The sequence below is a fragment of the Papio anubis genome, chromosome 18 (assembly GCF_008728515.1).
Source record: "Papio anubis isolate 15944 chromosome 18, Panubis1.0, whole genome shotgun sequence".
NCBI lineage: Eukaryota > Metazoa > Chordata > Mammalia > Primates > Cercopithecidae > Papio > Papio anubis.
The window spans coordinates 34,609,011-34,681,099 of record NC_044993.1 but is presented as its reverse complement, the minus strand read 5'-3'; the positions used below and the strand labels follow the sequence as shown (position 1 = coordinate 34,681,099).

The window sequence follows — 72,089 nt, the reverse complement described above, 5'->3', positions numbered from 1 at the left end:
CCTGTTGTGCAATCTCAACAGACAACTGACAGGACTGGGTGTACAAATACCGCAGCTCCCTTGCCCCTCTGGAGCAATGACTCAAAATGTGTTCTGTGCTGACTCTCACATGGTCACAGCATGATTTAACTCTAGCTGCCTATAGTAGTAACTTGCTCATCTATCCATTTTTATTGGCTCTCTTCTCCCTGTCTTACTTTCCCACCTTCTACAGGTGTTTTCCAGAATAATTTCCTGAGTAGAATATCTGCTTCCATTTTTGGTCCCAGGATCTTTTCAAAGTATGGAGAACAGTCTTTAAAGTACTGGAAACATCTCACCTACAAAGGTGTGACTGTTGTGTGGCTTCCCATGTGGTGTGTCCCAGTTCCTGAAACACAAAATCAGAACTGGAAATCACAGAGTCCAACCCAAAGCTCTGGTGACAAGTCATCCCCTGGCCTCTCCTTACATATCTGTAATCATCAAGGGTTCACTGTCTCCCATGTTAATCCATCACATGGCTAGATGGCTGTCATGTTCAGAAAGTCTTCTTTTCTGTGATAGAACCTACCTCTCTAAAACTCATCCTCAGTGGACAAATTCTGCTTTGTGGAGCTACATACTTAAGATAGTGAAACTCAGCAAGAAGATAAGGAAGTAGGTTGGGTGGATGCAACAGAATCTCCAGGTGAGAGAAGGGGTAAAGGATGTAAATGGTTTGGAAATGCACAATTCAAGTTATAATATTTAAAGCTGAGAAAAATAAATACTATTTTCCATGATACAAAAAACAGCTTGATGACATCTTGGCTGATGGGCTACCCAGAGATCAGAGACACTTGTGCCCTTTCAGAGGACAGGTACCAGAATCCCCAGGACATCCAAGAGTTTTATGTTTATCAACGGGCAACACACTATTGGTTAAGTGGTAGAACTTAGTTTGATATATGTCTTATAGATTTGCCTTCAGACATATGAAAACAGCTCAGTGCCTGCCCCTGGACCCCTTCCTCTTAGCAACAATCACCCCCAGTTCCTCTAACCACTTTTCCTGGACTCAGGTCACAGCTCCCTCCTTGTTCGGGTCACTTTCCTTTAAGCTTCTTCCCAGCTTGGCTTATCATGTGCTTTTCAAACTGGGCATGTACATCTGGGAAAGTAATTGGAGATAAGGTAGGGATTAGGTGAAACCTTATGAAAAATATTATTTTAAACCAGAAAATTTAATATTAAAGAAAACAAGAACTTTTTTGGCAAGTAGACTATAATAGCGGAATAAAAATCTGAAATTTTTAAATGTAAAAATTCAGGAAACTTGAGATATACCTGTAAGCCCTGGTTGCTTCAGGGAATACCCCTAAATCATGGGGTTTATGAGTTCACATTCCTCTGCCTTTATCAGTGTTTTGATTGGCAAGTCTGAGGATCCCTGGGATGTCAATGTGTCCCCTGAAAGGGCAATGCCTGGAAGAAAAACCAAGTGGAGGGGCAGTTGCCTCCCTGTTATAGGGCATATACAAGGAGCAGACATGCAGCCTTACCCTATTTGTTACTGGCCAAACTTTAACCAGGCTGGAGCCAGCCTTGGAGTATACAGAAAGGAGAGTTTAGAGCTTGAATATCTTGAAAGCAAAACCAGTGGAAACTTTCCAGCCAAAATCTGGAATTTCTGGGCTACAGTCCCCCATGTACTGGATGGAGGCAGGTCTGCTCATTTTTGTTTGGACCTCAAAATACAACATTTCTTTTTAAAACTTCTATAATCCAAAGAACATGTGGTGATTTCTACAGTGACAATATGTTCATTTATTCATTAATTCAACAAATATTTATTGAGCCTCTAACCATATGCCAGGAACAGTGTTTGGCAAATAGAGGTCCCCACAGATCTACTTTAATGACTAAAATCTGATGTATCATTAACATGCCCGCCATTGGCACGTGTCCGTGTGTGTGTGTGCGTGTGTGCATATGTGTGTGTGTTTGTAGGGCTTATTCCCTTAAGAAGGCCAAAGGAGGTCACTGACAGTCATATTTATATATTTCCCTTGTTAAACAAAGCCATTTACTCATACTTTGAGAATATTTATAAATTCTCACCTTGAGTTCAAATTAATGAAGTGCAATGACGGGTGGATTTCAGACAGTGCAAGCTGGTTTGACCTCAATGGTGACAGAAAACATCTGAATTTAATTCTGTCCCTGTCTACCCTATTCTTCCCTCTTTCTCTGACCCATCCCAGGAAGGCACTCAGGGGGTCCATTCTTAATGCTCAACAATGAAAATCTGGCACTCCTCAGCTCAATTAATCTCTACTTTTCTCCAAAAATAATTCACACAGCTTAGTAATTTTCAGTCCTGATTGCATTTTAGAATCATCTTGGGAACTTTTTTAAAAAGAATAACGTCCAAGTCCTAAACCCAGAGACTGATTCAATTGGTCTGGAGTGTGGTTCAGATATCAGCCTATTTTTTTTTAAACTCCCCATATAATTCTAAGATGCATCTAGTGTTGGGAACGACTGAGAGTCATTTCCCTCTGATACCTGTGGGATTCCTCAGATAGGCCACAGCCTTGTTGATGGTATGATGACAGCTAATGAGTCTGAACCAGATCACAGGTCTCAGCTTGGTGCTGATGCTGAGTTGGTATTATCAAGTATAAGCTAGGTTCCCAGAATGCTGCTAGATGCTGCAAGGAGTAGTTGCTTAAGCTCTGAGCTTCAGTCACGTCATCTGTACAATGGGACTGTCTCCTCCGGCATGGAGCATCCTGTGTTGACCTACAGGATTCCTACAGTGGAATGAGTTTAATGAGAACATAAGGGAGCAGGCAGGGACTGCTTTTGGTCATGACAGCCTTTGGAGAGTCATCAAATCATATAGCATATTCACCCATTTATCTCTATATTGGCATCCCCAAATGGGAGTGTTTTAGTCTCTTCCTGCAGCTATACAAAATACCTTAGACTGTGTGATTTGTAGATGGCATAAATTTATTGCTGACAGTTATGTATGGTTGGAAGTCCAAGATCAAGGTGCCAGCAGGTTCGGTGTCTGGTGAGGGCCTGGTTTGGCGTCTGGTGAAGGCTTTCGAGATGGTGCCTTGAATGTTGTATCCTCTGGAGAGGACAAACGCTGTGTCCTCACATGGCGGGAATGAAAAAGGGTCTAACTACTCTTCTTTGTTTAATAAGGCACTGGTACCTTATCCACGAGGGCAGGACCCTCATGGTGAAATTACCTTGTAAAGGCCCCGTCTCTTAATACTGTTGCATTGGGGATTACATTTCAACATGAATTTAGAAGAGGACACAAACACTCAAACCATAGCAGGAAGAATTAAGAGGCATTAAAGACATGTGTCCTAAACTGAAGTGGATGCTAAGAAGGTATTGCTGACCAGTCTCACAATCAGGCACTAGGGCCATCGTAGACCATGACATGACTACTACTATTTTCTCATATTGTTGGTGTCTGGGAGGCAAAGAGCAGAAACCCTTCAAATTTGCACAAGAAATAAAAGGGGGATTATTTATTGCACGCATCTCTCAAAGCCACGATAAAGGCACCATGAAACTGGACCTTGTTGGAGACTGGAATCAGGGCCCCATAGCCTTGAATTGCTCCTTTTCTCCACATCTTCATCTTTTTTCCTCTGTAAACTGCTTTCTCTGTGAAAAGCAGCCAGCCAGCATTTCCTGAGTCTACACTACCACAGTTCATGCAGCAAATAGAAACTGACTAGCTTTTTGCAAAAGGCCAATTCCAAGTGTTGGGGTGCAGGGGAGATAATCTGATTGGCTTAGCTTTAGTCAGGTGACCACCCCCATCCAACCGGCTGTGTCCGTGGCTAGGACCTCGTGATACAAACAAGGCTGCTAGCGCCCTTCTATAGGAAGGAATCCGGTGTTCTTAGAGAAAGGAACCAAGTGCTGGCGAGACACCCAGTTGGTGTCTTCTACAGTCACATAGAGGGTGGTTTTGGTAAAAGTTAGTCTTGGAGATGACTCCATGACTGGTCTGAGAGCGTACTGTTCTCATGCCTAAAACCAGAAGTTGCCATCCAGCTCAGGCACCCCTTCCGGCAAGAAGGCAGGAGGCGAGGGCTCTAGCCTGGGTGGTGGTGGATTAGGATGTTTCTGAAGCCTTTCCCTCACCCTTATGCAGCTCTTGGGAGTGCTTGGTGCAAACACGCTCCAACCTAATTACCAGCCGGAATTAATCAAAGGTATTCCCAACTGCATGAGCCCTGCTAGCCAGGAATGTCTCCGAGTTGAAATTCTTAAAATACTTTTGTTTATGAGGAAGTTTTACAGTCAACTTTTTCCAAAAGCCAGCAAGAGGAGCAGTCCCTGCAGACATCTGAGAGCTCTTTGGCTGTCTTAATTCACTCATGATGTTTCATTAATATCAATTTTTTCCCTGCAACCCAGCCTAGCAGGTTCTTTTTACACGTGTTCTATTCTCTCAACCTTCTGGCGTGGGAGGGGGGTTGGGGGGTGGGGGTGGGGGCAGTTGTTGTTGATGTTTGCTTTAACTTTCCCATGGAGTTCTTCCTCCATTTCCTAAGAAATTCTCCTAAATCTCCACAAGGCACACATCTTTGAGATCTAACAGCTTCATTTAAAAAACAAAGGGCACCACAGACTTTATGGATTTTTGTTTTCCACTTGGAAGTTGTTCCGCAAGAGAGAGGTTGGCAGGAAAATCACAGAGAAACAAACCCTGATCTTGTTTATTGATCCTGCCCTTGAGGCTAAAGGTACAGAAACTCCATCTTCTTGCTGATCCTTCCAAATTCTCCTAGATTCTCCTAGTCTCTAAGTGGGCGTCGTCTTGCTAGGTGTTCCTTGCTGCAGATACGCTCTGGCAGCCTTATTTATATCCCAGAGAGACAGTGAGAAGGATGAACAGAAACATCCTAGTCTACCACCACCCTCACCATGATCAGAAGTAGATTGGAGGCAGCTCCATCTGACTTGTTTCCTGCTGTCTTGCCCCTATGTCTTGCCCCTGCAGTCTTTGACTTAATTGCTCTCAGATCTATTCACTGTCCTTCCCCTGCTTTCTATCCCCAAGCTCCCTTGCCAACTGGCTTTTGGGGAGATTCAGCCAATGGAAGGCACTTGCAGGAGACTGGAGGATGGGAGGAGGAGGAAAGTCTAGGCATTTCTCTTTCTCTTTCTTCATCTCTAGAGGCATCCCTGGCAGTGACAAGGTCTCTTCCATGTCTTCCAGGGCCAGACAGCCCTAGCCGTGGATGTAGCTCCCTGTAGACAACTCTGAATCTTGACTTTTGATTGCAGCACATCCCCCTGTTTTCCCTCCAGCCCTAGCAGTGGTAGAAGTTTTCCTTTGTGGCAAATCTCTGGGTCGTGTCATCATCCCTGGCTTGGCTTCCCAAATCTTTCATTACCTGTGTAATCATTTCCCTCTGTTAAATTCCCTATGTTTGAATCACCTAGAGCACTTTTTGTTTTCCTGGTGGATACTGACTGACATATCTACTCACTCAAGATTAAATATCTCTGCCTGCTTGTAAGTCAGTGTTTCTTGAATTATCTGTTGCAAAGGACCATTTAAAAATATTTATAATCCATCATAGATTGACATGGTCCTACTACATAGGGCTGGTTATGTAGCTTGACCACCTGCCATTTATGAAGCAAGTTCAACAACGACTGAACTGGTGTATACGCTGTTCAATGATGCAAGTTCTCTGAGCAAGCATTCAGACATCGTAGCAATGTAAAATTGCTAGAAGCATCTCTAAACATTTACCGTCAACCTTTGTAGTTGTCTCTTCACAGACCTCCTACAAAGAATTTGTAGGCTGTGGTGAGAGCATGGGTCACACTTTGAACAGCACTGCTCTGGGATACTTTTTATTCATGTTTAGGACCATCCCATAGTTTGAGGAATCTGGATACAGCATAGATCAGTCTTTGGGTTATGTGTAAGTCCCCGTCAGAAGCTGTATTTCTCTCACATAGCATGTTCCCCACAACTTCCCCATGTTCTTCCCAATAAGGAGAGCAACAATGACTGTCTTTTACCAGAGACTGACTTCCTTTTTAGGCTTTAGACCATTTCATCCTCACAACAGCCCCATGATGAGGTGCCATTATCATCCCTGTTTTACAGAACGAAAAGGTAAAGCTCAGAGAGGTTCAATAACTTGGCCACGATCACAAAGCTCAAGAATGACAAGCATGCCTGACTCACTGCCCTGGGTCTTAGTTATCACACTGAATTGCCTATTCATCTTGGATCCTGAGGCATAAGAGGAGACATCATTAAAGGTCTGCATACTCAAGTGAAACGATGCATGATACATTCCATCTCCTTAAACAGGGTTTCTCATGAAAATGCCCTCCCATGGACACCCCAATCTTCCCCAGACAAATTGTCCCCATCTGCACCCTCCCTCAAGAAGCTTTCCCTGGCTCTTCCAGGCCACCTTTCTCTGATTTCCTACAGCTCTGCTAGGCCACACTGCACTCTCTGAATTCATGTTGAATACCACACAATCCTATTGTCCCCAGACTGTACTTTAGAGGCACTTCTTGTCTCCCATGAGTTTAGAAGCCCTTCAAGAACAGAGGCTTTGATAATAACAGTGGCTCCTGGCACACAGCTAATATTTATTGAGTACTTCTGGGCGCCAGGCATAGCTTTAAGCACTTTCCCTACAATAACTGGCTTAATATTCACAACAGTGTGAGTTAGGTACATTTTTCATACTCTTTTGACATGTGGGGAAACAAGGGAGCTTAAAAACATCTCCCGGTCTCTTATTTCAAACTGCTGTAACAAAGTTCCATAGACTGGGTGGCTTCAACAACAGAAATGTGTTTATCACTGTTTTGGAGACTGGAAGTCCGAGGTCAGAGTGCCAGCATGGTCAAGTTCGGGTGAGAGCCCCCTTCCAGGTTGGATACTCACCATATTCTCATGTGGCAGAAAGAGGGTGAAAGAGCTCTTTGGGGGGTCCCATTCATAAGGGCACAATTCTCATGACCTAATTACCTTCTGAAGGCCCACCTCCAAATACCATCACATAGACACAAACATTCAGTCCATTATGCCCAAGTTCAATAAGGAAGAGCTGGGCTGATATTTAAACCCTTGGATTGTAGGCTTCCAAAGCCTGTGGTCTTAGCCACTGTGCAATAGTGAGTTCTTGAATTTTCAAGGCACCTCCACATCTGTTATCTAAGTAGGTTCTCATGGTGCTTCAAGGAAGGAAGGAAGTACAATCATTGAGAGTGTCTTATAGCCGGGAAGGCCCCTGGAGAATTTTTAACTTCGCCATTATGCAGGAAAGGAGAACATGGCCCAGGGCAAAATGATGTGTGCAGAGCAAGCCCATACAAGAAACACTGGTGGGTTCTGAGTCCCAGCATGGAGCTCTCCCCTCTGCACCAGATGTCAATAGCAGGTGGGTAGATATTCATCTGACTACTGAACTCACCAGAGTACCATGCAGTGTTTTCCGGGACTCCTGCCAGGCCATCATTGGTATTGGAGAGATCATAAAGGCCATGGATGCTGGGAATTGTCTGTGAAGATGGGAGTTTCCAAGGAAGGAAAGGAAGCTAAGTATAGAGTTGTGATCTTGCCTGGGAGTCAGAAGACCTGGGCTTGAAACCCGATTTTGCTGTGTAAACTTCAGCACATTACATAACTTCTCTGAACCTCAGTAGTTTCATCTGCAGAATGTTCTGGGTTTTGGAGTAGCTGACATGCACTGAAGTCTTACCACAGTGCTGAGGACTTTGAATGCATCATCTTATTTAGCCCTCAAACTAACCTTCCGAGGAGGGTCCCAGTGTTATTCCATCTACCATGAGCTTGGGGAAGCTCTGTAGCATGCCCGCGGCTACAACCTGGCAAGTGCAGAGCCAGGCTTCCCACCCAGATGTGATGATCGTCAGGATCCAGCTACATATCCAGTGCAAAATTTACAACACATGGGAAATGTTTAGCATAGGGCCTGGAGGATTATGGTTGAGTCTCTTCCCCCTCCAGTCCTCAATCTTTCCATCTATTAAATGAGTGGATAAAACTAGAGCAGGGCGTACAAGCTGAAACGAGGATGCCCAACAGACAACTGCGGAAGTCATGGATGCTCTTCGCCAAATGGCTGCAGCTCGCCCCCTCCTGGACACATAGTAGGATTGCACTTCCTGGGCCCTGTCATTGGGCGGGGCCTGCTACTGGTTCTGGCCATCTGAGTTGTCAGCAGAAGTGACCTGTGCCACTTCTGAGCTGGGGCAATTAATTGCTGGTGGGAAACCCTCAGAGCTCCTTTTCCCTCCACCATATTTAAGATACTGGCTGCTCCAATAGTCTGGGTGCTAGAGTGAGGAGACTCAAAACTGGCTCCTGGCCAAGCTTCAATGGACTACAGTGGACTTGTAGAATGAGTGAGAAATAAACCTTTTTTTTTTTTTTTTTTTGAGACGGAGTCTTGCTCTGTTGCCCAGGCTGAAGTGCAGTGGCACAGTATAGCTCAGTGCAGCCTCAAACTCCTGGGCCCAGGTGATTCTCCCTCCTTAGCCTCGTGAGTAGGTGGGACTACAGGGACTTGCCACCACACCCGTCTAATTTTTAAATTTTTGGTAGAGATGTGGTCTTGCTATGTTGCCACAGCTGCAGTTCACCCCTTCCTGGCCTCAAATGATTCCCCTGCCTTAACTTCCCCAAATGCTGGGATTATAGGTGTGAGCCACAGTGCCTGGCCAAATCTTTGCTTTTTAAGCCACTGAGAATTGGGGGTGGTTTGTTTAGCATAACCCAGCATACCCCGATTGCTACCACAGACAATATAAACAAATGAAATGGGTCAAGCATTCAAATTTTATTAAAATGCATGACTCACTTGTTTTAGCTTTTTTGTTTTCTCTCTTTTGAGGGAAACAAGAGAATGAGTCATATTCCACTGTCTTCTTCCCACTTCTATCAGACAGACAGTGACACAATCATGATAAGTGGCTCCTGACACTTGTCCTCTGGGTTAGGGGGACACAGAGACCAGGGAAGGGGTGATTGTGAACCTGAGGGAATAGCTATTCAGTTCTGATCCTGGCTGTATGGAAATATGAGCCTGATTTGCCAGAACTGATTGTTTTTCAAGGGAAACTAAAAATCTAGGTGTTTACAGTAAATCTTCCCATCTGTACAAGTTGATAAATAAATAAGAAAAGCAGTAATAAATGTGCAGCTCAAACAAAAATGTGTCTGTTGGCTGTGTGAGGCCTGTGGAACACCCGTTTGAATCCCCTAGACCAGAAGGTCCACCATGCCCCGTCCAGCTCTGACTTGTATGCCACTCTGGCTGCCGTGAACTCCCTGCAGCCTGGGACATTGGTCATTGCCATCTCAGCTATACCTAGCCCAGCATCTAATAGTAAGGGTTCAATAAATATGTGATGAATAAAGGGGTAAATGAATGGACGAATGAATGAATGACATTCAGTCTGGAATGGGAGCCCAGGAAACTGATTATCTCAAGACTTAGGGCAGGGACACCACAGCCAAACTCCAGTGAGTCCTATTTGGATGAGGCCGCGTGGGGTGGCTCACGCCTGCAATCCCAGCACTGTGGGAGGCCAAGGTGGGTGGATCACTCGAGCCCAGGAGTTGGAGATCAGCCTGGGCAACATGGGGAAACTCTGTCTCTACAAAAAATACAAAAAAGAAGGAAGGAAAGAAAGAAGCAAGAAGAAGGAAGGAAGGAAAGAAGGAAGGAAGAAGAAGGACGGAAGGAAAAAAGGAAAAGAAGGAAGGAAGGAGAGAAAGAAGAAAAGAAAAGGAAAATAAGCACTGAATGGTGGGACCAGAAGGATTAGGAACCTGCCCCTCCTCAGCATCTTCCCTGAGGCTAGGCCCTGCCAACTATCCTGCTCCTCACATACCTGGGGCTCCAGGTCCCAGCAGGCTCAGCCTGAGCTGGATTTGACCTGATTCCCCACCCTACCACATGCAGCCCCCATCTTACCCACCTATGCTATCCTGTATGCTGCCCCTGGGACTTTAGGCACAGTCTCAGTCTCCTGTACCCAGAATGGTCTCTCTGCTCCACCCATGCTCACTTGCCCTTGTTGACATCTAGCTCAGGGCCCACTACTCATATCTTGGATGCTCCCCTGATTCCTTCTGAGTTCCTAGGATAGAGGATCGCATACAGTTGTTGGTGGAACCCTATTCCAGGAGACACTGCTACAGGCAGCACTGTATAGTATCATGGTTGAGTTTAGGCTCTGGAACCAGACAGCATAAGACTACATGCTAACTCTACCCCTTTCTGAGTAGGCATATGTATTAGTTCCCCATTGCTGCTGTAACAAGTTGCAATACATGTAATAGCTTAAAACAACACAAATGTATCATCTTACAGTTCTAGAGCTAAGTTTAAAATCAAGGTGTGGGGAGGTCTGCATTCCTTCAAGAGGCTTGAGGGGAGGGTCTGTTTCCTTGCCTTTTCCAGCTTCTAGAGACCACTTGGATTCCTTGGCTCCTGGCTCCTTCCTCACATCACTCTGGCATCTTCTTGTCATCACATCTCCTCTAACTCTCTCCTGCCTCTTTTTTAAAAGGACCTTCTGATGATGTTGGGCTCACTCTCCCCATTTTAAGATCCTTAACTTAATCATACCTGTAAAGCCCCTTGTGCCACTTGGGGTAACATAATCACAGGCTTAGGGATTAGGACATGGACATTTGGGGAGGGAGCTGTTCTTCAGTCTACCACAGTATATATAGATTTAGATGAGTTAAACTCAGTTTCCTCATCTATCAAATGGCAATAACAATTGCCTCTAACTTCAGAGAGTTGTCTTGAGAATTAAAAAATTTAATATGTATCAAGACCTCAGCCGGTGCCTGGATCATAGTAAATGCTCAATATATGTTAGCTCTTCTTACTGTTATGCTGTGGAATAAGGGTTCCATGGCCAGTGAAGTTTGAAAAAGGCAGCATACTGCATCTGCATCATGGAGATTCACGATGCCCTTCATTGTGTTAAAGGCTTTGATAAATCTTGCAGAAATAAAGGCTCCTGGTGGCTAACTCAGCGTATGCTGAATGTATTTGACCTTCTAATGAAACCATTTCTTCCAGAAAGCATCTATTTAGATCCTTTATATTTAGGAGTTGGGAAAACCTGGTCCAGAAGGGCCCTGGTAATTATACAGGTGACAGCAGTCAACAGAAAAGTACCTGGCAAAGGCAAAGAATGCAGGTTTCTTTATAGGCTGCAGCCTAACACGTGTGTTCACTGACACACAGGACACCCATTAGTATCCGCAGCTGGAGGGGCAAGTGGTTCTTCCCTTCAGATCTCCCCCATGTGGCCTCTGATTAGGGTGAGGGTACTTCTAGGCCCTTCGAGAAGCTTCTTTCTGTGCTTACAGGTGGAAAGGTGTTCTTATACCCTTGTCCCCTCTCAAATATCTGGCTGCTTCCTGCCCTCCAGGTGCAAATAATGAGAACCATAACAACTCCAGCACGCACCTGAGAGCTTGCTGCAGGGATCGGTGCACTTTTCCAGGTGTAGTGGGCTGAAGAAAGTCCCCCGAAAACCTATGTTCACCCAGAACCTCAGAATGCAACTTTATTTGGAATAATGGCCTTCAAAGTTTTAATTAAGGTAAGAATCTCGAGACAAGATCTTGCTTGATTAGGGTGAATCTAGAAATGATGTCCTTTTAAGGGACAGAAAATGAGAAGACACACAGAGACACAGGGAAGATGGCCAAGAAAGATCGAGACAGAGACAGGAATAATGCTGCCACAAGCCAAGGAATGGCAGGAGCTACTAGGAGCTGGAAGAGAGAAAGGATTCTTCCCAAGAGCCTTCAGAGGGGGCATGGCCACACCACCACCAGATTTCATAATTCTGGTTTCCAGAACGGAGAGACAATATATTTCTGTGCTTCAAGCCACCCAGTTTGTAGTTTGCAATAAACAGCCCTAGGAAACTAACCCATCGGGTATGCTTGTTCCCAGGTCACCACCCCCTGGCAGGTGCAGTCTTTCAGGGTCAGGCTGATACCTGATGGCTGACTCCTGCTCCTGTTGCTCAGGCATGTTGCCACCCCTCAACTTGGTTCAGCCTTGTCTCTCTGGAAGCCTGTGAGCTCCCTGAGGCTGGAGCCCTAAAGATGTCCAGGCCCCGGTCCCCTGCTGGAGCAGGAGTTGTGGCCATTTAAAAAAAAAAAAAAAAAAAAAGTCTGATTGGCTGGATTAGTAAGATTCCCTGGACACTGGTGGGTGAGGATGCATACTGGAGGTCCCCGATGAGTCTCTGAGTCCATGGGCTTGCACATCTGTGTGGCCATCTGAGTTACTAGGCTTCTTGAGGGCCTCTGAGGTCAGAAGAAGACCCTGGAGCCCAGGATCTAGAGCTCAGCAAAGGATGAAGTGGGCAAGAAAGACTTGAAATGTGAGTACCTGCATGTCCCCCAAAGTGTAAGGTACGGACCATCTTGAGCAGCTCACCATGTCCTAGAGATAATCGGACACTCCAACCTCCTAGCCAACCAAAGTCCTTAGCAATACAGGGAGAACCCAAGTCATGTGAGATTTCAGACACAACTGGGATCAGCACTGGCTTGGAGTGGACAAGAACTGGTTCCCACAGAAAGAACTGGAAGGGTAGGCAGAATTTTTTCAATTCAGTGTTGGCATTTTCCTAATGTAAAAGGAATGCTATCTTGAAGAGATGTTTGCACTGCCATGTTCAGTGCAGCACTACTCACAATAGCCAAGATATGGAAACAATTTGTTTGTTGACAGATGAATGGGTAGAGAAAATATGATATATGTATCATATATCATGCATATGCACATATATACCCACTCTATATATACACACTATATATATACACACACATTTTTGACACTATATATACACACAATATATACACACACTCTATATAAATATACACACACACACACTATATACACACAGATACTATTCCATTTTTAAAACTAAGAAAATCCTAGCATCGATGACAACATGGATAAAATTTGAGACCATTACAAAGTGAAATAAGCCAGTCACAAAAAGACAAATACCACACAATGTCACTTATATGTAGAATCTTTACTAAAAAAAAGTTGAATTCATAGTAACAGAGAATAGAATGGTGAATACCAGGGGCTAGGGTGGGAGAGATGGAGGAATATTGGTCGAAGGGTACAAACCTTGAATTATAGGATGAATAAGTACCGGAGACTTCACGTACAGCATGGTGAATGTAGTTAATAATGCATTGTACACTTGAAAAAAATAATTCTGGCTTACCATAGAATATTCTAGAAGTTCAGTCAAAAGAGCAAATACATCTGGGAAACAGATATCCATACTCCCACCTTTTGGGAAGTTTGGGCAATGCCTGAGCTTCCCTTCAATCTTGTTCCTGGGCACACTATTGATTTTATACAGAGACAGTGGAGCATGATGAGATCCAGCAGTCTATATTCAAATTCCAGCCTTAGCATACACAGCCACATGACTCTGGTCAGATCACTTGAACTTTTGTTTCCTGCGTCACTTTCTTCAAATATTTAAGTGTATAATAATAGTACGTACTTGATATGGTTAGACTTTGTGCCCCTGCCCAAATGTCATCTTGAATTGTAATCCCTATAAGCTCCATAATCCCCATGTGTCAAGGGAGAGACCGGGTAGAGGTAATTGAATCATGGGAGCGGTTTCCCCCATGTTGTTCTTGTGATAGTGAGTGAGTTCTCATGAGATCTGATGGTTTTATAAGGGCCTCTTCATTCTTTGCTTGGCACTTCTTCCTGTCACCTTGTGAAGAAGGTGTCTTGCTTCCCCTTCGCCTTCCGCCATGATTGTAGGTTTCCTGAGGCGTCCCCAGCCATGCTGAACTGTGAGTCAATTAAACCTCTTTCGTTTATAAATTACTCAGTCTCAGGCAGTTCTTTATAGCAGTATGAGAAAAGTCTGATATACTATCTTATAGGGTAGATGGGAGGAATAAATCTAAAAAGTCTTGGAATAGCACCTGGCACATAGTAAACACTACGCAATATTTTTGCATAACATTACACTTAATATCTTCTTTTTTGACACCATTAGGACTCTTCACATATGTTTCTCTGAGCTTGCAAAGTGTTCCGATAATGGGTGCACAGTAGTCATTTGAGAAAAGCCCAGAAAACCAGAGGCAAAGGGTGAGACCTCTTGGTGGTGGTACAGGCTGCTCCTGGAGCCCTTATTTCAGGGTCTTATTTTCCCTCATGAGACATTGCAGCAAGAGCTTCTCAGGGAACATCCCCCACACACATGCTTCCCCAACTCTCATCCCCCACCCTGTAATGGATACTGTAGCTGCTGTGCCCATACGCCCTGGGCCCCTTTTATCAATTCTGTGAGCTCATCCTCCCCTCTCTGCCTGTTTTGCTGCTGACAGCTAGAAGATTCCAGGCCAGCCATTTGATTGTTTGATCGAGGCCAGGATTGTCTGATGTTTCCCTTTGATTAAATTCAGGTTATACATTTTTGAGAGAAAATAATAGTTTCATTTTTTTACATGAAAATATTGAATCCATTTGGAGTTAATTTGGGCTTAAATGGTATGTTTTTTCTCATTTATATGAAACACTTCCTTTATCATATAGCAAATATTAAATTGCATGTTTGTAATTTATTTTAATTGCAACTTTCTCCATATTTTTCTTTTGTATATATATATTCATATTTTATCTTTGCATGTATCTATCTTTTTTCCCCTCTCTGGTTTTCTGAGCTCTTCTCAAGTGATTACTGACACATTTCTAATGGTTATCCCAAAGCCAGTGTCACACTGTTCTAATTACCATAGCTTCGTAATGTGCTCCAAACTATAGTGCTAGGCAAGTTCCCGCTAGTTATGCACCTTTTCTCAAAAAATTCCTGGTTCTTCTGTTCAATTAAACCTTCTGGTGTATCTTAGAATGGTGTTATCAAATTCCTTAAGTAATACCTTTGTGACTTAGAGGACTTAGAGTGTCCTAAATTTCTTTTCTTTTTTCTTTTTCTTTTTTTTTTTTTCCTGAGACGGAGTCTCACTCTGTCACCCAGGCTGGAGTGCAGTGGTGTGATCTTGGTTCACTGCAACCTCTGCCTTCCCAGTTCAAGCAACTATCCTGCCTCAGCCTGCCGAGTAGCTGGGACTACAGGCATGTGCCACCATGCCTGGTTAATTTTTGTATTTTTAGTAGAGACAGGGTTTCACCACATTGGCCAGGCTGGTCTCAAACTCCTGACCTTGTGATCCAGTGATCCACCTGCCTAGACCTCCCAAAGTACTGGAATTACAGACATGAGCCACTGCACCCAGCCAGAGTGTCCTAAATTTCCAAGTCACTCTGGGCAGGAGGGACACCTGTGTAGTGCTAAATCTCTCTGTGTGGGAGCATTGGATGTGTCTCACTTAAGCCTTTTATGCCCAAAAACATTTTGTGCTCTTCTCTATGAAGTTCCTGTCCATTTCTTGTTGGGTTGTTTACTATTTTTGAGTCGCCTATGAACAGGATTTTGTATCTATTTTCCATTGCTTTTTCTGATGAACTACCTCTGATAACCATGCCAGCTGACAGTATAGAACAGTGGTGAGTTCAGAGCCCTTGCAGAAGACTACTTGGGTGCAAATTCTGGGCCACTCACTCATTAGGCAAGACATCTGATCGCTCTGTGCCTCAGGTTTCCTCGTCTGTGAAATGGGCAGATTGGGGATACCTGTTTTAAAAATGGACACACACGAAAGGGATTCTGGCACATAGTTAGCGTCATCCTCCGCTATTGCCTAAACAGGCCCCTCACAGATCCCTGGGGCCCTTCTTGGTGATACAGTGGGTGAGTGATGGGACGTCATTTGTTCCTTCACACTGCCCTGCCAAACTCAGGCGCTTTCCTTAGGAAGCTGAGAGGACTCCATTGTTGTGGGAAGACCCAGGGACCAGGCTTGGAGCTGGGCTTTAGTCTCTTCCCCTCACCTACCTGCAGAGGGTGCACGGCCTTTCTCTCAAAGCATTTCCATGTGTCTCTGGCTCCAATTTCCTCCCTCCCCAGCCAGTGCCCTCCAAGCATCACACTGTCCCCCAGCCACCCCTGGTGACACTGGTCTGCACCTCCCTTATCACTTCTCGACTTGATGTCCACAGGTTTCTCCCTTCCTTCTTCATAGTCATTTCCAAGTGCAGGAATCTGACGGGCCCTGTGTGTCTCTTCAAGCCAGTCTTTGGCCTGGCCATCCTGGGGTCAGGGGCAGAGGGGTCTGATTTTAAAAAGCTGGCTGGGGAAGCAGCAGATTTCCCAAAGAAGGAAATTTTGGCCACAGTGGGGCATACCCAGTACGCACCTACAAGCATGGACATTTCAGAAGAGTTCCCTTCCCGGCAGGACCCACTATTCACAAGCAGAGATTAAATGTGCATTCAGGAATCACCTAGATCTTATTATTCCTCTTTTCATAGACGGGAACACCATGGTTCTGAGATGTTAGAGGACTTGCCCAGGGTCACAGAGCAGCATTGGACAGAGGCATGTCAACAAACCTGGGCCTTCATCCTCTGGGCTCCTTCCACCTGTGTGCCCGCACCCCACTGTGTGTCTCAGGTAATCTGCATGGACTCTTCATCCCAGAGGAGCTCAGGGCAGAGCCAGGCAGGCAGGCTGGGTCTTGGTTGAAGTATCTATTAGGGAACGATGGAGATGAGTGGGAACAGCATTGAGAAAAAAAAAAAAAAAAAGTGAATCCAGGTGGAGGGAATGGTCAAGGCAAGGGCTTAAAGGCAGGAGAAAGCAAAGGATGTGTACTGACAGCCAGGGGCACAGTCCGGCCAGGTGTGTTGGGATCCCTCTGGGGAAGCTCAAGTAGTGGGGCCAGATTAGGACACTGGTTCAGAGCAACTGTGATTTGTCTCCCACACTAAACGGTGTGTCTTGTTTTCCATACACCTCCTCATGTTCTCACTGCTTCCCACTGTGAGAAACCTACACACACAGTGCTGGCTACAGCCCCACACCAATCTCAAGCCAGCAGGGTATACTCACTCCACACACCTCTGTCCAGGGAGCCAGTGTTCACTGGTCCTCAGATACAGACCAGTCCTGCTGAAATCTCAGCCTCTTGGTTGGTGGGTCTCACACTGTCTTCTGTGGGATATGGGGTTCCTGAGTGGCTCCAGAGAGGAGGGTCAGGACAGGAAAAGTCTGGAGGGGCCAGTGGCAGGCCCCCAGCCTCCTCTGTGCAGGCTCAGTTCTTGTCTTATGTCATTATCAGGAGTGTTATGTGGGATTCCACTTTAAATAAAGCATTTCAGTGTTCATTAAAAATCAACAACCCAAACTACCTCCTCCCCATCCTTTTTGTTGAACTAGTACCTACTCACACTCCAGTTTTCCCCCAAAACCCCTACACAAAGGGGTCCTTACTTTATACTCTCTGAAAATAGTTGTGCTTACCTTTCATGGAAGTCTTCATAGTTTGGTTATATATATACATACATACATATATATATATATATATATATATATATAAAAGAGACAAATAGTTTAACATCTGTGTTCCTCATCAGACCAGGCTGCCTGAGTCAAAACCTGGCTCCATCCTTTTCTAATTGAGCATCTTTGGAGAGTCCCTTAACATCTTGGTGCCTTCATCATCTGTAAAAGGGGGTTAATAAGAGCTCCAGCCTCACAGCCTTGTTGCAAAGATACAATGAGATATCAATGAAGGAGCATGGCATAGGGCCTGGTATAGCCTTAATAGAAGTTCAGTGTCATTACCATCATTGCCACCTCCATCACCACCACCACCATCGTCATTATCATCCTTAAGGACAAGATTAGGTCATCGTTGTTTGCTGTTGCATCCTTAGGGCTTAGCACATTATACAACTCACAAAATCCTTGTTAAATGAATGAACGAGAAAATGAATGAATGAATATATGTATGCTTCTCTGCAAACACAACTGTCTCTCTTCTAAGGAGGCATTCCCTTTGAGTCATTAAGTTGATCCTTCTGACTTATCAGGTGGAAAAACAAAATTTTTCTCCAGGTGAAAACATTTAAATGTAGCTGATGAAGGAATGCCGACGTGGCATGTGTTCTTGGATATTTTGTGGAGATCCTTTATGGGGAACATGTTGAGGTGGTGAGGAAGTGTAATTTTCTTGGTGGAATGTCTAGATTTTTCTTTGTAATTTTTCACGTGCTTGTCACTTTTCCGGACTAACTGGTGGGCACCTTTCCCCAGCTGTCTGCATAAATGCTCACTCATCTGGCTGGTCCTTTGCTCAATGCAGCCCACTTAGGGTGTCAGAAAAAGCACCCAGGAGGGGAGCTAGGAGATATGAGTTGTATGGGGCTTCGGGCAGGTCTTTACCCTTCTGTGGGTCTCAGTTTCCTCATCTAGAGTATGAAAAGATTTAACTAGATGTTTGCTAATAGAGCTCCAAGTTCTAAGGGAAGTGGCTGGTTCGAAGTTAAACAATTTCCAATTCTAGGAAGGTCTCTGGCTTTGTGCTACTCAAGCTTTGCCACTTCCATCATCATTGGGGTTCAGGTGCCCACAGTACCCCAAATCCTCAGAGTGTAGTGACTGGTGTAATATCTCTGCTTATGGAATAAATGCACAACCCAGGCCATAAATCCATGCACAGATAGAGTTTTAATCCTGGATGCTGGATGCAACACTGCAGGAGGAAATGGAGGCCTGCAATTCAGTTCTTCTGCACCAAAGGGTTGGTGGTCAGCCCCTTGACACTGGGAGGAGACCATTCCTCAATCAAGAGTCCCAGGCTTTCACTTTTCCAGATGAACTCTGAAGGGTGACTAGAAAATGTATTTTGTCCCTAGAGCCTCTTAGAGGATCATGGGATGACCCGTCGAAGGGGCAGGCAGCCCACAAATGGTGCCCCTGAGCTTTCCACCAGAAAGGAGATACTCCAAGTGCTCCAGCTCGGCCTGCAAATGCAGGGCATTTTGGGGGCAGGGAGGGACAACATTAGCTGTGACATCAAGGAATGTCACTCATATCGTTCTCCTATTTAGTGTTTAGGAGATTTCCCTCAAGTTTCTTAGTGAAATGGACAAAAAGAAATTGCAAGGAATAAGTCCAATAGAAACTGAACTGGAGTGTGTGCAGAGCAGGGAGGCCAGGGTGGGAATCCAGCTCTACCGCGTCTCAGCCTGTCTGAGTCATGGGCCTTCCAGACCCACAGGGAATCAGGGGACTAGGGAACCATTCCCTTCCTTGTAGAGTGTTGCAGGGATTTAAATAATCTTGCATGTAAAAATGTTCAGCACGTGGAAGCTCTGGACATTTAAAAACTCTAACAAAACATGTCTGCCCTAGATACAAAATTCATAAAAAAGAATTTAGAAAAAGAGAAGAGTGTCTTCTACCCCTGATATCATGGGAGAAGTAGACAGATCATGGGGAAGAATAAAATCCAGTGCAGGGGGCCAGGGACGGTGGCTCACACCTGTAATCCCAGCACTTTGGGAGGCAGAGGCAGGCAGATCACAAGATCAGGAGATGGAGACCATCCTGGCAAAAATGGTGAAATCCTATCTCTACTAAAAATATAAAAATCAGCTGGGTGTGGTGATGCATGCCTGTAATCCCAGCTACTCAGGAGGCTGAGGCACGAGAATCGCTTGAACCCAGGAGGTGAAAGTTGCAGTGAGCCAAGATCACAGCCTGGCAACAGAGCGAGACTTCATCTTAAAAATAAAAATAAAAATAAATTCCAGTGCAGGGGAAGTGGGCTGAACAGAGGCTCCAGAAAGATATGTCAAAATGCCTGGAACCTATAAGTGTGGCCTTACTTGGAAAAGTGTCTTTACAGATGTAGTTAAGCTAAGGATATAGAGATAAAGAGATCCTTCTGGACTATCTGGTTGGCCCTAATCCAGTGCCAAATGTCCTTATAAAAGAAGGACAGAGTGAGATTTGAGGCAGACCCAAGAGAAGGCAATGCTGTCAGGTAGATGATAAAGCCACAAGGCAAAGAATGTCAACTGTGACCAGAAGATGGAAGAGGCAAAGAACGGACTACCCCCAAGAGCCTCCAAAGGGAATGTGGCCCTGCTAACACTTAATTTTGGACTTCTGGCCTCCAGGACTGTGAGAGGATAAGTATCTGTTGTTTTAAGCCACCCAGTTCGTGGTGACTTCTTATAGCAGCCACAGGAAACTAATACAGTAGGTGTGGCCAGACATTCAGCTTTCACCATCAGAAAACAGCACAATCAGCAGCCTAAGCTGACCCTTAATTAAGCTTAGAGGAGGCTCCTACTGGCTGCCACGGCAGAAGAGCTTGAAGGCTGCAACTCCAGCTATGTTCTGGTTTTGACCTCCTAACATCCATTTCCCCCTTCTCCTGGTTTCTGCATTAGTTCTTTTGGAATATTCTCTCTCCTCTTTTGGGTGAGTCTGTAAATCAAGGCCATTTGTATTCCCCTACTAAGAAGCAAGAAGGTGGCACAGTCAACTGGACTCTCTCTGTCTCAGGACATAGAATCTCTAGTGGAAAACAATTCAAGGGCAGTGCCTACAGGACTGTTCGATTTCAGCACCCTAGACCCCATTTTCTAAGTCATTGCTCCAGCCTTCCTATCAACCCAGTGAGTTTTCCACTATAGCTTTTCCATCAATTTCTTTGTTGCCTAAGTCAGTCGCTATTGCTTGTGGAGAAGCAAATTGAGTAGAGGAGAGAGTGGTTCAAAAGGAAAGACCCAGGAATAGTTGGGGCCAGAACACAGAAGACCTGGTGGGCCTAGGGAAGGCATTTAAACTTAATTTTCTAGTTCAAAGGCCAGCAGTCTTCTTCTGTAAGAGGCTATATAGTAACTGTTTTAAACGGTCCAGGCCGTAAAGTCCTTAACAACTCCGCTACCCAACGCTGTTGTTTAGTGCAAAAGTAGCCATGGACAGTGTACTGTCCATGGATGAGGCTGTGTTCCAATCAGACTTTATTTATGAGATGAGGAAGCAGGCCAGATTAACCCCCAGGCTGTAATTTGCTAGCCTTGTTCTAGGTAATAGCAGGCCACAGAAGGATTTTAAGCAACAGGTAAATGGATGGCAGTGGGTCGAGAAGGATACCTGTTGGCTGGGTGCGGTGGCTCACGCCTATAATCCTAACACTTTGGGAGGCCGAGGCAGGTAGATTACCAGAGCTTAGGAGTTCAAGACCAGCCTGGGCAACACGGTGAAACCCCGTCTCTACTAAAATACAAAACAAAAATTAGCCGGGCATGGTGGTGTGTGCCTGTAGTCCCAGCTACTCGGGAGGATGAGGCAGGAGAATTGCTTGAACCCAGGAAGCAGAGGTTGCAGTGAGCCTAGATCGCCCACTGCACTCTAGCCTGGGCGACAGAGCAAGGCTCCATCTCTAAAATAAATAAATAAATAAATAAATAATAAATAAATAAATAAGAAAAAGAGAAGGAAACCTGTTTTAAAAACAACAACAACAACAACAACAACAAAAACTACTGCAGAAGTCCAGTAAAGTGCTGATGATCCTGGACTTGGGAGGTAGTAGAGGAGATGGATTTGGGAGCTGTTTTAAAGGGAAGCAGCTCAGAAGAATTACTGTTGAGCTTTGCAGCTGTGAAGTGTGGGTCAAACACAAGGTGTAATTATTAGCATTGTCATCTGCATCTCTTTTCTTGTCAAAGGAGCTGGCTAGCCTGGTGGCCACCAGGACCATGCAGTAAGCTTTGCAGAAATTGCCTCTCCAGTTCAAAACACCTACAAAAGCCCAGGCTGCAATTATAAAGCTTCATAGCTGTGCAGCATCCATAAAAGAGGTAATTTTAATATTTGGTTCAACTTCAAAGCAGTAACTTAGAATTATATATACCCCATTAAAATATAATGTTTTTCCCCCAAACTAATCAAATGGCTAAATCAATTGTTGGTGGATTGCCAGTGGCCTGAGGATCAATGGGAATAGAAAATGTATTCTATATTTTCCTTGTTACATAGAGTTAGAGCGCATATTTTATTAATGTTCATCCTTTAGAGACCAGATTTGTGCGTTCGCTAAAATAAACACTACAGTCTTTAGGGCTTGGTTGGATGGAGAGTGCAGAAGTATGAGGGCAAAGAACATTTTGCAAGGAAGTAGCCCCTCCAGAGCCATTGCGTGGTGATGGGAGGTGCCCAGAGCTGGGATCCAGGGACCGGAGTCTTGCATCTACCATTCACGAATTGAATGACTTTGCGATATGTTCTTTCTCGTCTTAGACTCCCATTTGTCAAATGAGAAGTTTGTATATGATCAGTGAAGGCAAAGAGGTTTTGTCCGAATTTAGCTCAATTAGTAGGCACTGCATGGAGCCTTGCATGAGGAAGTATTCTGAAACCATGTCTCAGTTCAGAGGAGAGCATGATGGTTAATTTCATGTGTCAACTTGACTGGGCTAAAGGATGCCCAGAGAGCTGGTAAAACATTATTTCTGGGTGTGTCTGAAGGTGTTTCCAGAAGAGATTAGCATTTGAATCAGTAGACTGGGTAAAGAAGATCTGCTCTCACCACTGTGGGTGGACATCACCTAATCCATTGAGAGCTTGATTGATTAGAACAAAATGGTGGAAAAGGGGCAAATTCTGTTTGAGCCGGGACATTCATGGACATCAGTGCTCCTGGTTCTTGGGCCTTCAGACTTGCACTGAATTACACCACTGGCTTTCCTTGGTCTCATTAATTGCATGAGCCAATTCTCATAATTTCTCTCTCTGCCTCTCTCTCTATATATACACATATATAATAAAATACATATTATATATAATGTATATAAATATGTATTATATATTTATATAATGTATACAATTATATAGTGTATATAAATATGTATTGTATATTTATATAATATATAAATGTGTATTATATATTTACATGTTATATGTTATATAAAAATATGTATTATACATATTTATATATAATGTATATAAATATACTAGTTAACATATATAGTATATAAATATATATAGTATATATTGTATATAAATATATACATTAGTTGTGTTTCTCTGGAGAACCCTAATAAAGAGGGTTTGCCGTGAATCTCTGCCATGTGCATAGGTGAAAGAGCAAAGCATCCTGCATGCCAGGTGTCTGTGATCTCTGCACTGAGTGGAGGTCTCTTCTGTTCTAACAGACTGAGAGAGGATCTATTTGTCTGGTCCCGTGGTCTCCTCCATGACTTGTAGGTTCTTCTCAGGCCCTCCATGGATGTCCTCTTACTCTTCTCTATGGCCTGCCTTGGTTGGATTGGGCCTTCTTGAGGATAATAGAGGCCATGCTCTGTGCCCAATAGGCCAGTTGCCAAATATCAGTGATACTTACTGCACATCAGGAGCTGCAGATGCAGAGGGTCATCAGCCATAACTGTGCCCTTCTGGGAGCAGAGACTGTGAAGGAGGTATTCAACTTAAAGAAGGACCAACAACTAATATAAAGTACTAAGTCAACCTGTGTCTCCCTGAATTTTCCATCTGCACCAGGGAGAAGCTCATCCACACAGTGCTTATTTTCCTCTTCCCTTGGTGAACTCTTAACCCCCCTCTTGGCAATTACACAAACTTCACAGGTTGCTGGTTTTCTCTTCCTCTCCTTTTTTTTCACTGGGCCTTTATTGGCTGTCAGAAGGGAAAAATTGGTTTGGCCACTGTGTGTGGGGGAGACATAACATATCTTTTATATAACCTGTTTTTTTAATTGCAAAAGTAATCCAAGTTCATTGCATAAAATTCAGAGAAGTAAAATTTTAAAAGTAAAAGCTCTCTAATACTATATGAGACTACCACTGTTGATATTGTATATTATAAGGAATTCTTTCATTTGCCATGTGCAAGTAAAGAAAACTTGACTCAAACCAGTTTAAGACAAAAGAGAATGTAGGCCGGGCACGGTGGCTCATGTCTGTAGTCCCAACACCTTGGGAGGCTGAGTCAGGTGAATCACCTGAGGTCAGGAGTTTGAGACCAGCCTGACTAACATGGTGAAACTCCCGTTTCTACTAAAAATACAAAAATTATCTGGACATAGTGGCAGGTGCCTGTAGTCCCAGCTACTCAGGAGGGTGAGGCAGGAGAATTGCTTGAACTCAGTAGGTGGAGGTTACAGTGAGCTGAGATCACGCTATTGCACTCCAACCTGGGTGACAGCGCAAGACTCCATCTCAAAAAAAAAAAAGGAAAAAAAAGAGACAGAGAGAGAGACTATATGAGGTCATAGGACTAAAATGTTCAGAAGAAGTCTATGATGTGGCCCCGGCTATTCCTGGGCCCTCTTTTTGCACTACTGTCTCTGTTCAGTTTGCTCCAACTACAATGTTAGCCTTCTTGTTCCTCTAACACCCAAAGCTCAGGGCTGCCACAGGGCCTCTGCTCTCCCTCTACTGGAAAGCTCATTCAGCACACTGATGCATGGCTGACTCTTTCCCTTCATTCAGGTCTTAATGAACACATCGTATCCTCTAAGTGGCCTTTCTGACCCATCTAACGATGTCTGATCAGGTCCCTCTCTCACTAAATGCTCTTTCACTTTCTTCACAGTGAAAGTGACTATAAAATTTATTTTCTAAGCTAGAAGACTTTTGAGTGTGAAACGTGTGCTATTGGTAATTATGCCAGGACAGTGGGCATATTCAGGAGACACGTGGACACTCTATCCATGGAGTCACTTTCTATACGTGTTCCTTGTCTCTCTCCCACACAGTGTAGTCCCTGAGAGTAGAGGCTGCACTTGGGTGCCAGGAATGGCACTGGGCACTTTGAGCATGGAAGCTCTCTGAATTTGCACAGCAGCTCTGTCAGGAAAGTTCTGTCTCACTGCTGACCAGCAACTGAGGCAGGTGCTCAGCTAGAAAGTGGTAGTGTTGATCCAGCATGAACACTCTTGACCACTCCACGGGCCTCTCACACATATATGAACACAACTGACCCTGAAAGTCAGAAGTAGAGATCAGTGGGTGACAGAAACTCCATTTTACAGATGAGGCAACTGAGGCTCAGTTTGTTCAAAGACCTTCCTTGAAGGAGCTTGAACTGAGGTCTTCAGCCAATGGCTCTAGCTCCTCTCACTTGCCTCTTCCTGAGTTTTCAGGTTCCTTCCTTCTACCTTGACAGTCCACACATCTTTACTGGTGTCAGTAATCTTCCAGAGGAAGGATGAAGAGCCTCTGCCGTGAACCACCAGAAGCAAGGCTGGAGCCAGAAGGAGCCAGTTGGCAAGCACTTTTGCTTGTTATAATAGCAAACCCAGCCTGAGGCAGAGCATCTCCAGTAGAGCCCAGAACATGAGCCTGCCTCCCGGTCGACTTCAGGGCCAGGAGTAGAATGAGCAAGTCTTGCACAGATAGTCCTCGAATATTACATATTCATAGGTCATGGGGTATTCTGGCTGCATCTCTGTCCACAAGCCCCAACCTGTGAAGTGGGAAGGAGTGGGGGATAGGGATGATGAGGAGGAGGGAGTGAGCCATGACTACACACCACTACTGGGCCATGGCTACATGCTGGGTATACACTCAGGATGCAACAGCCCTAGCACACAGGTGCTATTATTGTCATCATTTCACAGATATGGAAACTGAGGCTCAGAGATAATATGTGATTTGCCCAAGGCCACATGATCAGCAACTAGTACAACCTCCCAAGACTTTGCTGTGAATGATTCCATGATATTTCACCAAAGCAGAAAGAGACAAGATAGGTGGCTGGCTAGGGGCAGGGGGAGAGGGATTAGAAGGGAGTTGACGAGACAGTGTCTGTAGCCATCATTTGTGATCCATCCTGGTAGGTTATTTGAAGACATGGGGCAGATGTGGTCTGCCAAACAAGCTTATATCTGGATGGTTCCAAGGTCCAAGTAGTCTGTGAAGACAGGATATGAGGAACACATGGCTTATAAGGGAAGAGGAGAGGTCTTCAGTTGCTTTCCTACTCACCACATATTGCAGAATCCTGTTAGGAGTCGGTCAGCAGTCATCTCAGTGAGGCTGAAGGCCTGGGGTCAGGCTGCTGAAGGTTCTGGTGGTTCTGTTCACCTTGCCCTATAGCCTGGCTCCCATGACTGTCTAGACTAGGAATGTTGGTGTGTTGGATATTCACATCTCTCGATGGGCTCTTCACCCCAACTAGGCTGTCAGCTCTGTGGGGACAAAGATGGAGAAGGTCCCACCAGCTGGTCTCCCTGAGTGCCTCACACAGCACTGGCATCATAGGTGTTCAGGACAGGCAGCTACTTTTGATGACAAAAACAATTTTGTCTCACCAGATGTTCATCCCATCATGAAGCACACGTAGGTCCATGGTCCCATTTGATGCACACAAACAAATAACCCTGCAAGGAAGGAATTTATTTTCCTTCTAGATCATCTTCCTTCTGAGACACTGTGAGCTGACCCTGCAGCTAAACTCCATCCCCAGCCCTTGGTGCAGGAATTGAGGCCTCTCCCAGGGGCTGGGATAGGAAGGGGCCTCTCTGTAGAGCCTCAGCCCAGTCCCTGCCTTGCTGTGCATCTTGCGGAGACTTGCACCGTTCCCCCTCCCCAATCTCTGCTCCATCACAACGCCTCTGCAGCCTGGCCTTAATAGGATGACTTTCATCCTCATTCAGATACATATTGTATTGGCTGGGAAACATCAAAGGGGCCCTGTCGTTACATATTCTATTTCTGAGAGGAGAAAAGCAGCCCCTTGCTTTATTAACGTGGCAAATGTTGACTCTTGTAATGAAAAATGCACAAACGCCAGGCAATTTTTGATGAATAGGTAATACAGAGGAAGACCCCAAATGGGGAGAATTAATTTCTCTTCGGTGCCTCTGCTGCAGAGATGTGGAGTCCCCATGTGAGGCCACCTATCCTATCCTCAGGCCTATGGGGGCCTTGAGGCCCTGGATCCCCAGCCGTGGGCCCAGTCAGGATACATTAAATATGACTGTTAAGATGGGGGTTCCAGCAAACCTCTCTTGATTCCAGGACACCATAAAAATCTCAGGAACTTATTATCAGAGTGCTCAGTGTTTTACAGCCATTATCCCATAAGCACCCCATGAACTGAGTACAACTATCCTTATTTTCCATGAGGGGAAACTGAGGTCACAATTATTTTAATAAGTTACTCCAGCATAAGCCAGCAGATTTTGAACCTGGAGCCCACTCCTGGGAGGGCCGCCTGAATAGACATTCACATTTGAAAGCTTAAGAATGTGAATGTCTTAAGATGCCGTTTAACTTAAGTTGGGCCCTCTGTGCACAACTGCACAGATGTTGTGATGCAGGAAAACCTTTGTGATGGTCTTTCTTTCTTCCTCATCTCTGGGCCAAACAGTACTCAGCACCCAGTACCCAGCAATACATGTTTATTGACTCAGGAAGACCGATCTTGCCCAACCGACTGAACTCAGTGTCTGGAGGTGTTTTCCAACACCAACAATGAATTGTCCATTCCCTGTGGACACCAACTGGTTGCCCTACACTTCAACTCAATTCTGACGCTATTTACCTGGAGTCAGCACCAGCTCTCCCAAGTGAAGGGACTCAGTCCCTTAAGGCTGCCCCCACTTCAGATGCCAATTGCAAATGCCAGGTTTCCACCTGTACTTCTGACAGGCTATAAATTGGGGTTCCCACAGCTTCCTCCTCTAGGGTCTCCATCCTAAATCCCCTCATTAGCATAAACTCAGGTGTGATCAAAAAAGGCTCATTATGAATAACAAAGGATGTTCTCATCACTCAAAAAATTCCAAGGGTTTTAGGAGCTCTGTGCCAGAAACTGAGGACAAAGAGCAAGTAGATTTTTTCTTACGCCCCATGAGGGATAATGGACAACCAAGAAATGAGATGGGGAGAGGCAACATGATCAGAACTGCAGATGCAGGAGGGGACGGGGCTGGTAATATTAATCACTACTGTTTGCTGGGCACCTACTAACCAGGTTCTCTGCTGGGCACTTTATGGGAGTGTTCTCATTTAATCATTACAATGAACTGTGATACAAATGGTCTTATCCCATTTTATAGATGAGGAACACAAGTCTCAGAGGGCATGAGCTGCCCCAGTTTTCATAGCTAGGGAGAGGCAAAGTCCCTGTTAAGCTCCTGATGAATCAGTTTTGGAAGCCTGGTGGGACTGGAATGGGGACCGGTGGGACTGGTGATCAAGCTTTTCAGACAGCATATGGCCATGGCAGCTGACCCCACAGCCAGGCTTCCCTCGGGAGTCCTTTGCACTGCCCTTTCACGAACTCCAGGACCCGAGCCCCTCTGTCCCCAGCCCTCCCAACCACAGACACTTGACTTACCTGCTTTGGAGGAAAATAGTCCTTGATCCATTTCTTATGGGTCTCCGGTTACCAGACAAAGTGGGCCTGTGTCTCTAGGGAGGTCCTTCGGCCTCACCTGCTGGGCACAGAGGCTCAAGAAAGCTCATCAGCATGCCGCCCCTCCAACCACTCTGGGAAAATGGGTTCTGTGGCCAGAGACGTTTGGAGACAGCAAGAGCTGGCACTTGAAGGTCACTTCTGTGTCTGCCAAGTTGTAAGGTCAGAAAACCCTCCTGACTGGGTTTAGGCCAGTGTTTCCCAAACTCCGTGGGCCCAGAATCATCTTCTTACCTAGAATAGAAGCCGTGTGTCGAACTGGCATCCCAGAGTACGTGCTGGGGACCCACTGGCAAGGACAGATGGTTGAGCCACGTGACTGGAGACTTGGCTGTGCCCTGCTGTGGCCTTGCCTCTTTTCGGAATGTGTGGCCTTGGCCTGCCCCATTGCCTCTCTGCCTCAGTTTTCCTCTGAAAACTAAAAGCCTTAGGCTACATCAGCATTTCCCTTAATAGTAGTTTCTTGGTAGCATAAATGTGATGATTTTAGGAGGTACATGCATGAACAATTTTTGCTTGAATAGTCATATTTGTTTTAAGGTATATTTGGAAAAAATACAACTAAGACGTTGTATCTGTGATTTCACATATACAATTATAGTCAGGTAAAAACATGTGATCTATTCAGGGAAAAAAAACATCAAAGTGAGTAAAAAGGTAGACATCACAGAAATGTACAAATGCCTCAGTTCTGGGATGGCACTCTCCTCAACGATCTCTGAAACTCTCCTCGCTCTTCACTCCAGTGAATATTCACTAGCTGTTGTGCATGCAAGCCTCTGCAGGCTGATTCAACTTTGCTGAGTGTGATAATTTCTCTTCCATCTCATATCAGGAGCTCTCCCAGAAGCCTCTTCTGTAAGAACCAGTTAATGTGAGAGCGCTGGTGAAGAGCCAAGCAAGTGGAGCTCTCATATAGGTTCTGCCACTTTCCCGCCCAGTTCGAGCCTTCGCTTTCCTGAATGCAAAGTGCAAGCAACCACAGCCTTGTCTTCTGGGGTTGTTGCAAGGTATCAGGATCCCCAGTCGTGGCGAGCATGGATTGTGAAGGGTGGTGCAAACACAAAGGCTTCTGGTGATTCATTTCTCCATTTAAGGCTTCCTGGAACTCCCTGGACCAGCAGAGCTGCTCTAAGGTTGGAGGCCTAGGTGCACTTCTCTATCGATGGGCTTGTTCCTGCATCTCACTATGGCAAGGGTCCTGGACCAGTCCTCAGAAAAGCTCACCTTTAGGCCAATCGCATCTCCTTTTGAGGCCCAATGCTACACAGCAGAAATGCTCTATGTGTTCATTCTTACTGTTAACAGTGACTACAGCCTGCATCGTTGTTTCTTCCCACATAGCAGTATTCTATAAGATGGGCCAGGACCTGGCAATTCAGCCTCCTAAATGCGTTACTGATGTATGGTGGTTGTAGTGTCTAGGATAGAGAGAGGTAGATCTGGGAAGTCAGCAAAGGAAAGGGCAAAGGAAGTGGGGATGGCTTATAAAGCATAATAATATTTAATATTTATTAACTATATATTATGCTAAGTACTTCATTTTATTTAATTCTTACAACTGCTCTATAGTTTGCCATTTTATAGATGAAGAAATTAAGTTTTTGGTAGAGAAAATAACTTGTCAAAGATTGCACAGCAAGGACATAGTTGCCTTAGCTATCACTACATAACAGAGAATCATAATGATCCCAGGTTTGGCTGCAGCTTGGCTCATCTAGGCTGGGCTCAGCTGGGCTTGGATCCAGGCCTTGGGTGTGGTTCGGATCTGATCTACGTGCATCTCCTTTTGGGACCAGTGGGCTCCCCAATGTATGTACCTATGACAATGACAGGAGAGCAATAAGGCAAGCCCAACCACAGAAGCACATTTCAAGCCTCGGCCTGCATCACAATGGCTAACATCACATTGACCAAAGCAAGTTACATGGCTAAGCTCAGAGTTAAAGGGATGAGATAGTGTATTTTGCCCATTGTGGTTGGGGAGGGAGTGAATACTTGCTGCTAGTCAAAGGCCTCTTCTTCCACAGTGATCGAGTTAGGGTTAAGACCATGATTTTAATCATGACATCATCCTACCTCCACTGCCATATCCTAAGCATGTGGACAGTTGCCCTGGCTCATGACAGTCCACATTTCCAGCCCGTCTTGGCGTGCCTCCTCTAAGTGTGCTGGACCACTCATAGCGTGTGCTGAGTGTCACGCAGCCTCTGCACTCACATCTTCAGCCCCAAACCTTCCCCTGGATCTCGAGCTACTCCTCTCACTGCAGCTTGGGTACAGACAACCCTCTGTCCAGCTCTGCCATTCTGCAGTCTCCCCCTTCCTGACTCAGCTCCTGGTTTGAGCACACGCTTCCACCTTCCTAGATATGGCCTGAGCTCTTTTGAGATTCTGGTACCCACCTACCTCCTCCTATGCACATGGGAAGCTGATGTTCCTGGCTTATCACAGCAAGCTGTCATGTATAGTTGTGTAGGATGTGCATTGCACAAAGGACCGCAGTTGGGGGCAAAACCCCATCCATATACTGCACACCAAACTAGGTATCTCAGCATGGAGCTACATCTGCCCAGAGGAAGGGGGCTGTTTTCTTAATACAAGGTGACATTTGCTAGCCAAGCAATGCAATAGCTACTTGTTCGTGAGGGTGGCTTTGTATACTGCATTTCTTTTTTTTTTTTTTTTCTGAGATGGAGTCTTACTCTGTTGCCCAGGATGGAGAGCAGCGATCTTGGCTCACTGCAACCTCTGCCTGCTAGGTTCAAATGATTCTCGTGCGTTAGCCTCCCAGGTAACTGGGATTATAGGCACCCACCACCACGTCCAGCTAACTTTTGTCATTTTTTTTAGTAGAGATGGGGTTTCACCATGTTGGCCAGGCTGGTCTTGAACTCCTGACCGCAAGTGACCCTTCTGCCTCGGCCTCCCAAAGTGCTAGGATTAGAAGCATAAGCCACCATGCTCAGACTAGACTGTTGACAAAGATGTAATATAGGCCAGCATTCGCCCAACCACACCAGAGTTTTAGAAGACTCCACTTCAAGTTCTGGTTTGCATCATCTTTGAGACCTAGAAAAAGAAGCATGACTTTGCTCAACTGCCTCTGTTTCCTTGAAAGTCATCCCAGTTATAACAAGAAGGATGGACCACACAGTGGGGCCCCTGGCCTTTAATGGGAAAAGCAGAAAGCAGGGCCTAGGCCTCTCTGACTTTGAAGGTAAAAGCCAACGCTGCAGCCTAATCATTGTCCTGGCCCAAGAATGATGCTTGAGTTCCCTCCACTCAGAGAACTCAGATTCAAGAGGACAGAGAGAGAAAAAGAGAGAGGGAGAGAGCGAGAAAGAGAGAGAGAAAGCGAAAGAGAGAGAGAGAGCGAGAAAGAGAGAGAGAGAGCGAAAGAGAGAGAGAGAGAGAGAAAGAGAGAGAGAGAGAGGAGAGAGGACGGAGAATGAAGTTTCTTTTCCAGGAAGCTTGCAAGTTTTCATGGCATTCCTGTTGCTTCTGCTGCTGCTGCTAATTGGAATAATTCAAGAGCTTTATTTATTTATTATTGAGTTTTTTGGACTCTGAATTCAAAGATTCAATTTCCCTCCTTCTCTCTCACACATTCTTTCCCCCCTCTCTTATCCTTCCCCTAATATTTGTTACAGTTGCATTTTTCAAACCGTTTACTGTCTAGAGGATAAGTGGAGTGACACAGCTCATAATGTGCAGATAAATGGGAACTAAGCTCGTCAGCTCAAGTGGAATGAATTACTGTCGCCGGTGAAATGCAGTGATGGAGAGCAGTGGCCCAGGGAGGCGGGAGGGCTCCAAGCAGGTACCGTGCTAGAGTGGCCAGAATAACACTTACCATGATTTATCAAAGAGCACTTGAAAGCTCCTCAGAGGCTTTCAATAGGCATAAAAAGAGGCTTCGTGGCACTCGGGCACTGGCAGAACAGAGCGATTAGCAAGCTCAAATGCCTGACCCCATGTGCAGCTTCCGAATGAGAGAAGCCGGAAATCTTCAAAGGCACTCAAGGAAGCTGGCCAAGTAGGGGCAGTTCCAGGGGAGGGGACTTGGAGCCAAGAAGCTTCCTTGGATGAGGCAAGCCAGGGGCTTCAGGAACCAATGGGGAAGGGGACACAGAGACAGGGTGCAGGAGTCTGGGGGTGTTAAGCTGGGCAAACAGGGAACAGCCCATGAGAGGGAGATAAGTCCATCAAGGAGGCACTGCAGAGAGAGGCCACATCAAAACACTAGGTCCGTGGTCTGCCTGCTGGCACCACACAGAGTCATCTAGAAAAATCTCCCTGCCCCAGGTTTTCTCCCCTATTTGCTTGATGCAATACCTTAAACACCTCAGTAGAGATGATGCCTGTTGGGTAAGCAGAGCCTTAACCCAGCATGCTTTTTGAAATAAAAATTCCGGCCAGGTATAGTGGCTCAAGCCTATAATCCCAGCACTTTGGGAGACCGAGGTGAGAGGAACCCTTGAGGACAGGAGTTCGAAACCATCTTAGTCAACATAGCGAGACCCCATCTCTACAAAAGAAAATTTTTAAAATTAACTGGGCATGGTGGTGCACACCTCTAGTCCCAGCTACTGGGGAGGCTGAGGCAGGAGAATCACAAGTCCAGTAGTTAGAGGCTGCAGTGAGCAATGATCACGCCACTGCACTCCAGCCTGGATGACAGAGCAAGACCATGACTCAAAATAATAATAATAATAATAAAATAAAAATTCCCATGAGAGACACAGCATAGTCGTTGAAGCCACATGTAGTGAATCCTAGGTAATGTTAGGGAGCGACTGCAACTTCCCTTCTTTCCCACAGCCTGATGCTCATCTCACTAGTGAAGGATGTCTTAACCTTGGTTATATGGACACTTGGGATGGGATAATTGTTGGGGACAGGGTGCACTGTGCACTGTAAGATGTTTACAGCATTCCCTGGTCTCTGTCAACTAGATGCCTATAACACTGCCTTTTCTCCACTTTGCCCGAAGTCATGACAATGAAAAATATTTCCAGTCTGGGTGCCGTGGGTCATGCCTGTAATCCCAACACTTTGGAAGGCTGAGACAGGAGGATTGCTTGAGGCCAGGAGTTTGAGACCAGCCTGAGCAACATAGCAAGACCCTGCCTCTATGAAAAACTAAAAAATTAGCCAGGCATGGTGGTGTGTTCCTGTAGCCCTAGCTACTCGGGAGGCCAAGGTGGAAGGATCGCTTGAGCCCAGGAGTTCAAGGCTACAGTGAGCTGTGATCACATCCCTGCACTCCAGCCCGGGTGACAGAGAGAAACCCTGTCTCCAGAAAAAAAAAGTTTCCAGATATTGTTAAATGTATGTCACTCCCATCCCCAGTGCTCTAGTGTAATACCTCTCAGATTGGGAAAGTATGCTGGATGCTGGAATTATCTGTTATGGACATACTTCTCCACTTTAAATTTTTCAATTTTTTTTTTTTTTTTTTTTTTTGAGATGGAGTCTCACTCTGTTGCCCAGGCTGGAGTGCAGTGGCGCGATCTCGGCTCACTGCAAGCTCTGCCTCCCGGGTTCACACTATTCTCCTGCCTCAGCCTCCCGAGTAGCTGGGACTACAGGCGCCTGCCACCACGCCTGGCTAATTTTTTTGCATTTTTAGTAGAGATGGATTTTCACCATGTTAGCCAGGATGGTCTCGATCTCCTGACCTCATGATCCGCCCACCTCGGCCTCCCAAAGTGCTGGGATTACAGGCATGAGCCACCACGCCCAGCCAGGTTTCAACTTCTTATGGAACCCATTAGATGTGTACAGGCTTATCCTTCTTCCCAACTCTCCTCCTCTGCAATTGTTAGGGGTTGAGTTATATCCCCTCAAAATTCATATGTTGAGGTTCTAACCCCATGTACCTCCCTATATTGGAGACAGGGTCTCTACATAGGTAACCAAGTTAAAATGAGGTCATTATTGTGAACCTCATCCAGTATGACTGGGATCCTTATAAAAAGGGAAAGTTGGATATAGACAGGCATGCACACAGGTAGAATGCCAGGTGAAGATGAAGGCAGAGATCAGGAACACAAAGGTGGCCAGCAAACTACCAGAGAAGCCCTCAGAAGGAACCACTGCCAACACCTTGATCTCAGATTATCAGCCTCTAAAACTGTAAGGCAATAAATTCCTGTTGCTTAAGCCACCCGGTCTTCAGAAGATCCTTCCAGCAACCCTAGCAAACTAATACTCTACTGATCATTTTTTCAGTCTTATTATTCTTTTGTCTAAGTTTAATAACATGTACACTCTCTTCTGTATCCATAATTTCCACAATTCTTTAGTCTTAGTTATATATTGAAATGGGTCAATCACCCACACCAGGCTTTTCTATGACAACTTCTCACTCCAGAATTCTTTACTTTGATTCATCTCTAGGTTGGCTGAATTCCATTGTTTCTTTCATTTTGTTTTTTGTTTTGTTTTGTTTTGTTTTGTTTTTTGCCAAGAAGGATCTGTAGCCCTATATAACTTAAATTCTTGCACACTTAGGGATGTGTGCTATCTTTACACTTCAAGGGCAATTCTGCTAAGTATAGATTTCAGGGTCTTATTTTTTTCTTATCAGAACATCATAAACATTGCTCTCTTGTTGGCCAGGCACAGTGGCTCACGACTGTAATCCCAGCACTTTGGGAGGCCGAGACGGGTGGATCACGAGGTCAGGAGATCGAGGCCATCCTGGCTAACACGGTGAAACCCCGTATCTACTAAAAATATAAAAAATTAGTCGGGCGTGGTGGCAGGCACCTGTAGTCCCAGCTACTCAGGAGGCTGAGGCAGGAGAATGGTGTGAACCTGGGAGGTGGAGCTTGCAGTGAGCCGAGATCGTGCCACTGCACTCCAGCCTGGGCAACAGAGCGAGGCTCCGTCTCAAAAAAAAATAAATAAATAAAATAAAAATAAAAATAAATTGCTCCCTTGTCTTTTGAATTGAAAATTGGTATGGATACATTTGAGGCCAGCCCAATTTTTCCCCTTGTACTCGACTTTCTTCCCTCTACACCCTACATGTCAGATCTCCATATGATTTTTCTTTTCTTGGAAGTTTGAGAGCCTCTGCAAGACAACCCTTAATTCTGTGTAATTTTCCTATGCCCATTCAATGTGCAGTTCAAGTCTTTATTTCACAGATATTTTGGAGGAATGTATGTCCTCCTTGCTCTGATCATTATTTCGAGTCCATCGTTTGTGTGTCTGTTTGATATCTTTTGTCTTTTATGTCTACCATCTTCTCATTTTTATATGTAAATTTTTTATTCTCTTCCATTTCACTTTTATGATTTTCTCTAATCTCTTTGCTACTTCCCTGGCTGACTTTCCCATCCTGTTTATTCTTGCTGGTTTTTGCTGCTTTCAATGCAGCACTCAACTCTGTAAATCTTTTCCTTTCTCATCCATTTCTCTCCTAGGCTTTGTTAACATGCTTTTCATCAACTCTCTGAGATTTTTGTAGAAAGACCATATTGTCTACAGTTTCTTTGAGCCCATAGATAACCATTTGTCCACCTCTTATTCTGTTATGTTGGGTAATTTTTCTTGTGGTATATGATCGTTAGCTGCTTTTGCTTGAATTTCTTTCCCTGTTTCTTTTTGTTTGTTTTTTTTTCCAGTGTAAATACATAGGTCCTAGGCTGACTGTTCCCTGACCATTCCTCTCCTTTAGGTGGGATACTTATTTGCTGTTATATATCTGGACAGTTATAATGTGGGGTGAGGGGACTGGAGTGGGGGTCAGAGAGTGGCTAGAGAAGCCCCTACTTTGTTCAGAGTTGTGATCACAGGTACTTTCTCACCAAATGTATTTCTTGTACTCAAAGGCATGTGGCCCCTCAGTTTTTCATACTGGAGAAGCTGATGTCACTCTGTCTCAGGCCCCCTGCACTGAGCCCAGAGGTCACTGCACCCTCACCGTTCACCACAGCCCACCTCCCATGGTCTCACTGAGTGAGGAATTTAGATTTCAGATAAGAGAACTACCTTTCCCCATGATTTCTTCCCTTCTGCTCTGTGGAGTCAAACAGACCTGCACAGCTGTGCCTCTGCTTCTCTCTGAACATTCCATCCTCATTTCTGGCCCCTCTAAATTAAGACAGAAGTCTTTCAGGAGGGTAAACCTTATTTCCAGGGAAAGCAGATCTTGCTTCAAGTCTGATGAGGGCCCTACCAGCTCTCTTCACCTGCCATGCTTTGTTCCAGATACAAGAGAGACCATCCAGCAATGGAGACATCTCCCAGCTCCCTCAAAAGTAAAGTTTATTTCAATCTTTAGTTATTTGTGTTTGTTGTATGTAGATTTTAAGGGAGAGGAGCAGAGAAAAAATGATTTTATCTTTAGCTAGAAGTCTGTGCTCACTTAAAATGTCATTACTATTATGGTAACATGTAACTCTAATTATTACAAAATTATATTCACTTTTTAAAACAGGCAAAAGCATAGAGAGGAAATCTGTACTCCCATCACCCTGATAACATCTGAGGCATCTCTTCCCAGGCTGGATAGGACCCTAGATATGGCAGCAGGGGACGGGGAGAAAACCAGCCCCAGGTGCTCCAGCAGGATGCCATCGGTGCCCTGTGGTAAGGGGAAAATGAATCTTTTCATGCCTAGAAAAAGCACAGAAAGTGTAGCAAACAAGAATAATTTAGAATAAGAACAAGAACGTGGCAGGTACTGCGTGAATCCTTCTACATACATGAAATAAATCAATTGCCACGATGATCCTATGAAGTACACCCTATTATTGTCATTCCTACATGAGAGATGAAGCGACCCAGGCTCAGCAGTGATGTGATGGGCACAGCTAGGAAGTGGCAGGGAGCACAGGGATTTGGATGCTGGGCCCAGCCCTTGGCAAAGCACTTTGCCCATCATAGGTGCTAAGCACTATTTGTTAATTTCATTGAAAGTTAAATCCCTTCCTCACTAGGAGGAGCTGGAGGTAGGACTTTTGGTTTAGGAATAACAATTACAGCTCACAACCATTAGGATAGCTACTGTATAAAAACAAAACAGAAAATAGCAAGTGTTGGTGAGGATGTGGAGAAATTGGAGCACTTGTGCACTGTTGGTGAGAATGTAAAATAAGCTGCAGTGGAAAACATAGAATTACCATATGACCCAGCAATTCTACTTCTGGGAAAATGCAAGAGATTTGAAAGCAGGGTCTCAAAGAGATAGCTGTCTACCCATGTTCCTAGTAGCATTCTTCACAATGCCCAAAAGGCGGAAGCAGCCCAAGTGTCCATCAATGGCTGAGTGGATCAACAAGATGTGGGATATCCATACAATCAAACATTATTCATCTTTAGAAAGGAGAAATTCTGACACATGCTAAAACATTGATGAACCTTAAGGACATTATGCCAAATGAAATAAGTCATTCGCATAAGGACAAATGCTATGTAATTCCACTTGTACAGGGTGCCTAGGGTACTCAAATTCATAGAGCCAGAAAGTAGAATAGAGGTTACCAAGGACTGGTTGTGAGGAGGAGACATGTGAAGTTAATGTTTAATGGGTACAGACTTTTAGTTTTACAAGATGGAAGATGTTCTCTGGGTGGAAGGTGATTATGGCTGCACACAATGAGACTATACTTAATGCCACTGAACTCTACACTTAAATTGGCTATGGTGCATTTCATGTTCCGTAAATTTTACTACATTTTAAAAACTCAGAAAAGAAGACAAATGAAATCAATGATTGGAGAGAAACTGAAGAGAAAGGACATGGAGCGGAGCTGGAAGGCTGCTGGACACCTCCAAGGATGCCGCAGGCACCTGCTAGATGTTTGGCTCCAGATTAGCTGCAGAAGTGTCCAACCCCTCCCTGCTCTCTTAGGGCTCCCAGGACAGCTGCGAAATCCCAATGAATGACCTAGGAGCCATCAGGAGACAAAACCAGCAGAATATGATAATGGAGCTTCAATGGAAGGGGCAGGATTGGGTAGGCAGTTTTTCAGAGACAAAATGCCCTGTGGCTGAAATTTAGACAGACATGCCTGGAAGAATGAGAAAGGATTCAAATCCATTTAGTTTTCTTGAGGACTCACTAGGCACCCTGTGGTACATTGCAAGTGTCATATGTGAGGTTCATTGCCATCCACGCCCACTGGGAGGGGAACTGCACTCGCAGCAGGACCTGGCTTTGTTTCCTACTATACCCAGAATTGCCTCCTGTGTTTATTACCCATGCTCTTATTTATTCGTTTATTCATAAGAGATTCATTCATTCATTCACTCATTCATTCATTCATTCATCATCCATGTATACATGAAGGCAGAGGGTGAAAGAGAGCACTTAACCCTATGTAGACCTCGTCTTAGGTTTGGGAAGCAAAGCAGACACAGCTCCTCCCCTGCAGAAGCTAACACTGTCAGTGGGAGATGCAGGCATTTATCAGGTAATCACACAAAGACATCTAAATTGCAACAGAGACAAGGGTCGTGCAGAAGAGTCCCATGGCACAGAGAGAGCCCTAAGTGGAAGGGATGATTTGTCTGCTCAGGCTACAGAAAAACCTTCCCTGAGGAGATGATGTTTGAGCCACAAACTGAAGAATAAGCAGGGAAAGAAACATCCTGATGGAAGAACAAGTGTGTGCAAAGGCCCTGTGGTAAGAGGGAACTTAAAGGGTCAAGAAAATAAAAGACAAGTGCAAGGCAGCTGTTCACTAGAGTGAGAGGCAGTGGCATGCAAGTTGAAAAGCCTCTCAAGGAACCCATATATAATAGACAGCAATGACTCTAGCCAAGTTCCTCCTTAATAGTGGTATCAGGCACCAATGGCAATACTTAGAAAACAGGTGATATGCAAAGACATCTAAGAAGGATAAACAACACAGGTTAGGGGCCCAGGAGTGGGAATGAGCATGCTGAGGCCAGGAAATCCATCCATCTGGAGTGGAAACCTTAGCCACCCATTCTGATGGAGGCTTCTCTCATTCCCTCTTGGCCTTCTGCAGCATTTGCCATGCTTGTCCTCAACTCCAGGGCCCTGTCAGCATCAGCTTCCCTCTCATTTCCTCCTGGGCTTCCACTGTTGCAGGAACTGGACAGGATGTTCAAAAGCTCTCGTCATCTTCCCCATCTTAGAGTGACTCTAAGCTTCCAGAACTCAGAGCTCAGCCCTGTCCACCCAGCTGCACAGCCGACCTCTTCTTCTACTTCATTGAGAACACGTTAACCCTATGCCTGAGCTTCCTTCCTCTTTCCTCCTCACACAGTTTGCTTCAAGGTCTCTGTCTTTGGTCCCACCTTGCCTGGCTGAAAAACTGTCCTCTTGTCCAAGACCAGATACTTATCATATTTCATCAACTTTGAGATGGGAACTTTAAAAAAATATTTTAACAGAGTTGAAATTGGGATTGATGTTGCCCAGGAGCAATTCTGATATCATTGGTGTTACCTGCACGTAGGCAGCAGTTTGCCTGAGGGTGTCATTGCTTAGAAGAAAATCCCAGACAATAGTCTTAACGTGGCTAGGGGCATTGCTTTAGCCAAGAAAACACAGACACCAATGACCCTGAGTTCAGAAAGTTTGTCTCTGAATATAAAGAAGGTTCAGGAATACCTTTGCCAATTTATTTCACTTATATTTTTCTTTTCTTGTGGGCAAAGTGATCTATGATAAAAATCTTTTTACATAAGTATAAAAGAGCACTTTCATTAAGTGTGAAATGAAAATTCTAAATGATTAAAAAAGCATTGTACGTACTTTACTTGGCAATGACTTTTTCCTTTCTCAATATATAAAATGATGATGCATTTTACCATTGATGGAGTCAATGAAATTCAATAAAATGCAGTAATAAATGTTAATACTGTTTGTCACCTCCTCTTCCCACCCTATCCCCCATGCACACATACAGAATATCCTCTGCTTAGTCTTATGAAACTGGCTAAAGCTTAATAAAAACTTCTAGAATTGACTTGGATGAACAACCAGACACTTTTAACTGACAGTCTCACTGTCCAATATCAGGAGGAAAAAATATGTTTGGGGCACTCAGAAAATAAATTACCGAGAGAACACACGGGAGGAAGCCTGAGTCAATACCAGAGGTTAATTTATTGAAATATTAATTAGAGTTTGTTCTTCCTCTATCTTTCCCTTCAAGCAGGTAGGCGGGCTTTGTAATGCTTGGCCTCGGGAGTTTTAACAGGGCTGCAAACAGAAGTCACCTAAAGTCAAAAGCTCTTCTGATCGTTCGGAAAATGAAAAGTCATTGAAGAGATGGAACGAGGGTCATCGGGGTGGGCTTAGGTGCCTCCGAGGAGCCTTAACTTGGGAAATAGTGAGCTGGTCTGAGGCTGAGGAGGTGATTTGTGGCAACTTCTACAAGGCACAATCTTGTTCCCATTCTCCCATGAATGTGAGACTTCAGTGGGGCCTAGCTGCCTCCCTGGCCCAGCTCCAGGGACTGAACCCAAGAAGTGCAGCTCTTGGCCTCCCCAAAGGATCTTGTGGCTCAGGCATGGAAGAGGAGCTTCGGGGCCTTGGAGACTGAAGCGACCAGCAGGCTGAGACTGGAGGGACCTTTGAACCCTGCAAGGAACTGAGTGCTAGCCTCTCTCAGGAGGTGGGGTGGAGAACTCTATTTCTCTGAGGTTACATGTCTCACTGACCAGGCAGCATGAGTCTCCAAGTTAGAATAAATACAGCTAAATAAAATGAAAGAATATGCTATTTCTTGCTCACAAGTTTATAAACTGAGATCTACAATGCAAGACGTTGACAAAATTATTACCATGCCTTGTGCAGCTAAGGAGTCCATCTCCCACTGCCTGTGCATGGAACCAGAGTTCCTGGAAGTCTAAAATACTGACTATTTCTATTTCGCCAGACCTTCGAGATGCTGGGGTGAGAGCCTCTGAAGCTCATGCTCCCCATGTCATGATGAAGGCAGCTTTAATCGGCTTGGAGTCACGTGCCCCTCAAAGGCCAGCCCCCCTGGACAGCTGTTTGCAAACTCCTCTCCAAAGCAGCTTCCCTTGAAGAGAGTTGCTACACAATCATTACAAATTGATTGCAAAAGAGCTAACAATCATGATTAAATCATTAAATTCTTGTCTACGCTTCAGAGAGCGGTGAGAAAATTAACTTCCCACCAACCTAATTTTTTCCTGAACATGAAATAATGATTTTCTGCCCGTCTAATTACAAAGCCAACATCTGATCAAGCCAGCATCCAGAGGGGATTATCGCATGCACGAGTATTAGACCTCATTACCAGCTTGAGTGCAAAATTATTACATCTTGTAATTGGATGGTGAGATTTATATACAGATCGGCCCGGTTTCTGTAAGATTGTAATTACAAGCTTCGTTGGTTAGCTACTTATCACTCAGCACAGAAGAGAGGAAAATAAGCAACAGAAAAGGCATTTCATTAACCCATAACCCTATCAAGGGAAAGCCACTGTAACACCCATGTCTGCATTAGGGAGAACAGCTAAATTCACAGATGAAACAATTTATTATACTCTTTGCAAATGGGATTGCATTTTGTTTAACCCCTAATGAACTCTTTGGGTAAAGTGTCTGAACAAACCATTCATTTTATAGACAACTAGGTTCAATACAGTAATTATAAGGGGTAACTGACTGAGATAAATGCTCACCTGCTTAGAGGCAGTTGATTAGAGGCACAATTGCTGGGCGCTGGGCTCCAGCACAAAGGGCTAGGGGGCTGGAACAGCCTTGGATTTCCCGGGGAGCTGCTGGAGGCAGCAGGACCCCGCATGGCAAATCTACTCTGCACTCGGAGGAAACGCTAGGCATTCGTTGTCAAGCATGGCTGGAACAGGCGAGGTTTAATAAAGCCGCAAGGGCGATGCAGTTTAACAATTTTAGAGGCACTGGTGTGGAACGCAGAAATTTAAATACAGCCTGATGAAGGCTCCTCACATTCTCCAGATGTGCGACCTAAATTAAATGTTACCTTTTCATATGTTTATGGCACAATAATGGTCTTCACACAAAGACGCCTCGGCAGGGTGTAAAACCGGAGGAGGATTGCGATGCTCAAGGTGAGTTATTTCTCAGTCTGCTAGCCCTCAGTCCTCTCTTCCAGGAGTCTGCAAACTGAAGCTCCCGGGTCAGACGCAGCCCGCTGCCTATTTTTGTACCTCCAGTGAGCGTGGTACATTTCATGGCAGGTGAAAATGCTATGAAATTCACATTTCGGTGTCCATAAATAAAGTTTTATTAAAACATAGCAACATTCATTTGTTTGTAATAGCTATGAGGGTTTTCTGCTACAAGGTCAGATCTGCAAAGCCAAAAACATTTACCATCTAGCCTGTAACAGAAAATATTTGCCAACTTTTATTCTATTGCATTTAGGCATTCACTTATCTGTTCATTCCACCGAAAAAATAAAACTAAAAACTGAGCATCTACTGTGTACCAGGTCCTGGGCCAGATGCTAGGAATACAAACAAAAACAAAAACAAAAAACACAATTCCTGCCCTCCAGGACCTTGTAGTCTGTTGGGGAAATAGAGCTGGGCACATTTAGGGGCTTTGACACAACTGCACATCCATTTCTCCTTCTTCTGGTAACAGGATCCTGGATTTCCTCTGGAGAACCAGCCTCACCTTGACCCACTGGAGGTCACCTGGCCACCATGATTGGTTCAAAGATGGGCACATGACTCAGTCAGAGCCCATGAGCTGCAACCCAGGCCCTCTGTATGGAGAGAGGGACACTTTCTCTTTTAGTTAGAGTTAGACTTAGTTGGCCTAGTTCTGCAACCATAGAAAGCACCTTGCTGCTCCCATAGCGCCTGTGAAAAAGCCTCCAAAGAGGCGAGTTGGAGCTAAGTGATGGAAAGAAACCAGGTCCTGATGTCCTGTTCAAGCCCTTGAGCCCAGTTGTGCCTGAAATCCCTCTACCCTTGTGCATTTTCATTTTATGAGCCAATAAAATTACTTTTCTTGTGCTCGAGCCAGTTTACTGTCACTCACAACAGAAAGAAGGTACTGATTTACACACAAAATTACAAAAGAAGGCAGAATGAAGTGAGTGTTATGTGAGGGATCTGATCAGCACATTGTAGAAGGACACGGGAGGGTGTCATTCTGCCAGGGACTCCTGGAACACTTACTGGAGGAGGGGGCCTTTGCGTCTGGGCTTTGAAAGGTGAGTTGGGTTTTCAATAAATGGGAAAAGCATGTGATCTCTTTCAGGGTGAAGGCTAGGCATGGGCAGCAGGCAGAGAGCACAAAGTATGTACAAGGAATAGCATGAAGTGATTCTGAGAAAGATAGACAGGGAGAGAGTTTAGGACCAGGTCAAGCATGCACACTCATCTCTTCTCCTCCTGAGCCACTCAGAGAGCTTATTCTCAGAGGACCAGGAACACCAGGACCCTCTGAGCCAGGAAGTTGTGTGGGCCATCACCCAAAGATGCTATACCAGGCACACTCTAAGTTGGCCTCCAACAATCCCCACATCCAGGTATCTGCACCTTGGTGCAGTCACCTTTCCTGGAGGGTGGGAGGGAATTTGGCTTTACTTCTAACCAATTAAGAAAAAGGTGGCAGAATGCCACTCCTGTGTCTGGATTACATAAGGTTGTGACTTGTCTTGCTGGCTGGCTTTCTCTTCTTCTCAGCTTGCACTCTTTGAGGAAGCATGGTGCCGTGTCAGAGATGCCCATATAGCAGAGAACTGAAGTTGGCTTCTGGCCAGCAGTCAGTTGGAAACTGAAACCCTTAGTCCTACATCCCCCAGGGAACTGAATGCTGCCAGTAAACATATGGCCTTGGAAACTAATCCTTCCCCAGTCAAGCATTCAGATGAGACTCCAGCCTGACTCACAGCTAGATTTCAGACACGGGAGAGGTCCTGAAGCAGGGGACTCAACAAAGCTGTGCTCAGATTCCTGACTCACAGAAACCATGAGACAATGAATGAGTGTTGTTTGAAGCTACTAATTTTGTAGTCATTTATTACACAGTAATAGATAACTAATACTTATACCAAAACCACCAAAATAATAGTTCTCAAAGTTTGATTTTCCTCAAGATAGTGCAAGAGAAGGAGAGAGAACAGAAGAGAGCATCAGGCAAGGGGAGGGAGGTGAGTGTGAAGCCATCTTTATTCTGGAGTTAAGTTTAATGTCAGCACCTCTCAAATGTTTTCTGCAAAGTGCCATCCATGACAAAAGATCATGTTTAAGTGTTTGGTTTATCAATTTGGTTGGTTTGTAGTTATCAATTTTTTAAAAAATTATTCAGCACAAAAAGAAAAAAATTGACTTCTCACACATACAAACACATCCTCACACATTTCTGCACAAATATATAATGAAATTATATCCTGTACACTTTTTCTTTAATTATTATCAGGCTATTCCCATAAGAATGTCAACTTCATGAGGGCAACAAGGTTGCTTTGTTTATTATGTTGTGGTTGGAATGTTTTTGTCTCCCCAAAATGCATATTCTGGAATCTAATACCCAATGTGACAGTAGTAAGAGGTGGGGCTTTTAAGTCGTGAGAGCTCCACCCTCATGAATGGGATTAGTGCCTTTGAAAAGAGGCTGGAGGGAGCTCCCTTGTCTTTTCCACCATGTGAGGATGCGTAGATAGCCTCAAATCTGTTGGCATCCTGATCTTAGATTTCCTAGCCTCCAGAACCATAAGGAATAAATGTAAGTTGTTTGTAAATTACCCAGTCTAAGGCATTTTGTTATAGCAGCCTGGAAGGAGTAAAACAATTACTACATCCTGAGGGTCCCTAGATCAATGCTTTGTTGAGTAAATGAATGAATATATGCATGTCATACACTATGCACATATACAACAAAGTACATTTTTAAAATGAGATAAAGATAAAATGAGCAATATTTTATTTTTTTGTTTTTTATTTTTGCTGAGATGAGTTCTTGCTATGTTGCCCAGGTTAGTTTCAAACTCCTCACCTCAAGTGATCCTTTCCCCTCAGCCTCCCAAAATGCTGGGATTATAGGTGTGATCCACCATGCCTGGCCCAAAATGAGCAATATTTTAAAATGTTATCCCAATTGTGAGGGCTTCATACTATCATCAGTTAATATCTCATGGCACAATATGCCTTTAGGGAGAGGTTGGTGTCAACAATAGGGATGTAAAACCACATTTCAGATTACCTTTTTGATCATTTCAACTGGCCAACTTCTTTCAGATCTTATTAGATAACATTGTTTTACCTCATAATGTGGCTGGTCAAAAGCCTTTGTACAGAGAGGATGTGACAGCTTGTCCATGTTCTTCTTTACTTCTACTGGCATTATCATTATTAACTTTAATTGTGCTTTCTTTGAGGGAATCGTCTTCAGCCACTTGCCTTTTTTGTGAAGGCTGACTTAATTAAAACAAGATAAGATAATCTGTAAATACAATTAACCTGGCATGTGAAAAACACAACTCAAGATGTGCCAAAACCAAAAAGAAAGAAAGAAATGGGTAAGAGGGATCCTATCCACCCCTGTCCCCTGCCCACACACACACAGTGTGACTTGCACTCTTTCCCTCAGGTACCTTATAGCGTTTATGGGATATAAATATAACCTTTTTGATACAGGACTAAGTGAAGGAATCGTGCCAATCTGTGGATTAAAAAATTGCCAACACTATTTATTTCCCAAGTTTAGTTCTAAAAAATCAATACATTTATTTCTGAATTCTCAAGTCTATTCCATTAGCCTATATGTCTATCCTTGTGCCAGTACTATACTGTCTTGATTACCATTGTTTTGTAGTAAATTTTGAAACCTGGAAGCATGAGTCCTCCCATTTTGCTCTTCTTTTTCAAGATTGTTTTGGCTAGTTGGGGTTCCTTGCGATTCCATATGCATTTTAAAATCAGCTAATAAATTTCTACAAAGAGGTCAACTGAGATTCTAATAAGGATTGAAGTGAATTCATGGATCAGTTAGAGGGTATATTTTCACATGTTAAGTCTTCTAATCCATGAACATGGGATATTTTTCCAATTTAGATTTTATTTAATTTCTTTCAATAATGTTTTGTAGTTTTCAAAGTACAAGTTTACACGTACTTTTAAACATTTATTTCTTTTTTTTTTTTTTTCAATTTTTTGAGACAGGGTCTCGCTGTATCTCCCAGGCTGGGGTACAGTGGCATGAACATGGCTAACTGCAGCTTTGACATCTTGGGTTCAGGCAGTGCTCCTCCTCAGCCTCCCAAGTAGCTGCAACTACAGGTGTGTGACACTACACCCAGCTAATTTTTAAATTTTTTGTAGAGACAGGGTTTCACTATGTTGCCCAGGCTGGTCTTGACCTCCTGGGTTCAAGCAATTCTCCTGCCTCAACCTGCCAAAGTGCTGGGATTACAGGTTGTTATATTTATTTCTAAGTATTTTTTGATGCCATTATAAGTGAAATTTGTTTTCTTAATTTCATTTTTTGACTGCTCATTGCAAGTGTATCTAATAAAATTGATTTTTGCATATTGATGTATCCTGTAATATTGCTTATTTTACAAGGTTGCCAAGACCTTCTGGTAGAGAAAGAATAGTCTTTTCAACAAATAGTCCTGGAACATATGGATAGCCACATGCAAAAGGATAAATTTGGACCCCTACCATACCCCATATGCAAGAACTAACTCAAAATAGATCAAATACCTAAATGTAAGTGCCAAAACTATAAAACTCCTAAAGGAAAACACAAGGGTAAGGCTTCATGACTTTGGACTTGTCAAATGATTCCTAAATATGGCATCAAAAACATGAACAAGAAAAGAAAAAAATCGATAATTCAGAGTCATTAAAATTAAAAAATGTTGTGCTTCAAAGGACACTATTAAGAAGGTAAAAAACAGACCAGGCACAGTGGTTCACACCGGTAATCCCAGCACTTTGGGAGGCCAAGGAGGGAGGATCACTTGAGGCCAGGAGTTCAAGGTTACAGTGAGCTGTAATTACACCACTGCACTTCTGTCTAGGTGAGAGAGTGAAACCCTGTCTCAAAAAAGACAGAGAGAGAGAGAGAAGGACTGAGAGAGAGAGAGAAGGACTGAGAGTGTGAGAGAGAGAAAGAGAGAGGGAGAAGACAACCCATAGAATGGGAGAAAACTTTTGCAAATTTTAAATCTGATAAGAAACTTGTATTCTGGAATACATATGAAGAACTCTAAAAAAAAAAAAATGAAAAAATGGGCTAAAGGAGATGAATAGACATATCTGCAAGGAAGATATACAAATAACCAATAATACATGAAAAGGTGTTGGGCATCATTAGTCATTGCAGAAATTTAAATCAAAATCATACTGTGATACAACTTTATGCCCAGTAGGAGGACTATAACCAAAAAGTCAGACAAACATATGTTGGTGAGAATGTGGGGAAACTGGAACCCTCATACACCACCAGTAGGAATGTAAAATGGTATGACTGCTTTGGCAAACAGTCTGAGAGTTCCTCAGATGATTAAGCATAGAGTTAATGCTTAATCTCTGTGTTTAAGCATAAACATACCATACAACCCAGAAATTCCACCCCTAGGTATATGCCCAAGCAAATCTAAAACATATGTCCACAAAGCAAGTTGTACGTGAATATTCAAAAAAGGAATATTTATAATAGTTAAAAGGTCAAAACAATCCAAATGTCCATTAACTGATGAATGGATAAATAAAATGGAGTCTAGCCATATAATGGAATATTATTCTTCCATAAAAAGGAATGAAGCACTGACACATGCAACAACACGCTAGAACCTTGAAAATGCTGTACTAAGTAAAGGAAGCCAGTCACAAAAGACCACGGATTACACAATTCCACTCATATGAAATGTCCAGAATAAGGAAATCTACAGAGACAGAAAGCAGATTGATGGTTCCACAGAGCTTGGAAGGAAGGAAGTGGGAATATGGGGAGTAATGGCTAAATTAACATTTAGGGATCTTTTTGGGGTGGCAAAAATGTTCTAAAATAGATTGGTGATAGTTGCTTAGACTTGCAAATGAATCAATTATATACTTTAAATGGATAAATTGCATGGTATATGAGCTATACTCAACAAATCTATTACAAAATTTTTTTAAAATAGATATTCTTTTCTGCTGGCTGGACTTTAAGCAAAATGGCTGGAGCTTGAGCAGTCATCTTAAACCCTGAAGTAAATTCATGGTAGTAGCCCAAGAAGATAAAAGGGCCGTCAATCCCTGTCATTATGGAACATTACACCACCTCTTACCTCTACAATTCTACTACATGAGACAGAAATAGTCTTCTACTTTGTTTTTATTAAATAATAGATGTAGATGTGCTGATATTGCCTTCTCATATGACATTGAATACCCTCCTCAGAAGACCTGTGCAGGACAGAAGAAATAGGATAGATCTGGAGACAGAGCCCAAACAACTGGGGTAGCATTAGTGCCATTCCCCAAATGTTTCTGGCTCTTTACCTTTCAGGTGTTTAGATTGCACTTCCTGCTCCTTTGTGGTTGGGTGGGGCAATGTGACTAGTCCTAGCTGATGAGTTGTGAGTGAAAGTCACATGTGTCTCTTCTGGGATAAGCACTTAATTGGAACACAAGACCCTCCAGAGTTTCCTTCATTCCCACAGTGACAAGCAGCATTCTATATGGAGGTTGCTTCATTGACCTGGATCCTGAAGTGAAAATGAAGTGGAGCAGAGACATTGGACAACAGGCAATAGATACGTTGTACCAAGAAGAAATAAACACATGTCATTTTAAGCCACTGAGATTTTGGAATTCTTTGTTACCACAGCATAACCTAGCCTTTACTGATGGATAAAAATGCTTACACCAAGATAAAAATGTCTTTGAAATTTTGTGTTTTTATTTTTAAAATGTTGTACTCTGTAGTATATCAGTGGTTGTGTTTAATATAAAAATAACATTTTCCATCAAATTTTTGACTTAAATTAAGGCTTCAAGAAGATATTGCTTGTTTATTTTGTGGTTTTACATATCCCCTGAGAACATCTGGTGAATGCATAACCCAGTTTAAGAAGTGTTTTTTTTTTTCTTTCTTTTTTTTTTTTTTCAATCCTGGGACCAAATGCTTGGCCCTAATCCCAGGTGATAAGATGGAAGAACTTTAAAGAATCATTGAAATGTGTTTGCAAATGTTCTTAATTAACACTGTTTGGTAAATGTGCAGAAGACCTTCCATCTCACTAGGAATGACTCTATTATGAATGATGATGATGAGAGAGGCCACTGAGAACAGTGGTAACATGTGTGCATGCCTCTGGGGTCAGGCATGAAGACAAATCCTCACTTCACCAGAATTTGAATTTTGTTTCAGCATTAGCTCCTTCTTTACAAAACTGGAATAATAGTAGCACTTATTTCAGAAGGTGAATGTAAGGATCAAAGGGTATTGTTGTGGGAAGTCAGGGACCCTGAACGGAGGGACCGACTGAAGCTGTGGCAGAAGAGCATAAATTGTGAAGATTTCATGGACATTTATTAGTTCCCCAAATTAATACTTTTATAATTTCTTACCCCTGTCTTTACTGCAATCTCTGAACATAAATTGTGAAGATTGCATGGACATTTATCCCTTCCCCAATCAATACTTTTGTGATTTCCTATGCCTGTCTTTAATCTCTTAATCCCGTCATCTTCGTAAGCTGAGGATGAATGTCGCCTCAGGACCCTGTGATGATTGTGTTAACTGCACAAATTGTTTGTACAGCATGTGTATTTGAACAATATGAAATCTGGCACCTTAAGAACAGGATAACAGTAATTTTCAGGGAACAAGGGAGATAACCTTAAAGTCTGGCTGTCTGTGGGCAGGCAGGACAGAGCCATATTTCTCATATTACCGAAAACAGGTGATAAATATCGTGGAATTCTTTCCCCAGTAAGGAATATTAATAATTAACAGCCCTGGGAAAAGAATGCATTCCCAGGGCGGGGCCTCTAAAATGGCCGCCCTGGGAGTGTCTGCCTTTTGCAGATGTAGATAGGGATGAAACACACCTTAGTCTCCTGCAATGCCCCCAGGCTTGCTAGGATTAGGAAATTCCAGCCTGGCAAACTCTAGTCAGAACGGTTCTCTGCTCTTGAACCTTGTTTATCAATGACAATGCATGCACAGCTGGACATGGAAGTTCATTAGTGATTCCAGTTTCACCCTGACCTTGTGATCTCGCCGTGACCTCCTGCCTTGTGATCTTTTGTCACACTTGAGGGTATAATGAGCTAATAAAGCCCTTCACACAGAGCCTGAAACTTAGTAAGCTGCAACACACATTAGTTACTACTATGGTTTGTATATGGTTTGTCCTCAATACAATTCATGTTGAAGTTTAATTGCCAATGTAATGATGTTGGGAGGTGAAACCTTTAAGAGATGGGAGGGATTTGAGGACTCTGCCTTTTTGGGTGTCATGGTGTGCTCTCAAGATAGTGAGTGAGTTCTCACCCTTAAGAGACTGCATTAGTTCTTGCAGGAATGGATTAGTTCCCAAGACAGAGTTATTATAAAGGGAGGATGCCCTTCCTGTGTGGTCTCCTAACAAATGTCCACTTCCTTTTTGACCTTCTCCACTATGTTTTGACCCAGCACATGGCCCTCACCAGAAGTATAGCAGATGCTGGTGCCATGCCTCTTGAACTTTCAAACCTGCAGAACTGAGAACTAAATAAACCTCTTTTGATAAATTACTCAGCCTTACTCAGGAGGTTTCCTGTTATAGCAACATTAAATGGACTAACACAGAAAATTGGTATCAGCAGAGGGATGTTGCTATAAAGATACTTGAAAATGTAGAAGCAGCTTTGGAACTGGATAAAAGGGACAGGTTGGAAGAAATTGGAGGATCAGGCTAGAAAGAGCCTGTATTTCTATGAATGAAATTAGGGGTGATTCTAATTGGGACTTAGAAGATGAGTTAGAACTTTGCAGACATAGATTAAGTGGTTTTGACTAGAACACTGATAAAAATATGGACAGTAAAGGCCATTCTGATGAGGTCAGAATGAAACCTGATGAGCTCAGATGAAAACGAAGAGGAATTTCTTGGAAACTGGAGCAAAGGTCACCCATGTTATACTCTAGCAAAAAAGTGGCTACATGGTCTCCATGCCCTAGGGCTTTGTGGAAGACTGAACTTAAGAGTGTTGAACATTTGGCAGAAGAAATCTCTAAGCAGCAAAGCATTCAATCAGCTGCATGGTTACTTTTAGCTGCATACAGTAAGATTCTGTAGCAAGAGCATGACCAACAGGCAGAATTTATTGTCAAAAGGGATCAGAGAATAAGGATTTGGAAAATACACAGCCTGGCCATGTGGTAGAGAATGAAAGAGCATTTCCAGGAGAGGGATCAAAGGGTACAAATGAGTGACTCTTTGCTAAAGAGATAAGCACACATAAAAGAGAGCCAGGTGCTAATCATCCAAACAATGGGAAAAAGGCCTAAAAGCATTTCAAAGATCTTTCAGGCCACCCCACTCATAACAGAACCAGAAGCCAAGGAGGACAGAATGGTTTTGAGGGACAGGCCTAGGGTGTAGCTGTTTCAGGATGCTGTTCCCTGCATCCCCACAGCCTGGCTGGAGCAACCATGGCTCATATTGCGCCAGATATGGCTCAGGGTGTCATTCTGGAGAGCATAAGTGGTAAGCCTTGGTGGCTCCCATGTAGTGGTAAATCTGCAAATTCCCAGGATGCAAAAGCTGTGGAGACTTGGCAGCTTTCAACTAGATTTCAGAGAATGTATCAGATTGCTGGGAAGCCCAGGCAAAAACCCACCATGGAGGTAGAGCCACCACAGAGAGTTGCCATTGGGCAATGCCAGGTGGAGCCATGGGAGTGGAGCTGGCACTGGCATCCCAGAATTGTAGAGCCACCAGCAGCATGCAACCTCAGCCCAAAAAAGCCACAGGCATTACACTCCAACCTGTAAAGGCAGTACCTAGCAAAGCCATGGAGGTAGGGCTACCTGAGGCCTTAGGGATCCAACCCTCATATCAGCATGCCCAGGGTGCAAGACGTAGAGTCAAAGGAGATTTAAGATTTCATGTTAAATCTGGGCTTTGGACTTGTGTGGGGCTTTGGACTTGTGTGGGGCCTGTTACTCTTTTCTTCTTTTGGCCTGTTTTTCCCTTTTGAAATGAGAATGTCTACCCTCTGACTGTTCCACCATTATATCTTGTAAGTAAATAACTTACTTTAGTTTTACAGGCTCCTAACTGGTCTTTGAACTTTTAAGTTGGTGCTGGAGCAAGTTGAGACTTTTGAGACTATTGGGACTAAATGATTATATTTTGCATGGGAGAAGAACATGATTTTTGGGGGGCTGGGGGAAATGCTATGGTTTGGATGTGGTTTGTCCCCACCAAAACTCATGGTGAAATTTATCTCCAATGTGGTAGCAGTGGAAGGTGGGGCCTAGTGGGAGGTATTTGGGTCATGGAGGCAGATCACTCATTAATAGATTAATGCCCTCCCATTGGGATGACTGAGTTCTCCTGGAAATGTATTAGTTCCCAAGACAGTGGGTTGTTGAGAATAATCTGGCTTCCTCCATTTATCTCTCTTTCTTCCTCTCTTGCCACGTGATCTCTTTGTACACACCTGCTCCCATTTCTGCCATGAGTGGAAGCAGCCTGAGGCCCTCACCAGACATGGCTGCCCAATCTTGAACCTTCCAGCCACCAGAATTGTGAGCCAAATAATGTAATATAATTTGCTTTACCAATTGCCAATTCTCAGGTATTCTGTTACAGCAAAACAAAATAGAGTAAGACAGTTACTATTTGTAATAATCTGATACTGTGTTAAAAAAGAGGCTGGCAATGTTAAATGATGATAAAATCCAGCAGTAATAAAAACCAGTGGTGGTCAGAGTATGGGTAAATAAGAACTTTTATACAAGCTAGTCAGAATATATGTCAGCTTAGTCTTTCTAGAAGACACATTAGAAATGGACATAACCTTACGACCCATTCTAATTCCATTAGAAAGCCTGAGGAAATAATTAGAAAAAATACACAAAATGTAGTGTTCAAACAATACAAATGTCCAAGAATTGGGGATGGGTTAAACTGATTCTTTTATATCTTATTGAGAGCACATCAGAAATTTTAAAACTTTTTTCACTAGAATTTACATAAAATACATATTATCACAACCTAATACACACATAGATGCTTAACTACACAGAATCCTTATAAAATACTTAATCTTCACCAAGCAATACACACTAGTATTTTTCTTTTCTGTTCAATGCTGTCTTTTTCTGTTTTATTCATTTTTAAATATTGACCTTGACCCACTAAATTCATTTTCTAACCCACTGATGGGTCTCAATCTGTAGTTTGAAAATCACCACTATGTGTAGCTTTTATAAAATATGATTTGGAGTGTATATTCATTGACATGGAGAGGTATTCAGAGTATAATGATAAATTAAAAAGTCATAAAATAGAATGAATACTATCTTCCCATTTGGAGTGTTTCTGTGTATGTGCATGTATGTGTATTTCATCAAGTAGAATAATAGTCTCAAATAATATACAACAAAATAAACAACAAAACAAGCAATAGTCATCAGAATGTTGAGATTATGGATTTATGGATAATTTAGTTGTCTTTTGAATTATATTTTCCAACATTTTGTACAAATGGCATATATTACAGTATACTTTTAAAAATGATTTTATTTCATAGGAAAATCAAGAGTAGGAGTATACAGTCTTCTCTAAAATTAGTAAATGTGGTTGTTTAGACTCATAGCAAGAAGCTGAGAACCACACTCAGTCAAGAAAACCTAACCACACTTCCTTCCTTCTTTCCTTTCTTCCTTCTTTCCTTCCTTTCTTCCTCCCCTCCCTCCCACGTTTCCTCCCTTCCTCCCTTTTTCCTACCCTTCCTCTCTTCCTCTCATCCTTCTTTCATTCCTCTAATCTTTTTCCCTCCCTCCCTCCCTTTTTTCTTCCCTCCCTCCCTCCCTCCCTCCCTTCCTTCCTTCTTCCTTCCTCCCTGTCTTCCTTCCTTTATTGTTTCCAACAAATATTTATGACACATTACTCCACATTCTTCCATGCAAGGAAAAATAATGACTCTGGGACATAGTGAAGGCTGAACTGTGTTTATTGGTGTAGAAAGCAGAGGAAACCTGATCCAATACAGGAGCCTAGACTCTGTGCGATGAGGCCTTTCAAGAAAATAGTTGGTAAAGGTTCTTAAAACCAAGAACCTCAAAAGATCCCCTAGACCAAATTTTACTTGGGAGATCTGCTGAGCATCACCATTTGGGTGAGTTCAGTTGGAGCAGTGAGTTCACAGTGACTAGTGTAAATCGTTAGAGTTTTACCATTTTGCTAGTTCTGATCAGTTTTCTGAGAACACGTTGATCTATTACTTTCTTCATAAACCCTGGCCACTTGCTCTCCTGGAATTTCTCATCCCCTCCAGGCTCTGGGTCCAGCACATCCTCTTTTACATTAAAGATCAAGATACTTCAGAATATAGAGGTAAACGAACAAAGCAGGGCAAGTCTCTGCCCCTTAGAAGCTCACATTCGAGAGAGGAAAGTATTCAATAGAAACATAAATAAGTAAATGTTTTGGGTTTTGGTACATCTGTGAAATTATTAAAAAATAGAGCATTGTGACAGAGAGAACAGAGTGGCTACTTTAGTGCCTGGGTAGGTCAGAGAGGGCTTCTTGGAAGAGGTAACATTTTGTGCTGAATCCTGAATAAAGATAATAAGCTAGCCTTGGGTAAGAACACCTTGCAAAGGGAGCAGCAGGTACAAGAGCTTTAGAGAAGGAAGAACTTAGCTTGTTTTGGGGCCTCAGGGAGGCCAGCACATCTTGAATGTGAACAAGACTGCGTGCAGGGGTTCAAGGCGAGGGCAAAGAGGTATCCAGGGGTACTTCCATGCTAAGGGATTTAAACACTTGTCTTAAATGCAGTGCACAACTCCCCTCCCCTTAACTGCACAGGAGGGGAGTTGGCAGGCTGTCAAAAGATGATAACTTTAGTTAATATCACTGGCAAAAGGCTTATTATGTACTTCCTGATGCTCTAGAAAGGACCTAAGTGATGACTTATGTGGTGTCGGTGTAAAAGGAATTTAAAAAAGCACAATCTCAATACAATCATGAGACAACACTAGAAAAACCCATATCAGGAGACATTCCACATACCACCTGACCAGTGCTCTTCGAAAGCCATAAAACATCAAGGTATTATCAGAGAAGGGAAACTAAGGAAACTCAAAAACCAAGTGTCATGTGGAATCCTGAATTAAATCCCAGAGCAGAAAAAGGATGTGAGGGGATAAACTGGTAAAATTTAAATAAATTCTGTAGTTTAATTAATAGAGTTGTACTATTCCTAATTTCCTAGTTTTGCTCACTGTGTGGCTCTGAAAGTTGTTAACATTAGGGAAAGCTGAAAGAAGTGTACGTGTGAATTATTATAGTTTTTATAACCTTTATCTAAGTCTAAAATTATTTTAAAATAAAACATTTAAAAAATAAAGTGCAAAACATGTCTCATGTACTGCATAGTTTTAAAGCTATGCACTCCCACATGCTCACATATGTTTAGAAAATGAAAATATCACATAAAAGGCAAGACTGGGTGTCTCTGGAGAAAGGTCTAGAATGGGAGAGAGATTTACTTTTTTAACTCCATTTCCTCTTATACTGTTTGCATTTACTACATATACTTTCCATAATGATAATAGAAACAAAAAGGGTGCATTAACCCATTTATGCCTGAGGTTGCAATTTTTTGAATTTTTGCAATCAGACCTTGGCAATGACCTTGAGCAGTAGGATATAAATAACTCCCACATGCTTAGCGTTCCAATAATGGAACACTAGGCATAAATGGCTATTTAGTGTTTGGAGGTTAAAAGAAAAGACAAAGCCTTTGGCTGTCATGTAGCATGGATCATAGGGATTAGGCTGGAGGCAGGGGCTCAGTGAGGAGGTAGTGGTCAGGGTAGAATGGGCTGGTTTGTGCCGTGTATGCTGTTGACATTAGGGTGGCTAGGTGAAGGAAGCAATGCTGCAATCTATGTGTTCCCTGCAAATTCGTGTGTTAAAATCCTAATCACCAAGGTGATGGTTTAGGGAGTGAGACCTCTGGGAAGTGATCAGGTCATGGGGCAGAGACTTCATGATGGGGAGCAGTCCCTTATAGGACACTCCGGAGACCCAGCTTGTCCCTTCCAACATGTGAAGACATAGTGAGAAGTGTAACAGTAAAATAGCAAAAGAATTAACATAACTAACTCCATTTTTGTTTAAGGGGCTTTTACCCATTCCTGTACATTGGCTAGGATAATTTCAGAGCCCTGAGATAGTATGCAAAAAACAGCAATTATGTAGTTTTAAAACTAAGTATAGGATTAAAGGGGAAGTGTGTAAACAACTAACTATATTTTGTTAAAGATTTATAAAAGCATTGTGACCTCACCAAGGAAAAAGAAGGTCTCAGCCTCCTCAAACCCTCACTGATGCTCAGATGTTTGTGGTTATCAGTTACCTCTTGATCTCAACTCCCTCTTTTTCCCTCTGCCCTTCACATAAAAAGCCTAAAATGTGTACTGACTTATGATGGTACTTTAGAGCTCCAGTTCACCATCTTGTTCATTTTGCTGGCTCTCCAAATAAACCTGCTTTTCTTCCCACACACCCCTGTCTCTTGAGTCTGGCTTTTAATTGGTGAGCAGCCAAATCTGGGTTCAGTTACAGAAGGTACTGCCTATGAATCAGAAAGCAGGCCCTTGCCAGACACCAAATCTGCCAATGCCTTGATCTTGGACTTACCAGCCTCTGGAACTATCGAAAATAAATTTCTGCTGTTTCTAAGCCACCCAGCCTAAGAAATTTTGTTATTGCAGCAGGAACAGACTAACACACATGTGAACTCTGTGCACTATTTTGCAACTTTTCTGTAAGTTTACAATTGTTTTAAATGTTCCGGGGAGGAAGCAGTGGAGACTGAGCTGTGGAAGGAGTGGAGCATGTTGTGGAGATATACAGGACTTGACAGTGGACTGGATCAGGGTAAGGGAGAGAGAGGGTCAGAGTGGCCCCACAGAAACTGGCTTGGATGCTGGGAAGACTGAGGGAAGTACAGAGTGGAGTAGTAGCCCAGAGTTCTGACTCCAGTGTGCTGGGACAATGGCAGAATGAGAAGCATTCAGGAAGGGTGCCTGCTACTCCTTTCTACACACACACACAAAAAATCCTTCAAAAAAGGGCATGGAGTGTGGGACATTCAGGAGCCCCTCTCCAACCCATTCTTCCCACAGGTACGGTAGCTGGGCCTGAGAATGGGAAAGGGGACTGCTCCAGGTCACTCTGTTAATTGCAGGGGGTGTGGTGGGAGCAGACAAGAACCAACCTCCTGCTGACTTCCCTCCTGTGTGCACTGCATGTGCCCTTGACATTCAAGCACCCATTGAGAAAAGCAAATGCTGTCTTAACTAGGGAGCACCAACACCCCATAACATTATCCACTGGGAAATCCACTAGTCTGCTGCTGGTCTCCATACTCCTGATAGCTGTAATTGTTAGGAATTGGTGTATTGTTCTGTTAACAGCATGAATGTTTCTGTAATGCTTTACAGTTTTGTCTCAGTAAATTATTTCATTTGATTATCTGTAACCCTCTGAGACAGAGGTTATTTTTAGCCCCATCCTGCGGGTATCTGATCTAGCTGAAGATAAGTTTCCTCTCAGAGAAGTCAGGTGACTGTCCCACAGTCACACAGCTAGTAAGTGGCAATGCTAGTACTTGAACTCATATCTTCTTTTCATAAATCATATATTACTTTTTTAGACCACACTGCCTCCTCTATAGCAGAACAAATAAATGCCTTGGCACATAAAATATAAGCCTGTTTCACCACCACTACCAACCACAGTCTAGAAATTTATAATGAGGGCCTGTTTTGGCTGATAGTATAAAATGTTACTTTCTACTGCATTCACAGGACAGTCAAAAATAAATAAATAAAAAGTAAATAAAATGTTACTTTCCTTGGTCTTCTTTTTCACATCAGGGAGATGCAGTGGAATGAAGGAGCTTTGAGCTTGAGCTTTTGCAGCTGGCATTCATGGATTTAAAACCCAGTTCTTCAACGCTCTGGTTGTATACAAGGTGCTTAACCTGTTTGCACTCTACAAAATGGAGATGCTACCTCCATGTGGTGAGGGTCAATGAGATGGCCACACAAAACACTTTCCCTAGCTTTTGCACACAATGGGTCACAACTGATGCCCTGTTAACGATGTCACCCAGACAGAGGACGGCTAGCAGGTTTCTGTAAGGGAACACTGGCTAAATATTTAGGGCACAGTCTGGCATACAGTAAGCCTACAGAGTGAGTGTTGATATTATTATTATTATTGACATTATTATTATAACAAAATTCCCAAATTGCATGGTTGACAAAGAAGTAATTCCTGAGTGAGTCAATCTTTCTTCCCAGTTGCAGAACAAGCCTTAGACCCTTACACCTATGTAAAGGCAAAATCTGTCTATATCATAATTTATGGCTACTGTCTTCCATAGCCATAAATTATAAACCGATACTTCAGTCTTAGGCTGCTGTTTATTTATTTTCTTCACTGCCTTCCACCCCCTTCTCCCTTTGGATGACCCAGCCAAAGTCAATAGGAGATGATAGCCTTGAAAACTGGACTTTCATGGGCACAAACCGCCCACTGCCGATTGATGTCCAGGCCTTGGGAAATGGTCCCAAACCCGGCGAACACGAACCCACTCCTGGCAGCAGGTGGTCTCGTTGGCCACCTCTACAGAGGCTGTATGAGATGTCAGGTCTGCCAGGGTCAGGAGTGACAGCGGGCGGTCAGGTGGAGCTGGTGAGCCTCTTCCTTTCCCAAGGGGCAAAGTCATCCTCCAGTTTAAAAACATGCCAGGATAATCCTGCCCATCGTGACGCTTGTGGCTTCTGGCCACACGTGAAAGGATGGGCAGAGGTATTTTAAATCAGGCTTTCTGTCCCCATTCCTTAAAGCCTGCCACATGCATCAAACAGAAAACTGCGTATGCCTTCATTTCCTAAGTTACTTTGATGGGTTTCTATTACTGACAAAGAAATTAAAGCAAGCATAAGAATAACAGCCATTCCCATTGATGGGTGTTTATGCCCTTCGTGCCTGGCCCTGCAGGTGGGTTAACTTATCTGGTCTTCTCAATAACCTCAAAGGTAGTCATGGCTGCAATCACCATAAACAGGCTCAGAGGGGCTGAGTACCTAGTCTAAGACCACACAGCTAGCATTTAGCAGAACCACAATTTGAACACATCTGTGTGAATTCCAAGTCCCAAATGTTCCGACCAGAGTAAATGCCCTTGGCTTGGAAAGACGGGGGCTGAGGGCATTAAACTGGGGCTCAGAGACCTCCCTCCCCATAACTGTTCAGGCCAAGGATCCAGCCTAAGGCTTGGTGCCTCAACCTTTAAAGCTGGGGAGGGGACAGGACCATGAGGGAGGGTGGGAGAGGGGGAAGCATCCCGCAGCCTGGTGCTCACCTCCTGTTCCAATCCCCTCCCCACCCCGAACACCACAATGGCCAATCAATACGGGCTTACATTTTATGAGACAAGGAGTTAACTTGTTCAATTACGGGGGAGACAGCTCTATTCTTTTGTAACAAGTAATCTGAGTAGGGAAATCGATCCTGAGAGGCCCCATGCACGCTGGCTAATTTTATATTACCCTTAGCCAATGGGCGAGCACGGAGTAATGGAGTTGTTGTTACAGTTGATTATAGGGGGGTGGGGATCAATAGAGGGAGAATCTGAGGCTCAGCATCACTGCTGTGGCAGGAAGGGGGTGGGGGGCTCAGGCTAGGGGAGTAGCCTTCCTTTATTTGTATTCCCTGCCCAAACATGGTCAGCTCCTGCCGAAACCCCTAAGATAGAAGCATCTCTCAAGATGGAGACTCAGAGACTCCCCACCACCCAGGCCCTGTTGTCCCCCGACAGCCAGACTCCAGGAAGAGGCCACCAGAGATGCAAAGGTGGATGGAAACAGAGAGAGGCAAAGCCCCCGTCATCACAAGGCTGGGCTTGTGACCACCACGTTTCCTCTCTGTCCTTGCAAGTGGCTTTTGGACAGGGGCCAGGTTTGGCCTGGCAGTGAATCCTCCTTGGCATCTTGATGGCTCTGAACACTAATTCCTGTTTTTCTTCCTAAATGCATGGCTGAGACATAGACAGGCTGACTCTGTCCTCTCTGTGTTCGGGGACCGGGAGATGCCTCCCCAGCTCCCCCTGGCTCCTGGGCTGGAATTTAATCTCCCTGGGGCAGGGTCCTCCATTCCAGGCCCAGCTCTGACATTTGGGCTGTTCCAATTTCCCCCCTTGTAATAGAAGCAGTTTGTACTAATTCAGCATTTTGAACTCCTGCCTTGTTTGTGCCTCTACAAGCATTTTGGAAGCTGCATTTATGTGCATGGCAGGAACTGTGGTGGTTTCTTTATCCACATGATCGGGTTTATCATTAGACTGTTGAACTTATTTACAATATGATTTAATAGCTATTGTGTGTGAACCATCTACCAGGCATTTTCTATGCATTGTCTTCTTCAACCCTGATAATGTTCCAGTACACAGGTGAGTAAACTGAGGCTCCGAAAGGAAAGCAATGCACTCAGGACACATAGGTAGTCAAGGCCAGAGCCAGGATTTGAACTTGATTTCTCTGATGTGTCTCCAGCACTGAGAAGTGCTCTCTATGAGGGCAGAGACCATGTCTTTTTGTTAAAAGTCTCTGTCTTCTCATGACTAGCCCAGCACCTCGTGTGTAGACATGAAGATAATTTTTTTAAGTATTAAATCAGCATATTTCGTATATGCTGCTTTCCCCATTAAACATGCTCCTCTGCAGCCTCCCTGCCATCAAGACCACAGGGAAATGGGACAAATGAATGTTCCCTCTTGAAAGGGAACATTGTTCCCTTGTTCCATTAAGGAAGGAGGAATGCTGGTACCCAGGAAGCGGGTAAAACGGTAGCCCTCTTCACCAAGGGGAATGTAAGAGGTAGAAGGAAAACAAGAGGCTAGGGTACTAAGGGTCACAGGTCTTGAGGGCTAACTGCACCAGACACTGTACGCATTGATTAAATGTATGCAAATGCAAGTGTATGTATCCATTAATATATATATTAAAGTTCTACCCATTCTATATATATTAATTTAATTCTTACAACAAACTTTGAGTTAAGTACCATTGCTATCCCATTTTACAGATGAGGAAACTAAAGCATTGGACAGTTAAAGATCTCACTGAGTTTGAAGCAGGCTGGCTAGTTCCAAATGTGGCTATCCACCATGCTATTCTGAAATGGAAATCAGTAGGATATATCTATGTTCCTCTCTCTGGATCAGAATCCCAGAGAGGAGGATGTTGGGCTGTGGGGAAAGGTGAAATTGGGAGGGTTGGTGCCTAAGGCCCTGCAGTGGTCTGTTCTTACTCTTCTGAAGAGCTCCATGAACACTGAGGGAGGTGAAAGGCAGCGTTCTTCAGGGACAGTGAGGTGGATTCTCAGAGGAGGACAACTATATATGGGCGGTAAGACAAGTGTCCTCCATGAGAACCAAATATAATGCTTTAAACACTGCCATGCATAGGATAATTCACACCTGTGTTCCAGGCTAGCGGTCAGCAAACTACAGCTGTGGACCAAATTCAGCCTGATTGTCTTTATCAATAAAGTTTTTTTTCTTTTTTCTTTCTTCTTTTTTTTTTTTTTTTTTTGAGACGAAGTCTCGCTCTTGGCTCTTGTCGCCCAGGCTGGAGTGAAGCGGAGCAATCTCGGCTCACTGCAACCTCCACCTCACCTGTTCAAGCAATTCTTCTGCCTTAGCCTCCTGAGTAACTAGGATTATAGGTACACACGCCTGGCTAATTTTTGTATTTTTAGTAGTGATGGGGTTTTGCCATGTTTGCCAGGCTGGTCTCGAACTCCTGACCTCAGGTGATGCGCCTGCCTTGGCCTCCGAAAGTGCTAGAATTACGAGTGTGAGCCACCGCGTCCAGCCATATCAATAAAGTTTTATTAGAACACAGGCATGTCCTTTTTTTTTTTTTTTCCATATTGTCTATGGCTGCTTCCAGCCATAGTGCTGAGTAATTGCTACCGCAAATGAGGCTGAATGGCACCAAAGCCGGAAATATTTACTATCTGGATCTTTACTACAAACAATGAACTACAAACAATGTTCCTGTTAACAACGATGGCTGGATTTTCTTTTTTTTTTTAGACAGAGACTTGCTCTGTCACCCAGGCTGGAGTGTAGTGGTGCAATCTCGGTTCACTGCAACCTCTGCCTCCCGGGTTCAAGCAATTCTCCTGCCTCAGCCTCCCGAGTAGCTGGAATTACAGGTGCATGCCACCATGCCCAGCTACTTTTTGTATTTTTTTTAGTAGAGATGGGGTTTCACCATGTTGGCTAGGCTGGTCTCAAATTCCTGACCTTGTGATCCACCCACCTTGGCCTTCCAAAGTGCTGGGATTACAGGCGTGAACCACCGCGCCTGGCCGATGGCTGGATTTTCTAGGAAGGTTGGAGTATGGCTTGGAAGATTTCATTTATTCATTCAATTATTCAGTCAGTCAGTCAGCGAATATTTTCCCAAAGGACAGCCATGTACTGAAAGCTGTGCTAAGTACTAAGGTTTGATACTGAACAAAAGACTCACACACCCTCCCAAGACACTGAAAGCCTGTTGGAAACAGATATTAAACACATAACCACATATTTGTGCCATGCTAAACTGAGACAAACTCAGTGTTGTGGAATTCAAGAAGCTATTAAGGTGTATCTTCTGGTTCCTCCAGAAGCGCACCCTGCGATAAGGGTGCAAAGGTAATTAGTTTACTGGGAAGATGGTCCCAGGACGTACCAGCAGGGGTTTGGGGAGGTGATGCAGGGAAGGGAAGGACCCCACTAAGAGTGGGTAATTGAGCAAGTGCCTTTGTGGCCCTCTGAGGACCTCAGTGACACAGTGGAGAATGTCCTGCAGCTACCTCACTCAAGGGCAAGAGAGGAGAACTGTTAACCCCATACCTGTCATTGGTTGAGGGCTGCTCCCCTGACATATTTACTATCTAGAACTTTACAGAAAAGACTGGTGCAGGGCATGAGGTCTCTTGCCCTGATCTGGTGGAATTGCCTTCATGCCAGAAAAAAAAGCCCTTGGACAGAGAATTGCAGGTGATCCCTAAGCAGCTTTCTATGTGCAGAGGTGAATACAGAAGGAATAAGGGTGTCTGGGTTTAGAGTCGCATTTGAGCTGCCCTGAGGTCCAAATGAAGAGTAGAAGCTGGGCCTGGCATGGTGTCTCATGCTTGTAATCCCAGCAGTTTGGGAGGCTGAGGCAGGAGGATCTCTTGAGGCCAGGAGTTCAAGACTAGCTTGGGTAACACAGCGAGATCCTATCTCCACAAAAATAAAAAATTAAAAAGAAGAAAAGAAAGACAGAAGTTGACTAGTTGGAGGGGCGTTAGGGAGGACTATTCCTGAAGAGGGGACCTCTGCCTCTCCCCCTAGGTACAACAAGCTGCTCTTTCCATGGGGTTCTGAGAACTTCTTACCTCAATCAAGGCACCTACTTGAGGAGATGTGCTCAGTTGTCTGGTTGGAGAGGATAGTCCATGCCAAATCCATTATTCTGTGCCCAGGGCCTAGTTCTGTAGCCAGCAGAGTAGGATAACAGAGAATGAAGGGTCAGCCTCCTTCTAGCATTATTGGATACCAAGAGCTTAAGCACATCCTCCTTTTGTCTAGTGCTTGCTGCAAACAACTCCTAAGGGTGCCAGGGCTATGAACTATAGGAGACAGATGCCCTGCCCACACGTAGGGCAGAGAGGAGGGAGGAGCTCGGGCTCAGGAAGGTCTTGGTTACAGAGGACGTGATCTAGGTATTGGCTTTTGTCTGACCACTGACTTGTTCTGTGTGTTACAGCACCTGTTGCCAAAGTGAGGTCAAGGAACCCCTGGTAGTTCCTAAAAGCTGCCCACTATTTTCAAGTGCTACTAAAACATTATTTGCCTTTCTTACTGTCATTCTCTTATGAGTGTACAGGCAAGTTTGCCAGAGGCTACATGATGCGGGGTGACACGTTGGATTGGTACAGGAGCAAACAAGAATCCAGCTGCCCTCTGTTAAGAAAGACAGTAAAAATCTGTGTGAAAATGTACAATGCCACATATCTCACTAAATTGACTTTATGGAAATATGCAGATATTTACATAAATAAAACTGTGTATAAATGTTTCTGTAAATATGCAGCAGGTTTGTTATTGTTATTTTAAGTTAATTAGGGAATAATTATTTCTTATTAATAGATACAACCTACTTAAACAGAAGTTTTCTCAATAAGGATAATTTTTTAATGTTGTCCTGGCTGGTCTCAGACTTCCTGGGTTGAAGCAATTCTTGTGCCTCAGCCTGCTGAGTACCTGGGACTACAGGCTTGTACCACCATGCCCAACTGATTTTTGTATTTTTAGGAGAGACAGGGTTTCACCGTGTTGGCCAGGCTGGTCTCAAATTCCTGGACTCAAGCAATCCACCCACCTCAGCTTCCTAAAGCACTGGGATTACAGGCACGAGCCATGGCCCCTGGCCCTAAAAGATAATTTTAAAAGATAGTTCTGGGGCCAAAATGTTTAAGGACAGTCATGCTCAGGAATTCTTCAACATGTGAATTGTTAACACGGCAGAGCCCTCATCCCGCTGTGGAAGTTAACGTGGCCAGCCAACCACTTTCCCAGTTGTTGCTGCAACTGGGATGTGACTGTATGACCGGGGTCCAGCCAAATGGATGTTTCCAGCCCAGTCTTGGATCAAGAGCTCTTGGAAATGGCAAAAGTGTTCTTCCTACTCTCACAGAGTCACTCAACACAACGCTTCTGGCACCAGATGTGTGTGGGGTTTTCCTCACACACCAAGCAATCTATCCTCAGGTTGAGGGCTTAGTCCCAAAGACTGTCCCCTACTCCAGATGTCAATTTCAAGCCCCAGGTTGATTTACCTGTGTTTCTGACCAACTGGCTAGAAATCAGGATTCCCACAACCCCCTCCTTATGTTCAATTAGTACACTAGAGTGGCTCACAGAACCCATGGAATAGTCTTACTTGCATTTACCCATTTATCATAAAGGACGTTACAAAGGACACAGGTGAAGAGGCAGAAGAAAGAGAGCAGAGACCAAGGCACAGGAAAAGGAGTGTGGAACATCTCTCTCCCCTTTGGCTGTACTACCCTTCAGGACTCTCCTCACGCTCAGCAATTTGGAGGCACTCCGAACCCTGTCCTTTTGGGTTTTAATGGAAACTTCATTAAATAGTCATTTTTGATTAAACCATTGGCCATTGGTGATCAACTCAACCTTTAGCCCCTCTCCCCTCCCAGAGGTTGGAAGGTGGGGCTGAAAATTTCCACACTGCCTCTAATCCTTCCTTGGTCTTTCTGGTGACCAGCCCCCATCCTGACATTATCCAGGGCCACCAACCACCAGTCACTTCATTAGCATATAAAGGATGCTGTCATCACTCTGGTGATTCCAAGGGCTTTAAGAGCTGTGCCAGGAAATAAGGAAGAAGACCAACTATTAATACATCTATATAAATACATATTTATGTATAGCTATGTAGATAGGTATAGATATCTTATTACAAATCACAAGATCATAGGAGCTAATGATCCCAAGTAGGGCACAGGGTAGAGGTGTTCTGACAATGGAAGCCACAACCTGATTAAAGGTCAGCGGAGCCCATGGGGCTGCAATGTTGACCTAGTTTTCCTGGTGGTATCTTCCCTGGACAAGGACTGTGGCATGATTCAACTGTGTCCTGGCTACTGCCTAGTCTCCCCTCTCTGAGCCATTGTCCAAGCCTGTTTCTCTAGGCAGCCTGGCAATACAGTGTGCGCTTGGGCAACTTGCTTGTCCCCTCTGTGCCCCAGTTGAAATTATAAAGACAATCATCCCATAACTTGATAGTAAAGACCATAAAGATTAAATGAAATAATACACATTGCGTGCTTAGTGCCTGGCAAGTAATAACATCTCAACATGTTAGTTGCTATTAAGACGATGATGATGATGACTGCTATCCTTATGATGATTTGCCATCAGTAGCTTTATTGTTTTATTGTGGAGTCATCAGTGAGGACCTCTTGGAACCCAAGGACTTGGCCCTGACCTTGGCACTCTATGCAGAGGTGTAGATGGCACTAGCCAGGAACATTCTTCCTGTAATTCCTCTGCTCCTTACATCAGAAAAAACTGGTTTCTGTTGCCTGCAACTGAGAATGGGGATAGATCCAGAGAAAACCAGGTTATATCCCATTCAACAGATCTCCCTCAAAGAGCCAGTACTTACTCATATATTATGTATAATATTTACATAATGTTCTTTCTTATAACTCATGTTTTTACTTAAATGAATTTGCATTAAAATTTGATATACTAGTTTTTACTTTCCTTCTGACTCACACTGAAGTCAATACACAATCATTCTGTAAGATCACTTGGTCTCCAGACACTCTAAATCCTTTCCCCTACCACAAGCACCACAATTTGGGGAAATCTGCTCTGCTTTTCTTGGCTTCCTGAGTAGGGTGGGTAGAGCAGGACACGCAGGTGTCATGATTTTGTCCCTCAGTCCTAATTTCTTCAACAGAAAAATGAGATAGTTACACCTCTTCTATGGGTATTGGGACAATTGAATGGAATGATAAATATAAAGTGCGTGGTCAGAATCCTGGTGTCCACTAGGGTCTAGATACAAGTTTCCTTCCTCCTTCAACAGGTGACATTTTTCCATGTGACTGCTGCCCAAACCTTGCCTCTCACAGTATGATTCTACTCTCCCTGCACTCTAAGACCCCAGGTTCCCTCATGAAGAAATAGAAAGATCTGGGGACCCAGAAGAGGAGAATCTGAGGATGACATTGAGGGAAGGAGGAGAAGAACAGGAAGGAGTGAAGAAGGGGAAGAAGAAGAGGGAGAGGGGAGAAGCGAAGGGGAAAAGAGGATGAGGAGAGGGGAGAGAAAAGGGGAGTAACTAGGGAGAGGAAGAAAAAGGGAGAAGGAAGGAGGAAAAGAGGGAGGAGGAGAAGAGTGGAGGGTTAGGGGAAAAGGAGAGGGAGAGGGGGGAGGAAGAGAGGAAAAGAGTAAATCGGAAGGGAGGAGGGGAGGAGGAGAGGAAGGAAGAGGTGAAGATGGAGAGAAAGAAGAAAAGGAGGAAAGAGGAAGGGAGTATAAAGAATGACAAGGAAGATGAGGAGAGGAAGAAGGGGAAGAAGAGGGGGAGGAATGAGGAAGAGGAAGGAGAACTAAGTTTTCAGCCTGCAGCCATCAGCACTCAGCTCCACTCCTTTCCCTTCCCCACCCCGCATCTACTCAGACCTTGGCTTCCTTTCCAGAAATGTCCAACAGTTCACATTTAATTACTTCATAAAAAAACTGGAAAGTAGAAGAGGAAGAGTTAAATGTTCTCCTAAAAGGAAGAAGCTGCAGCTAATCCCAATTAGGAGGAAGTCCCAGGCTATTGAAACGCTACAATCCAATTACATCAGGTAAAATGAATTACTCCTTTAATGCTGACTTATTATGAAGACACCTTCTTATTGCTCTCATTAATAATCTTTAGACATCATTTTAGCGCATATTGGCTGCAATAACATTTCTATTAGCATCATGGTGGAGCAGGGCTGACAATTAAAATAAAAAATAAATCAACCCAAGGAGCGAACAAACGTAATTATAGTTCAGAGAGAGCTTTTATGTGTATTTGATTAGTCAAGGGGACAGCGCCTCCCTTCTTGCCTTAAATTTGAGTTTGCCTCAATCTATGCAAATTCCTGGGGTTAGGGGAGAGGAAAAAGAGTCTCTCTGTGTGTGTGTGTGTGTGTGTGTGTGTGTGTGTGTGTGTGTGTGTGTATGTGATCATGTATGCAAGGGTAGGGGCTTGTCCATCAGGTAATGGTTCAGACCCCAGGCCCTGGCTTGTTGTGTGCTCTACATAAGCTCCTTCTCCTCTCTGGGGCTCAGTTTCCCCATCTCTGAAACTGGAAGTTTTCAAATTTTGTAATTTATGAATATCTACTTTAATCTAGGGTTCTACAAAATTTTCCCACTCAAGTGGACTAAAGATCCCCAAATACTGAACGCTAGGTGGCAGAGGTCAAAAAGAAGAAAAGTTGTTATTTCTACAATGGCTGCTATTATATATGCCTGAAGTTTGGTGTCTTCTCAAGCAGGAGTTCTCAACTGGGGGCAGGTTGCTTCCCAGGAGACTTTGTTGAACAGGAGGGCGGAGCTCCTGGCATCTCATGGGTGGAGACCAAGGATGCTGCTGAACATCCTACAGTGCCCAGGACAGTCCCCAACAAAGGAGAGATATCCAACTCAAAGTATCCATCATGCCAAGGGTGAAAATCCCTGTTTCAACTCCTTCCTCCGACTGTGTATCTTTGCGCAGTTGGGACCAGACTTCCAGGGCAGCCTTAACAGACACCAAACCTCTTAAGCCTCCTCGGTGAAATGACCTCCTTCACCAAATACAACAGGAAAATTCAGCAGAGGATTGAAGTTTCACTTAAATACAGTAACTATTAAATTCTCAAGTAATTGTGTATATAGCCTCAAATAATTATACGTAATATACACACACAAATGAGCTTGTATCCATCAATGACCTGAGCTCCACCCCTTACTCAGACCTCAATTCCCTTTCCAGAAACTTTAGATACACATACACATTATATATATATGATATATGATATATATGTAATGCCTCATATATATACATATATAATGCATCGTGTGTGTGTCTGCGTGTGTAAATATTTATAACCTAACACCTATTTAAGGTACTATGAAAGAAGGAATAAGGTACGTTGACTAAGGTGAAGTGATTTTTTTTTCAGAGCCAGGGTCTCACTCTCTCACTAAGCTAGAGTGCGGTGGCTCAATCCTAGCTCATTGAGGTCTCAAACTCCTGTGCTCAAGTGATCCTTCCGCCTCAGTCCTCCAAAGAGCTGAGATTACAGGCATGAGCCACTGTGCCGGGCCATAATTTTAGATCAATAAGAAACGTGCAGCTAGAAGGTCCTTGCGTAAACTGCCAGTGCTGGGATTTTGCCTATGTCTTCTGGAGCCCTAAGATTTGGTGAAAGCCATGCTGCTTCCAGGGATTTCTCAAACCTTTGATTGAAAATTATTTTTTAAAACATGGGTTTAGCTATTTTAAAAACTGTAATATAAAAAAAAATCCCTATAACTCTCAAGATGTTGGATACCAAATGTAATACACCTGGAACCACCAAGTCATGAACATGCACTGCCAGGCGCTGTCATTCTTGAACAGACTGAAGTGAAGCCTGTCTTTCCAGAGACTGAAATTTGAAAATTTGAACTTTGAAAGTGACCAGAATTTGAAAATTGAGTTCTTCATAACTACTCATCTGAGGGAATCCAGATATTCTTGATACCCAAAAATATTTGAGAACAAACTGGATATAAGATTAAGAAAAAATTTGTTACTGTCACCCATGATTTCTAATTTCAAATGGAGAAAGGCCTGTCAAATGCGGTCTGTCAAATGAAGAAGAAGAAATCTGTCCAAAAAACCCTCCTTGATTGACTTTTAAATATTAAGTGTCGCATTTGAACTTTTTATTAGTTTTCTGTTGCTGCATAGCTCTTTATGAAACACACCGTGGATTAAAATAACACGTGTTCATGATCTCAGTTTATTATCTATAGTTTCCAAGACTCAAAAGTCAGAACACAACATAACTGGGTTCTACTCTCAGGGTTTCTCAAGGCCAAAATCAAAGTGTTGGTCCTCACAGTGGTCTCAACTGGAACTTGGAGTCTTCTTTCAAACTCATTCAGGTTGTTGGAAGATTTTAGTTCCCGGCAATCACAAGACCAAGGTTTCCATTTTCTTGTTGGCTGGTGGCTGAGGGTTGCTGTCCACTGGTAGAGGCAGCCTCAGGTCCTGGACACATGGCCATCCCATAGGCAGTCCACAACACAGCTGTTTGCTTTTTTCCAAACCAGCAAAAGAGAATCTGCTGCTGCTTCATGTCTCTTTTAAGGAGTTGCCTGATTAGGCCAGGCCCACCCAGGATAATCTCCCTTTCTATTAACTCTGAGTCAGCAGATTAGATACTTTAATTACACTTGCAATTTTTTTTTACCTTGGCCACATTGCATTGGCTAGAAGCAAATCACATGTTCCACCTGCACCCAAGAAAGGCAATTACACAAGGGGATCACCCCAGTAGATAGAGATCATGAAGGCCATTTCAGAAATCTGTCTACCACAAAGGTATAAAATCATTATATGGTAGTAATAAAACAATTTCATTTGTTTCCATTTTATCTACTAAGATGCCACATAAGATTTCATCTGAAAATAACTGTTCTGAATCAACCCTGTCACTCTCCAAGTGGGAAAGAAAGACCCAAAAGTAGAAACTTGCCCAAAGTTAAATAAGCAGGGACAATACTAGTATAAGAATGTAATTCTATTGTCATCAGGCCCCAGATCATCTACAGGTGAACTGGGATGGAGGCCTTAAAGGTATTTTTTCTAAGCACATGGTTTTCTGCAAGGTTCTTGGAAACCCCCTGTAATGTATCTCTCTGTGTGATCCACATACACTATTATTTCCATTACTGTGACCTGGGTCCCTCATAGCCCCTGAATTTCCCTTGTGACATTGTTCCTTGTTGAAATGTAATGCTAGGAAAAGTAAGCCACTAAACAGAATGTCAGCTCTTAGTGTGCAGGAGTCTCTTATCGGAAGACAATGGAAATCAGGACCCTCTTGGGATGGGGGATAGGGAAGGGGATTGTGATGGGAATGAGGTACCACCGGGCAGGTGCATTCATCACAGAATACTGGAAAGCGACTCTAATGTAGGGGATGCTGAGTAGGCCTCAAGGAGGAAGAGGGAACACCCAAGGCCCTCTTCCTGGCTGTGGGCTATCTATGGGGAGATGGTACTCCCCCTCTCCAACACTATGTCTGAGACCTCCAGGAAGCCAAGACCCAGCTGCCTGGAAATGTGTGGGCTACATTCAGAATCCTACATGGAGCTGGTTCCTTTTGCTAGAGAACATGGTAATGTGGCTGGAATGTGTGATGGAGATCTTAGACCTCGGTGGATTCACTATCTGGGTGTTTGGTGAAGAACAGAGGCCAATAGTTAATCCTACTGGATGCTGGTCCTAGACAGAGCACTCAGGTTCTCTGTATTAATGGTACTATTAATACAGAGACTATTACTTTTAATATTAATAATATGATTAATACAGAGACTTTCAATAGTAATATCAATATTACCATTACTTCAGGGGTGATGGCAAAATCAGCCCCTGCATTTAAAAAAAAAAAAAAAAAACCTGTCAGAATGAGAGGAGGAAAGGGAAAATCTTAACAAATGGCAGATCCTTACTGTATAACTGGAAAAACCCCAAAAACTCTTTAAATATTTATTACCAGCAGTCTTTCAAATAGCTGTTTAAAAATTTTGAACTACTTTTAACCTACAGAAAAGCTGCAACAATAGTACAGAGCGGGAGCACTTTACATCCTGCACCCTTATGTT

The 72,089-nt window shown here is 43.7% G+C and overlaps 1 long non-coding RNA gene across 1 annotated transcript; it reads left to right on the top strand.

Moving 5' to 3' along the window:
• Positions 1 to 41,719: 41,719 nt before the first annotated feature.
• On the top strand, positions 41,720 to 49,170 carry LOC108583538. Its single transcript, XR_001898275.3, has 2 exons — positions 41,720 to 43,588; positions 49,034 to 49,170. It is a non-coding gene; the product is annotated as an uncharacterized LOC108583538 (long non-coding RNA).
• Positions 49,171 to 72,089: the final 22,919 nt, after the last annotated feature.